The following is a 66,435-nucleotide window of genomic DNA, read 5'->3' as shown; positions in this document are numbered from 1 at the left end:
ACAGTCTTGTCTCATCGCTGCAGCTCCCGTACGGACTCGGGAAAGGTGAAGTTTGAGAGCCGTGCATCCTCTGAAACGCAACCCAACCAAGCCACACTGCTTCTTGACACAATGCCCACTTAACCCGGAAGCCAGCCGCACCAATATGTCGAAGGAAACACCGTACACCTGGCGACCACGTCAGCGTGCACTGCTCCTGGCTCGCCACAGGAGTCGCTAGTGTGCGATAGGACAAGGACATCCCTGCCGGCCAAATCCTCCCCTAACCCGGACGACGCTGGGCCAATTGTGCACCGCCCTATGGGTCTCCCGGTCGCGGCCGGCTGCGACAAACCTGGACTCGAACCCAGAATCTCTAGTGGCACAGCTAGCACTGTGAGGCAATGCCTTAGACCGCTGCACCACTCGGGAGGCCCAACCAGGGTAGTCCTAACATCAGCAACCCTCAGAGGCTCCGAAACTAAGGGAGTACGCACCAAGAAAATGCAAGAACAACCCGTCGGGAAAAACCTCAAAGTGAGGGGAAGCCCAATAAGTGATGCACAAAATCTAAGTTTAATGATGTCCCAAAAACAGTGACCAAGAGGTAAACTTCTCTGTATGAGAGGCCCCTTTCGGGCCCCTCCGAAGACTGTCACCCTCACCATTATAAATCAATATAATAGTCCCGGCAGGATACCATTGAAGAGAGAAAGACCTTTCGAGGGTGGCAGCCCAATGAGCGAAAAGCATAACACCCTTGCCTAAGCTCTCGTTCAATCCAAGTTGATGCGCATACTGGACAATGATGGGGACGCCCTTCTGGGGAAGGTGACAGGTGAAAAGCCATAGGCTCCAAGGTGTCGACAATGAGAAAATGTCAACCTAGGATGGGTTAAGTACATTAACCTGAAAGACCCTTGGCATTCTGCAGGCGCAAACAGTGGCTGGTAGAGCACAGTCCACTCACTTAGGGACACCAGAAAGTATCTTAAACACAATAAACATGTCCCAGGATGACCTAAAGGCTTAGAGACTGTGAGTTAGCAACGTGCCCCCCTAGAAACGACATAACAGTTATGGATAAACTCTATTACTGTTCGTACCTTGGCAAGCCGAAAAAAGCGACTAGAGGACCTTAACAAACCATCTCTCAATCCAGAAAAGTCCTGCAGGGAACATAAGACCATGGAAAACAGAGTGTAGGAAGGAACAATCTGTTTAGTCATACCACTAAACAGATAGTCATACCACTAAACTCAACAACTGTAAAACAGAGAGCGTGCATAAGGGAGCTGGCACTCTCTTCCAAGTCGCGGGCCCTTACTTCCTTTTTAAACATTTTATTACTGGCTATGCCCTGAGGGCTAAAGCATCTGGGTGAGGTTAGAAAATTGCTTTGATCTCTTGGGTAAAAACCCTGCATGACGATAGCTGCCAGGACTGGTCGTGAGCAGGGTGTAGCTCCCGACCGGAAAGTCACTGGTCATCAAGGGGCTCGAAGATGAGGGGGAGGCACTATTACCTTGCTCCGTTTATAAGGGAAAAGGGGGTAGGCAACATAGGAGGAAAAGCACACGACATCACCCTATTTTCATGAGGGTGTCAGCTCTCACCCCAAATGACGTGGTCACCGGTTTGGGGATGGGGTCTCCCAGGGCCCTCACAGGGTCATTGCTTCTACCAGGCTGCAGCAAGTTAGTCCGGATAGATGTGGGAAGCAGGCTTTCTCGAGACAGAGCAGCCAGCGGCTGACCTAAGACGTCAGGCAGTATAGCCGGAGGAAGAAGGAAACGACTGCGAAGTAACTGGTATGTCTTGGCCCTGCTCCATGGAGGAGGGTTGTCAAGAGGAAAAAGGAAATGACTGCAGTGCAGTATTCCTAATCCTGGGCAGTAGGACAGCTAAGTAACTGGTATTTCTTGGCCCTGCTCCATGGAAGAGGGTTGTCAGGAGCGAAGATACACTATATATGCAAAAGTATGTGGACACCTCTTCAAATTTGTGGATTCGGCTATTTCAACCAAACCCGTTGCTGACAGGTGTATAAAATCGAGCACATAGCCAGGCAATCACCATAGACAAACATTGGCAGTAGAATGGCCTTACTGAAGAGCTCAGTGACTTTCAACGTGGCACCGTCACAGGATGCCACCTTTCCAACAAGTCAGTTCGTCAAATTTCTGCCCTGCTAGAGCTGCCCCGGCCAATTTGAAGTGCATTTATTGTGAAATGGAAATGTCTAGGAGAAACAACGGCTCAGCCGCAAAGTGGTAGGCCATACAAGCTCACAGAACGGGACCGCTGACTGCTAATGCGCATAGCACGTCTGTCCTCGGTTGCAACACTCACTACCGAGTTCCAAACTGCCTCTGGACGCAACGCACAATAACTGTTTGTCGGGACCTTCATTAAATAGGTTTCCATCATTAAATAGGTTTCCATGGCTGAGCAGCCGCACACAAGCCTAAGATCACCATGTGCAATGCCAAGCGTCGGCTGGAGTGGTGTGAAGATGGCCGCCATTAGACTCTGGATCAGTGGAAAGTCAGACAGATGAATCTCGGTTTGGTGGATGCCAGGAGAACGCTACCTGCACGGTGTGGAAGAACTTGACTGGCCTGTACAGAGTCCTAACCTGAACCCCATCGAACAACTTTGGGATGAATTGGAACGCCGACTGCAAGCCAGACCTAATCGGCCAACATCAGTACCCAACCTCCCTAACGCTCTTGTGGCTGAATGGAAGCAAGTTCCCGCTGCAATGTTCTAAAATGTAGTGGAAAGCCTTCCCAGAAGAGTGGAGGCTGTTATAGCAGCAAAGGGGGGACCAACTCCATATTAATGCCCATGATTTTGGAATGAGATGTTCTACGAGCAGGTGTCCACATACTTTTGGTCATGTAGTGTATATCCTCAGCCGCTAACTCCCATAAAATGGGTAGGCAGAGCAGGCATTGGCCCGGTTGTGTGAACAAATCGCAGTAAAATCGTAACGAGGAAAAGCTGAAGCTTTGTGGACTAGAGAGTATCAGATAGTTGTTTGGGGCTCTGGCGCCAGGTGATGGCGCTGTCCCGTCCCCCTTCTTCTCTAAGACCCAGAAAGTAAAGTAAATAATTATTATATTGACTGATCTCTAGTTAAATGGAGAGGGTTCTCCATAACAGATCCATGTTACCTTTGCCATGTAGAGGAAAAACACATCTCAGAACCTAAAAAGGGCTGAGAGGGTTTCACAGTGAGCCCTGGAACCATGTTCTCCCATTGGACAGGGATGAAAATATGGTTAGGGTTCCCCTACCTTGCAGTCCAGAGCAGTGGTTTTCAACTGGTGTGCCTTGAAGAACCCTCAAGTGTGCCCCAAAACTTTTCCTAATCTTGAAAAATTATGTAACACTCACTTATAAACGTGACCTGTGGAATGCAAATGGAATTTTGACTTGAGGGCACCAGTGCCGCTCAGATAATATTTTGAATGGCACATAGTTACATCAGCATCGTTGTTTCAAGTCCAGAGCGGTCAGGCTGTTATATTTGAAAAATTCATGAGCAAAGTAATTGTGAGAACCATTAGCACAGGCAACTCTGATAACTAGGCTTAGCTCTACCAGAGCCTCGGCCATACACTAGCGGTTCTGGGGGGGGGGGAGGCAGTGCCCCTGTGACAACAATTTTGGACTCCCTTGTGGCCCCCCTAAATGTGGAGTATGAAATAATTTTTACATAACACATTCTTGCTATCGTTCTTTTTTTACATCCGTTATTAGACAGTGGCAACGATGATGATTATGAACATGGTCTTTTGCCTGCTAATGCCTGCAATGCAGTGAAGAAAACGATATGACAACAATAACGTCTAATGTAACTGGCCCCTCTAACAGTACAACTGGCCCCAGCTTGGCCTCCCCCAGTTGAAATGGTCTAGAACCGCCACTGCTGCCATAGAAACAAACGGAGCATGGCTTTGTGTCGGTGGTTTCACCTTTACAATGCAGAAAACGTCTCCAGCTCAAACCATTCAAAACGAAAGACCTATTTTACCGGAGCTACATGAATCTCTTTCTTCTTAAAGGGGTACACACAAATGAATCATTATGAGTAAGGAACTATACAAACTATGAAAATTGTTCAAACAAGCCCTATTTAATCTATAATGGGGATGGGTAAACACTCCATGTTGAAAGTGTGTTTATTATCTCTGTGTGTGTGTGTACGTACCTGAGGGAGTGTATGTCTGTGTAATCTGTATCACCTGTCTCTTTCAGGAGGAGGAGGGTCCAGTGCTGCTGCTGGTGAAGGAGGAGGGGTGTGAGGAGGGTCTGGGGAACCCTGAGGGGAACATGGTCATGGAAAACAACCAGACTACACCTCCTGAACCCACAGAGGAACCAGCTGAGCAGCACAGGACCACACACAGTCTCACTGAGATGATCCCCCATTAGCCGACGCCAATGTGCGACAGCTAATCTTACTGGGGTCCGACAATTAAAAAAAATATATATATTTTGACCAGGCAAGTCAGTTAAGAACAAATTGTTGTTTACAATGATGGCCTACACCGGATGACGCTGGGCCAATTGTGCACCGCCTTATGGGACTCCCAATCACGGCCGGTTGTGATACAGCCTGGAATCGAACCAGGGTGTCTGTAGTGACGCCTCAAGCACGGAGATGCAGTGCCTTAGACCGCTGCGCCACTCGGGAGCCCATAATGAAAAAGACTACAATTTACATACATTTAAAAACATTAACATGTAATGTATGTGTGTGTGTGTGTGCATCTATCAGTTACACATACATATCAGTACATACACACAAGTAGGTCACATGAGGTAGGCGTCATGCCATAAGGTGTTGCTTTATTTGTTTTTTGATCATCTAGACAGGTGGAGACCTGGTCCTCGATCAGGACTTCTACTCAGAGACTCTTTGTGGATACAGTCCCAGGTCTTGAATCATTTTGCATTAAGTGTGGGACCATGTCTTTGAATGATCAAACCATTAAAGTGTCAAGTAATCAAATCAACTAACACGTTTCAATAGTATCAAATCAACTAACATGTTTGCATAGTACTCATAGCAATCCCTCATTCTTGATCCAACATCCTCTCACTCTGTATCTCTTACAGTCAGTAGACATGGAGGATGGGAAGCCTGATCTGCTGCTGGTCAAAGAGGAGACGATAGAGGACAGACCAGAGAACATTGACCTGCTGAGTGGACTAAAGATGGGGGAGCATCTTAGCCTCCCGCCAACCATCTGCCGGAAGAGGTTTTAACCCCATAACAGGTGCTGCCTTCAGCCTGCCTTCTATAGGATCTATCAACTGGAACATGGACCCTGCGACAACACAGACACTCTGGTCTTCATCCTCCTCACACTCTCCTAATGTTAAACCAGACCTCAGACAATGCCAGTGCCTCAACGCTAAGTAGCTACACAAGCCCTTTGACAAATAACAGTAGTAGAGACAGAATCATTGAAGATGGCAGCACCAAAGAGAAGCGCTTCCCGTGTTCAACTTTCTCAAACTGTTGGAGGATGCACACGGGGAAGAAACCAATTGGCTGCCACCTGTGCCAGGTCAGTTTCTCCCACTTGTCCAACCTGAAGAGGCACCAGAGGGTCCACACGGGGGAAATCCTACAGCTGGCCCCAGTGTGAGAAGAGGTTCAGCACCAGGTGACGATGCCCCCGAAGGTCCACACGGGAGAGAGGTAATTTACTTGTACTGTCTGCGGGAAGATGTTCTCAGAGAGGAGCTACCTCAGGACACACCAGAAGAAAATGCACAAGGCCCATGTATAGAGTATAGTGACTTGTAATGTAGTACTAGTTAGTTTGTAGTTAATTCTGTTGGTTTTGGATGTAGGAGGGAACTGGATGAGGTGAACTGAGGAAAGAATGCGTATGATGAGACAGAGAACATGATATGCTGTTGGTTGGTGTGATGGTGTTCTTAAAACTGCTTCACTGATGAAGAGTGACAAACGTTGTCCCTTTAGGTTGATACTGGTGTTTTATAGTAAGATAATGATAGTGCCTTAATTAATGTTTACTTGACATGAATTAGTGAAGCTGTGTGTAATGTAATGTTGAACCTTTTCCAAAGTATTCTAAAACTCATATCAAAGCGAGGGTACCAGATTTACAGAAAAGGTAAAGTGTTACCATAATGAGAAAAGTTATTCTTGTCACGTATCATTTTGTGCAATAAAAGTACTGTACTTCACATTATGTGAGTGTGACCATTTTGTTGAAATTAAATACAAAATCAACATTCTTTTCTGTTGTTCATAATTTTAGGGACTGAGTTTCCCTTCTCTCAGTCAAACCAAAACATTATACTTCATTCTTAAATCAACACATATGGACATTTTTTTAATTAAACTCCAATGGCTCCATATTGTTAGGTACTTATATCACAGTGTTAGAGATGGGTTTGACTGTGGTTAACATTTTATAATATCATGTCATGTTTGTGTGTGTACAGCAGAGTTTCTTATATAAACCTTTATGCTCTTCTGTACAATTTGTGTTTACAGTTTGCAGTCCATGAAGACCTGCTGATATCCAGTGTTACTGGTGGGAGAGATTGGACCTCTGAGGTGGCTGGTCACAAACCCAGCAACCTTGGATCAGGAGCCTTCGGTCTTCCTTCCTGAATCAGAACCAGGACCCAACTGTGAGGGACAGAGACTCCACCACACAGAACACAACCAGTGGACAGGTGGACTGAACAACCTCTGTCTCTCTGATGACCACCAGGACAGAGGTTCCAGTCAGGGATCCCGTCTGCAGCCCAGACCCTTCACTTCAGTCTCAGAATGAGGTTTTGGGATAAATGGTGAAAATAAGGTCTGCGGTTAAGACAAGTTTAGGAGATATTTTATATTTGTTCTATGAGATATCATCTGTCATGTAACATGACCTTCATGAATCCTTTGTGATCGTTTTGATTACATAAATGCTTCAGAATTCCCCAAAAGTGATGGTAGCTGATGAATCAGATCCCCAAAACCTCAAGTCTGCTCTGATCTTGAAATATACTGATGAATGTGTAATGTCACAAGCAGTACCGTATTTAAAAGAACAACGCGCATACGCTTTTCATTTAACCACAGCCCTGAGCTACAACGTCCTTTCACCTCAGTGTAAACGGAAGTAAACAGTGACCAAGGAAATTTCCACGTTACAGTTTTTATTTTTGTTATTTATACGTTTTTTGACACCATGGAACTCTAAATATGACTCGTTTAATTTCACCGCATCGCATACTTACCCCGTGTGGTCTTTAATTCGCGTTGGAAACAGTACTTGGTTGTTAAATGTTATCTAGGTAACGCTAGCTAGCTGCTAAGGGTTAACTAACAATGGCTAACGGTATGGTTTTTCACACTCAGATAGCCTCAATCATGGAGGTACTAGCGAATGCAGCAGTGGCAGAGGTCTGCAAACTCGTAGATGACGACTATGCAGTGTTTCGTTTGGAAATAACTCAAAGCCAGAAAGAAAACAGGTCATTGCGGAGGAAACTACAGCTATTGGAACTGAAGGTGTCACGGGAGCGCGCAGAGAGGACAATGCGAGAGCGCGTCCACGCCAGTCCCAGAAGTGTCAAGATCGTCGACGGATACAGAGGAATGGCAAGAGGTACATTTTGAAGAAAAGTCAAGGAGATATATGAAAATCCTGTTCACTTTTTCATAAAGCATATAATTTGCAACACTTGTACAGTTTGGGGCCCTGAACATTTCAATACTATCCAGCTGCAGCCCTAAAGTATAGCATGTGACTAAAATTAGCCTGCCAACAAAACCAATACCATCGCCATCTACTTGTATGGGGTAGGGATTTAAGGATGAATCTACAGCAAAAAAATTTTGCCTGAATTCGTATTTTATGACTACAGAAGTAGAAAACACATTCATAAAAAAAAAAAACGATTAACTCAGGACACCATCGCGTTTGATCACAAACACGTATATTTATGCAATACATTTTCCAAAATGGTTGTATAGAAAATTTACAATGATATGTATGTCTAAAATAATCCGTTTTAGAGGTACTGAAAATGACAAGAACAAACACATTAAAATTAACTCAGTGGAAACGTATCTGAATTCTAGATAAATTGATGAGGACGTTCAATTATCAATCATGTAGAACAGTGGTATGATATGCCATAACAATTTTAGCAATTGTATTTCTCTTGCAGTGTAGAAAATTGGGTTCATATGAGAAAAATAAGTCTGAAACCAGCTTCTGTATAAGTAAATATTTACACTTAAAGATGATGATAACAGGTTATAGCTATAAACATGCCAGTCTAGTGGTTTTAAAGGCAGCGGTAGGGCTGAAATGTTAAACCTACAATAACAGTGAGGTTTTCCCTTTTGCCTCTCTAAAACAGAATCGAAGTTACAACAATACCTAAAAAACGAATCAGAAAACTGTCACATACTGACAATGTATCAATGTATCTTACCACTATGACAAACATACCTCACTTTTTCGATTCACAAAATCTTACAGTATGAACATGTATATGTTAACCCTAATGTCCATTATTAAAATACACTCAATCTTCTTCAACGAAAACAATGAAGATAAGATACATGACAGAGATGATAGAATCCCTCTTCTCTTTTCTTCCCTCACCATTCACAGCAAAGATTATTCCTGCTATTCAATCAATCAGGCACGGGTGAGAACAAAAGGACAAACTAAAGAGCTCTCAAACAATTTAGTTTTGGCCGTGGAGAAAGGAGATGGGGCAGAGATGAGTTTAGCTTCTGAAGACACCACTGCACTGCGTTCCAGCCTGGCTGGCTAGTTGCCTCCTGCTATGCGGTATAGCAACAGTATTTCTCCAGTAGGTTTCCTCAAGGTGAATGCCTCCACTTTTATGTCAAAGATAATAAAAACAAAAACACAAGAGTAAATACTTCGGTAATGACAGTAAATACTACAGTATATTACAGTCTGCAAAAACACTACAGTATACAACAATCCACAAAAATACTAATTACTATACTATATACTACTGTTTTTTTCACTACAGCATATATACAAGAGTTTACAGTAAATATTACAGTATTCCCTGTTGTGTTTTTGCAGCCTTTAACTTCTCTAGGGCCAGTGGGACGAAATCGTCCCACCTACGTAACAGCCAGTGGAATCCTGTGGCGCGTTATTCAAATACCTTAGAAATGCTATTACTTCAATTTCTCAAACATATGACTATTTTACACCACTTTAAAGACAAGACTCTCGTTAATCTAACCACACTGTCCGATTTCAAAAAGGCTTTACAACGAAAGCAAAACATTAGATTATGTCAGCAGAGTACCCAGCCAGAAATAATCAGACACCCATTTTTCAAGCTAGCATATAATGTCACAAAAACCCAGAAGACAGCTAAATGCAGCACTAACCTTTGATGATCTTCATCAGATGACACACCTAGGACATTATGTTATATAATACATGCATGTTTTGTTCAATCAAGTTCATATTTATATCAAAAACCAGCTTTTTACATTAGCATGTGACGTTCAGAACTAGCATACCCCCCGCAAACTTCCGGTGAATTTACAAAAAATTTACTAAATTACTCACGATAAACGTTCACAAAAAGCATAACAATTATTTTAAGAATTATAGATACAGAACTCCTCTATGCACTCGATATGTCCGATTTTAAAATAGCTTTTCGGTGAAAGCACATTTTGCAATATTCTCAGTAGATAGCCCGGCATCACAGGGCTAGCTATTTAGACACCCAGCAAGTTTAGCACTCACCAAACTCAGATTGACTATAAGAAAAATGTTATTACCTTTGGTGTTCTTCGTCAGAATGCACTCCCAGGACTTCTACTTCAATAACAAATGTTGGTTTGGTCCCAAATAATCCATTGTTATATCCAAACAGCGGCGTTTTGTTCGTGCGTTCAAGACACTATCCGAAAGGGTAAAGAAGGGTGACGAGCATGGCGCATTTCGTGACAAAAAAATTCGAAATATTCCATTACCGTACTTCGAAGCATGTCAACCGCTGTTTAAAATCCATTTTTATGCCATTTTTCTCGTAAAAAAGCGATAATATTCCGACCGGGAATCTGCGTTTAGGTAAAAAGAGGAAAGAAAATAAAGCACGGGGTCGACTCGTGCACGCGCCTAAGCCCATTGTCCTCTGATCGGCCACTTGCCAAAAGCGTAAATGTGTTTCAGCCTGGGGCTGCCTCGATATCATTCAGCTTTTTCCCGGGCTCTGAGAGCCTATGGGAGCCGTAGGAAGTGTCACGTTACAGCAAAGATCCTCAGTCTTCAATAAACAGAGACAAGAAGAACAAGATCTTGTCAGAGAGGGCACTTCCTGTAAGGAATCTTCTCAGGTTTTTGCCTGCCATATGAGTTCTGTTATACTCACAGACACCATTCAAACAGTTTTAGAAACTTTGGGGTGTTTTCTGTCCAAAGCCAATAATTATATGCATATTCTAGTTACTGGGCAGGAGTAGTAACCAGATTAAATCGGGTACGTTTTTTATCCGGCTGTGTCAATACTGCCCCCTACCCCCAACAGGTTAACAAATATATATATATTTTTTTGAAGAAGAAGAAGAACATGGCTGACGTTTTACATTCTCCCAACTAATTGTGCAATTTTGTTATTTTTTTGTGTAACTTATTTTTTTTACTTATTGTGTACATAATGTTGCTGCTACCGTCTCTTATGGCCGAAAATAACTTCTGGACATCAGAAAAGTGATTACTCACTGCGGACTTGAAGAAACTTTGTTGTTTAACGAGTCCGACAAGAAGGATATCCTGCTTTCACTGGAACAGGCCCAGATCCACGCCTTTTGCGTGAAGAAAAGACGCCGGAAAAGGGGACGCAGATCGGGGATCCTTCTGAGAAGCCGGAGGCGAGCGAGTAAACTCCCAATGCCTTCTATTCTCCTTGCTAACGTGCAATCGTTAGAAAATAAAATTGATGACCTACTATTAAGATTATCCTACCAACAGGACTTGAAAAACTGTAACATCTTATGTTTCACCGAGACGTGGCTGAACGAAGAAACTGACAATTTGGGCTGGCGGGATTTTCCATGCACCGGCAGAACAGAGACGCTACCTATTGCTAAGACGAGGGGTGGGGGTGTGTGTCTTTTTGTCAATAACAGCTGGTGCACGATGTTTAATATTAAAGATGTCTCGACGTATTGCTCGCCTGAGGTAGAGTACCTTATGATAAGATGTCGACCACACTATCTACCAAGAGAGTTCTCATCTGTATTATTCGTAGCCGTCTATTTACCACCACAAAGCGAAGCTGCCACTAAGATCACTCTCAACTATAAGGCCATAAGCAAAGAAGAAAATGCTCACCCAGAATTGGTGCTCCTAGTGGCCGGGGACTTTAATGCAGGCAAACTTAAATCAGTTTTAGCAAATTTTTACCAGCATGTCACATGTGCAACCAGGGGGGAAAAAATCCTAGACCACCTTTACTCCACACCCAGAGATGCATAAAAAGCTCTCCCCGCCCTCCATTTGGCAAATCTGACCACAATTCTAAGGAAGTACCAGTGACTCGCTCAATACGGAAGTGGTCAGATGACACGGATGCTACACTACAGGACTGTTTTGCTTGCACAGACTGGAATATGTTCCGGGAATAAATCCAATGGCATTGAGGAATACACCACCTCAGTCATCGGCTTCATCAATAAGTGCATCGATGACGTTGTCCCCACAGTGACTGTACGTACGTATCCCAACCAGAAGCCATGGATTACAGGCAACATCCGCATCGAGTTAAAGGCTAAAGCTGCCACTTTCAAGGAGCGGGAGACTAATCCGGATGCTTATAAAAAATCCCGCTATGCCCTCAGACGAATCATCAAACAAGCAAAGCGTCAATACAGGATTAAGATTGAATCCTACCTCACCGGCTCTCACGCTCGTCTGATCTGGCAGAGCTTGAAAACTATTATGGACTACAAAGGGAAACCCAGATGCGAGCTGCCCAGTGACGCGAGCCTACCAGACGAGCTAAATGCCTTTTATAAACATCACTGCCTTTCTTAAAATCAATACACAAGTATATATTTTTAAACCTGCATATTTAGTTAATATTGCCTGCTAACATGAATTTCTTTTAACTATGGAAAATGTGTCACTTCTCTTGCAACAGAGTCAGGGTATATGCAGCAGTTTGGGCCGCCTGGCTCGTTGCGAACTGTGTGAAGACTATTTCTTCCTAACAAAGACAGCCGACTTCGCCAAACGGGGGATGATTTAACAAAAGCGCATTTGCGAAAAAAGCACAATCGTTGCACGAATGTACCTAACCATAAACATCAATGACTTTCTTAAAATCAATACACAGAAGTATATATTTTTAAGCCTGCATATTTAGCTAAAAGAAATCCAGGTTAGCAGGCAATATTAACCAGGTGAAATTGTGTCACTTCTCTTGTGTTCATTGCACGCAGAGTCAGGGTATATGCAACAGTTTGGGCCGCCTGGCTCGCTGCGAACTACTTTGCCAGAATTTTACGTAATTATGACATAACATTGAAGGTTGTGCAATGTAACAGGAATATTTAGACTTATGGATGCCACCCGTTAGATAAAATACGGAACGGTTCCGTATTTCACTGAAAGAATAAACGTGATAGTTTCCGGATTCGACCATATTAATGACCAAAGGCTCGTATTTCTGTATGTTATAATTAAGTCTGATTTGATAGAGCAGTCTGACTGAGCGATGGTAGGCACCAGCAGGCTCGTAAGCATTCATTCAAACAGCACTTTCGTGCGTTTTGCCAGCAGCTCTTAGCAATGCTTTGCGCTGTTTATGACTACAAGCCTATCAACTCCCGAGATTAGGCTGGTGTAACCCATGTGAAATGGCTAGCTAGTTAGCGGGCTGCGCGCTAATAGCGTTTCAAACGTTACCCATGCAGAGCAAGTGACGCTGCTTCGAGGGTGGCTGTTGTCGATGTGTTCCTGGTTCGAGCCCAGGTAGGAGCGAGGAGAGGGACGGAAGCTATACTGTTACACTGGCAATACTAAAGTGCTTGTAAGAACACCCAATAGTCAAAGGTATATGAAATACAAATCGTATAGAGAGAAATAGTCCTATAATTCCTATAATAACTATAACCTAAAACTTCTTACCTGGGAATATTGAAGACTCATGTTAAAAGGAACCACCAGCTTTCATATGTTCTCATGTTCTGAGCAAGGAACTTAAACATTAGCTTTCTTACATGGCACATATTGCACTTTTACTTTCTTCTCCAACACTTTGTTTTTGCATTATTTAAACCAAATTGAACATGTTTCATTATTTATTTGAGGCTAAATTGATTTTATTGATGTATTATATTAAGTTAAAATAAGTGTTCATTCAGTATTGTTGTAATTGTCATTATTACAAATAAATAAATAAACAATCGGCCGATTAATCGGCATCGGATTTTTTGGTCCTCCAATAAACGGTATCGGCAAAAAAAATAAAACAATTTTTAAATCATAATCGGTCGACCTCTACGCCACACTGCCCTTTCTCACCTGGACAAAAGGAACACCAATGTGAGAATGCTGTTCATCGACTACAGCTCAGCGTTCAACACCATAGTGCCCACGAAGCTCATCTCTAAGCTAAGGACTCTGGATCTAAACACCTCCCTCTGCAACTGGATCCTGGACTTCCTGACGGGCCGCCCCCAGGTGGTAAGAGTAGGCAACAACACGTCCGCCACGCTGATCCTTAACACTGGGGCCCTCAGGGGTGTGTACTTAGTCCCCTCCTGTACTCCCTGTTCACCCACGACTGCGGCCAAGACAGTCGTGAAGAGGGCACGACAAAACCCTTTCCCCCCTCAGGAGACTGAAAAGATTTGGCATGGACCCCCAGATCCTCAAAAGGTTCTACAGCTGCACCATCGAGAGCATCCTGACTGGTTACATCACCGCCTGGTATGGCAACTGCTCGGCATCTGACCGTAAGGCGCTACAGAGGGTGGTGCAAACGGCCCAGTACATCACTGGGGCCAAGCTTCCTGCCATCCAGGACCTATATAATAGGCGGTGTCAGAGGAAAGCCCATAACATTTTCAGAGACTCTAGTCACCCAAGTTATAGACTGTTTTCTCTGCTACCGCATGACAAGCAGTACAGGAGCGCTTGCCGTCTAGGACCAAAAGGCTCCTCAACAGCTTCTACCCCCAAGCCATTAGGCTGCTGAACAATTCATAAAAATCGCCACCGGACAATTTACATTGCCCCCCCCCCCCCCCCATTGTACACTGCTGCTACTCGCTGTTTGTTTGTTACCTAAGCATAGTCACTTCTCCCCCACCGACATGTACAGATTACCTCAACTAGCCTGTTCCCCTGCACACTGACTCCGGGGCCCTCTGTATATAGCCTTGTTAGTGTTATTCTTATTGTGTTACTTTTCATTATAACTTTTTATTTTAGCCTACTTGGTAAATATTTTCTTCTTGAACTGCACTGTTGGTTAAGGGCTTGTAAGTAAGCATTTCACGATAAAGTCTACACTTGTTGTATTCGGTGCATGTGGCAAATAAAGTTTGATTTGATTAACTGTTCAAATCAAAACACTGATAAGTCATCACCTGAAGTGACCTTCTCAATAAGAGACACACGTGGAGAGACTAAGCAGAACACGGCTATTGAAGTTGTGTAGCCACACTCATAATAATAAGCGGTTGGTTCAAAGACAGAAACATAATGTTTGCATTTATGCACACGAACTGTGGGCTGAACAGACAAAGGGAGCGACTGAGCCATAGCCAGACATTGGAGCTTCAGGCACTCAGACATTTTGTCTCCAAACCATTTATTTTCTACCATCTCCGACAAAACATCTTCCCTCATGTTTTCACTTTCCGTTGTAATGTACAATAGTCCACTAACTATTTGAAAGAAAATAACACTTGATTGTTGTGCTAGTTCATGGTTAGACTGGCATTGAGGTGACTCGCAGTACACTTCATGTGCCTTCTCCTTTCTCTGTATGTGAAAAGGCACACTTGAACTGTGCATTGTTTTGACAACAGCAAGTACTCAAATTGCCTTCACTGGATCCAGGAACTGGCTGGGCAGGTTTGAAGTTGAAGTGACATCCCCACTGTGAACACCTGAGTACTTACTTAATACATGCTTGGACAGATTTTTCACAATTCTTTCATGTTACATTTGGGGCGTACTACCGTTTGCTAGTTTTACAGTTGAAGTCGGAAGTTTACATACACCTTAGCCAAATACATTTAAACTCAGTTTTTTGCAATTCCTGACATTTAATCCTAGTAAAAATTCCTTGTCTTAGGTCAGTTAGGATCACCACTTTTATTTTAAGAATGTGAATTGTCAGAATAATAGTAGAGAATTATTTATTTCAACTTTTATTTCTTTCATCACATTCCCAGTGGGTCAGAAGTTTACATACATACACTTAATTAGTATTTGGTAGCATTGCCTTTAAATTGTTTAACTTGGGTCAAACGTTTCGGGTAGCCTTCCCCACTTATTGTGGGAATTTTGGCCCATTCCTCCGGACAGAGCTGGTGTAACTGAGTGAGGTTTGTAGGCCTCCTTGCTCGCACAAGCTTTTTCAGTTCTGCCCACAAATTTTCTATGGGATTGAGGTCAGGGCTTTGTGATGGCCACTCCAATACCTTGACTTTGTTGTCCTTAAGCCATTTTGCCACAACTTTGAAAGTATGCTTGGGGTCATCGTCCATTTGGAAGACCCATTTGCGACCAAGCTTTAACTTCCTGATTGATGTCTTGAGATGTTGCTTCAATATATCCACATAATTTTACTTTCTCATGATGCCATCTATTTTGTGAAGTACACCAGTCCCTCCTGCAGCAAAGCACCGCCACAACATGACGCTGCTAACCCCGTGCTTCACGGTTGGGAGGGTGTTCTTCGGCTTGCAAGCATCCCTCTTTTTCCTCCAAACATAACGATGGTCATTATGGCCAAACAGTTCCATTTTTGTTTCGTCAGATCAGAGGACAATTCTTAAAAAAGTACGATCTTTGTCCCCATGTGCAGCTGCAAACCGTAGTCTGGCATTTTTATGGCGGCTTTGGAACAGTGGCTTCTTCCTTGCTGAGCGGCCTTTCAGGTTATGTTTATATAGGACCCGTTTTACTGTGGATTTAGATACTTTTGTACCTGTTTCCTCCAGCATCTTCACCAGGTCCTTTGCTGTTGTTCTGGGATTGATTTGAACTTCGCACCAAAGTAGGTTCATCTCTAGGAGACAGAACGCGTCTCCTTCCTGAGCGGTATGACGGTTACGCGGTCCCATGGTGTTCATACTTGCGTACTATTGTTTGTTCAGATGAACGTGGTACCTTCAGGCATTTGGAAATTGCTCCCAAGAATGAATCAGACTTGTGGAGGTCTACACATTTTTTTCTGAGGTCTTGGCTGATTTCTTTTGATTTTCCCATGATGTCAAGCAAAGAGGCACTGAGTTTGAAGGTAGGCCTTGAAATACATCCACAGGTGCACCTCCAATTGACTCAGGCTAATTGACATCGTTTATCAGAAGCTTCTAAAGCCATGACATCATTTTCTGGAATTTTCCAAGCTATTTAAAGGCACAGTCAACTTAGTGTATGTAAACCTCTGACCCACTAGAATTGTGATGCAGTGAATTATAAGTAAAATAATCTGTCTGTAAACAGTTGTTGGAAAAATGACTTGTGTCATGCACAAAGTAGATGTCCTAACCGATTTGCCAAAAACTATAGTTTGTTAACAAGAAATTTGTGGAGTGGTTGAAAAACGAGTTTTAATGACTCCAAACTTAGTACTTCAACTGTATATGACACATACCCACCGGGAGAGTGTGGGATGTCCCAGCCTCTACCCCCCGGGGGGTGATGTCCCATGGCTTTTATTCAAGTGTTGGAGGAACTGATTCTTATTCAAAAACAATGGAAGTGAGCCTGCACCCTGAAACCAAGGTTGCACTTGTAGATGGAACCGCCTGTGGGAACAAACACAAAACGTAGAATACATTAACTCCAGATAAAAAGAATGAGCACTAGTGACAAATATCTCTGCTGATAATATTATTGACAAACTTTTAATATGATTTGCTTTGCCAAGGTGATCATTTAAATGCAGGTTTAGTTTGCTTCAGTCGGTGGCCTTAAAGATTGTAGATGCGCTGAAACCCTCATTCACACTTTTGTTTTATCACGCCTGGACTACTGCAGCGCCATTCACTACGGACTCCCCACCAAATCACTGGACAGACTTCAACATGTAAAAAATGCAGCTGAGTCCTTGCACACGCGAGACCTTTGGGACTACATCACCCCACCCTCATCATACTCCACTATCTCCCAGTTCAATACAGGATCATCTTGAAATTGCTCATGCTCACCTACAAAGCACTCAATGGACTGGCACCCTCATACCTTACTGACCTCCTGCACCCCTTCACTCCCACCTGTTCACTGCACTCCTCTGACACTGGCCTCCTCACCCTCCCTCGCACTAGGCTCTGCTCCATGGAAGACCAGGCTTTTAGCAGTGCAGCTGCCCAACTCTGGAACTCCCTCTCCATATCAACCTCACAATCCATGCACATATTCAGGTCCACACTAACACTTCTTCACACAGGCTTACCTGGATTCTCTGTTGTCTTTAGTTTTTATCTTCTGTCTAGTTCACGTCCCTGGTTTATCTCATCATGTTTAGGGTTCTCCATGATTAGTCTGTCATCATGTTTAGTGTGCTTTTATATACTTACTTAATTAATATATGATTATTGTTTTTTTAATCCTGTTGACTTTGGGTGTCATGCAAATAGGTAAGTATAGTAATAATACATTTTAAAATGATAATTGTCATTGTGGGAGGATATGTTCCTTTCTAAATGAACATCTCAAAATGAGCTTGATTGATGTTATCTTGACTGGGAATGTGATCATAAAGTGCTCCAAATTGGAAATGTTCTCTTCTGAAATATAATTTTAGGAGTGGTGGTTGATATTTGGGACCGACAAGCACATACGTGCCCATGAAATCCCCAGGTTCCTGGGTCCAGACAAATCAAAGGCCCTTGTGTTCCATGAATTTACACAAGGTTACTTACAGGGTTTACGCAGTCCACCATTATATAATAATCAGAACTATTTATGATGTTGTACATGGCACCATTTTAATCCTTGACCATCAAAACATAGGGGTTGTCGTAGCGTTTGCTGTCATTAAAGGTGAAGACTGTAATATTATCAAATCAATTCTCTATGTGTAATTGTTCTGTAATTAAACGAATCACGGAGTAGTAATTAACTAGGAAGTCGGGGAACCACAGGAAAATGTTGTTTATAGAGTTTAAATTTCCCGACTATAACGCTTCAGATATTTTATTATCTTATCGATTACAGTCTTCTATTAATGTATTGTTACCTCATCAGTCTCATTTCTGAATGTCGCAAACCCTTGGAAATCTGCACGAACTCTAGCATCAAATCATGAATCAGCGATATACAAATTGGCTTAATTATTTATTTACTATCAATCACAGAATTACGTAAACACAAAATAGCTCATACATTGGTTACTAACATAACACAAGGAAAAGTCCTTAGTGGACAAAACCGATATGATGGCTTGGTAGACAAAGCAAAGGGGTGGAGAAAGCTCAAGAGTAGGAAACTCAATGGACCCACTGTAATACAGTTCATAACTACACTCATGTAAATGCTAAAACTTTGAATATGAACAGCCGCTCATTAGAAAATAAATCGCAATTTACATATTTACAAGTGTATGCCTTTGTTGTCCCTCTCTGTGATCGCCGGTCCATCTGCTGGATAATAGTTCATCGGAGAGTCTCTGGTTGCGTTCCCCAGAAGTCCCAAGGTCTTTCGTGGTTGTAGGTTGTTATAATGGATACGTCAGAGTACCATTCGGAGATGTTCTTAGATTGGATGCGTTTACCAGACTAAAGTGTTTAAACACCTGCAGCCTGAATAATTGGTCTTTAGTTTGTATATTTTTGCAATTTCAGCGTGGGGATGATCTCCACGTTCTCTGGTCTTGTCCTTTTTGTGGAGTTGTAGTTTAAACCACTTCACACCAGCATGTTTTGGTCTCTAGAGAGTAGTAGCCTTTTCAACGTGGCGACCCCGTCCTGGCGTTATCTTGACTAATGTAAAGTTTTTTGGAAGTGGCTTTTATACTGCAGTAGAAAAGGGGGCGTTCCATGATGCCGATGTAAATGTCTGTGCTCACGGGGTGTGGTCACTGACTCGTTAAAACTTTATATGAAAACCCATACTCATTTAGAAAGCTAACATCACATTTCATCTTTTCAAAAGTATTCCTATACTCAATCATTTATTTTATACAACATTCAGATGCAAACCCCATAATTGAGAAGTGTATATAAACAAATAAACAGTCATGTGTGTCTCCTGTCCTTCATGAGGTCACCAAATGAAACAAACTCGACATGACTGTTCCTTAAGTGTCCACGGACCACTCCAACTGCTTGGAATAAAGAAATACTGTTCAATTATTCAACCTTTTGACATTACCGTACTGCAGTCTTTCTCTGTGGTAACAAAGGGATTCTCAACCTTCATTTTGGCTGAGTGGGGTAAAGAATTTTAGGTATTTATGACCATCAAACCTGTTGTGGGGGAGAGAGCGAGAGGGCTATGGTCCTCACCCAAAAAGGGCACGTCGTGACAGGGTAGACCTAACTATGCTAACTAACTATGCAGGGTAGACCTTTCCTCTGTTATCATGTTTGGTTCAGACGATATGATGGAAAATACATTGTCCAGTAATGGCATAATAGCAAAATGGCCTCCACGGCAGCCAGGGGGCATTTTTGATGATCTGCATGGCATCATTGTAATCATTGAGCATCAAAACATAGGGGTAGACATCACCTTTTCTGTGTTATCATATTTGATTCAGAAGATATGACGCAAAATACATTATTTGGTTATGGCGGAATGGAAAATGGCTGCCGCGGCCACCAAGAGGTGTTTTTGCAATGCCTCCATATCAGAAAATGTAAAGGAACCAAATTGTACAAGTGTACCAAGTTTCATGCTTTTATGAAAAAGTTAAGTTGTCGCCTAAAACTTGCACATCGCCTGGACTAGAAGGCAGAGGCTGTGGGGCCTGTTGCCCTGTTCTCCTCTGCTCATGATTTTAGATGTGTTAACCACATATATGGTTAACCAGAATTGGGGTTGGGACAATTTTTGGATAGTATGCAATAATTCCCCTGATTACTTAGCTATATTGCGCAAAGACACAATATCATGTTCTAACCATATTCTTGATTTACTGTATTTCTTAGTATTTACTCAATGAAAACAATGTGATGCATGGAACATAATACATCAATCAATAAATATTATATCAAGAGTTTATGAGAAGTGTTACCTTAGATCCTTGCCAATTCTAGACAGTGGCAATATTGTACAAAATATATTGGCCTTTAAACGCCATGCAATTTAGTACTCATCTATAAAACAAAAGGTCAAAAGAGTCCATATTAACGAAGGAAATGGAAGGACTAACAGTACAGATAGATAGCAAAAACTGGAAAAGAAATGAAGGAACTTAAGAAAGATCCAGTGTAATATTTTATAAAAATAAAGCAAACTGGATGGAATATGGGGGAAAAATGCTCCAAATTATTTTTCAATCTTCAACATAGAAATGCTACCAATTTTTTTATTTATTGAAACTTATTACAAATGATGGAGTCACTCATGATTCACCGAAACAATATTTTGATAGAGGAAGTCAATACTTTTACGCATATGTTTTCGTTTCAGTCTCCTCCATCTCCACTAACCGAAGCTAATTGTATGGATTAGTTTCCTATTAATAATGTAAAATTAATATCTGTACAGAAAGACTCGTGTGAAGGCCAAATTACAGAGGAGGAACTTCTTGATGCAATTAAAGCCTTTAAGTCTGGGAAAACTCCAGGGCTGGATGGCATACCAGTGGAGGTATACCAAACTTTTTTTATACTCAGAGGACCTTTATTAGCATGTTTAACCACTCCTGTATAAATGGTAGATTATCAGAAACGCAAAAAGAAGGTCTGATTTCATTATTACTGAAACAGGATCCAAGTGGTGTGTATATATAAAGATCCAGTCCTTAAAAAATGGAGGCCTCTTACACTTCAGTGTTGTGATTAAAAAATTCTAGCTAAATGCTTGGCGCATATAATTAAAAAGGTATTGTTAGATATTATTCATCCTAATCAGACAGGTTTTTTACATGGACAATACATTGGCGATAATATAAGACCAGTACTGGAAACAATAGAATACTATGAAATATCGGAGAAACCAAGCCTGGTTTTCAAAGCTGACTTTGAAAAGGCTTTTGATAAAGTACGACTGGAGTTTATATATAAATGCCTAGAATATTTCAATTTTGGAGAACCTCTTAAAAAAAATGAGTTAAAGTTATGTATAGTAACCCTAGGTGTAAAATAGTAAATAATGGCTACATCAAAGTTTTAAACTGTCGAGGAGTAAAACAAGGTTGTCCACTATCGGCATATCTATTTATTATTGCCATCGAAATGTTAGCTGAAAAAATTTGATCCAACAATAATATTAAGGGATTAGAAATCCATGGCTTAAAAACAAAGGTGTCGTTGTACACTGATGATTCATGTTTTCTTTTAAAACCACAATTAGAATCCCTAAAATTCTTGCAACATTCTATTGGTTGCAGGTCACAGGTCCAGGAATGGCGGAAGAATTGCAACATTTACCTAGAACTAACGCTGCAGATAGCAATACTGGGTGATTTGAAAAGTCATAGTCAATGGATCAATAATTATTTTAGCAAAAATGTTTCTTTAATTTACAATCTGTAGAAGCTATGAGAATAGAAAGGTTCAGTACTTTTGTGAAGCATCGCAGCACAGTTGAAAAATATATGACAAATACAAAATGGATGGTGTTAAGAGATAGATGGGAGGGGTTGAATGGAGCTGAAGGGTGGGACTAATAACAACAAGATAACAAATGTAAAACATATGGGGTCTGTAAAATGTATATAGGTTCAGAAATTTTGTCAAATAGCACAGTTACAAATTTCTTTAATTTTACCTTTTATTTAACCAGGCAAGTCAGTTAAGAACAAATTCTTCTTTTCAATGATGGCCTAGGAACAGTGGGTCAACTGCCTTGTTCACGGGCAGAACGACAGATTTTTACCTTGTCAGCTCGGGGATTCGATCTTGCAACCTTTCGGTTACTAGTCCAATGCTCTAACCACTAGGCTACCCTGCAAACTGGATGGACATCAGAAATAGAGGAAGGCCAGGACTAAAAACAAACAGAATATAACTATTGTAAAATAGATTGTCTGTAAAATGTGTATAGTATGTATAAACTGAAGGTAGAAGCCTAAGTGTTATTGTTTATTAGTTTACTCCAATTGGGGGAGGGGTGGTAGGGTTTGCGGGGAATAATAAAGCTATATTCTAAAATAAGTGTTTGTGTGTGTGTGTGTGTATGGGATAAAACGTTCAAAAACATTTAATTATTTTATTTTACAAAATACCATTGAGCATTGACAGTAGCTAATCTAACCACCTCTTTTCTCCCAATATTTTTTTTAGGTGAAGGACATCTCACTGGAGGCCACAGGACCTTTTCGAAGCCAGGGGGACACAATACGTGGAGAGATGACCAACCAATCACTGTTGATGAGGGGAGTGGAACCTCAACCCAGCACGTTATCATGATAGAGGTTAGTGTAATAGTGTTGCATAAAAAATATGTTACTTTGTAAATCAAATGTGGCCCGTTTTTCAGAAAGGCTCCCCTCAGCTATTCACTGTCTTACATGTACATCCTTATGTATCTGCCATAGAGGAGCTTGTGAGACTTCCCTACGACATTGTTATCCAAATCAACTAGTTACTGGTAACAACCTCTCTTCTTGTGTCAGGCTGCAGATGCAGAGGCTGCAGGTCCTGGGGTCAAGCAGGAGAGGTCTGAAGGAGAGGAGGACCCACAGCACAGCAGAGACATCCAGATTGGAGCGCCCCCTGAATCCACGGAGGACCTTGCCGCCACGCCCCAGCCCAAGACCCGACGCAGCATCACGGAGGTCAGTGGAACGCCAAACGACGTCCTCAAGTCAGAGACCGACACAGAGACTTTAACTGTGACACACAGGCTTTTACACACAGGATCAGACCCAGAGAGAATGGTGCTGGGGAGACTGGGCTGTCCTCCTGCTCCTGGCTCAGAGTATTTACCGGTATTTCATCAGAGCCAGAGGACTGTTCATTCCCGTGGTGATGGTGACATGTTAGACACTGGAGGTGATGATCCGTCTTGTTCTTACACTACAGAGACGGAACCTGGCAACATATCCTTGGGTTTAGAGACACACACTGATCTGTTTAGAGGGGACTGGAACCGGTACAGTAGTAGTGTATACTCTGAAGAATGCCTAGATAAGAAAGGGCAGTGTCTGGTTGTAGATGAGGTGACTGTGAAAGTGGAGGACGACACTCCTCTGACATGGAATGCCGACAAGACTCACTTAGAAGAAGGACACTTGCAGGGCAACACCAGTGACTTCTTAGACTACAGTGAAAACTTGGAGACAAATCTAAATGTTGCGACCCACTCCTCTTTACACGCTTTCAGGGATCGTGACCCAGTGTCCACGTCATTAGGGCCTTCCGATTCACAAAGCCGCATCCTTTTTGATCAGGTATTGAACTCAAACGACAGGGCTAGAGCCCAGGCTCAGGGAGGAGGAGTCACATCAGGCAATATTAAAGAGAAACGGTTCCTCTGCATGTTCTGTAAAAAAGGCTTCAGTTGCCCCCAGAATGTGGAGATCCACCAGAGGGTCCACACTGGGGAGAAACCCTACAGCTGTACCCAGTGTCATATGCGCTTTGCCCAGGCTGGAACCCTGAAGAGGCACCAGAGGGTCCACACAGGGGTGAAACCCTTCAGCTGTACCCAGTGTCACATGTGCTTCGCTCAGGCTGGTGACCTGAAGAGGCACCAAAGGGTCCACACGGGAGAGAGGCCATTCGCCTGTAATCACTGCGGGAAGAAGTTCTCAGAGAGGAGATACCTCAGGATACACCTGCAAAAAAACCATTCCACTCTTTAACATAGAAAGTAGCCATACCACTTGATAGCTTCTGACGTTTAGATCAGACCCTGCATTAAAGGAACACTCAGCGAGATGATGTAGATGCAAAAAGTAAACAGCAGTAGTGGGTCAATTTCTACAACTAAGAGCGTTGAAGTGCAAGGCCCAGGCATTGTGGGAAATACAGTAACTTCAGAAAGTATTCACACCCCTTGACTTTTTCCACATTTTGTGTCACTGGCCTACACACAATAACCCATAATGTGAAAGTGGAATTATGATTTAAAAAATGTTTACAAATGAATCAAAAATTCTATGCTGAAATATCAATAAGTAATCAACCCCTTTTGTTATGGCAAGCCTAAACAAGTTCAGGAGTAAACATTTGCTTAACAAGTCACATAATAAGTTGCATGGACTTACTCTGTCTGCAATAATAGTGTTTAACATGATTTCTGAATGACTACCTCATCTCTGTACCCCACACATACAGATAATTGTAAGGTCCCTCAGTTGAGCAGTGAAAACACAGATTCAACCACAAAGACCAGGGAGGTTTTGCAATGTCGCACAAAGAAGAACACCTAAAATTATAAAAATACTGTACATTGAAATATCCCTTTGAGCATGGTGAAGTTATTAATTACACATTGGATGGTGCATCAATACACCCAGTCACTACAAAGATACAGGTGTCCTTTCTAACTCAATTGCTGGAGAGGAAGGAAACTGCTCAGGGATTTCACCATGAGGCCAATTGTGACTTTAAAAGTGTTACAGAGTTCAATGGCTGTGATAGGACAAAACCGAGGATGGATCAACAACATTGTAGTTACTCCACAATACTAATCTAATTAACATAGTGAAAAGAAGGACGCCTGTACAGAATAAGAATATTCCAAAACATGCATCCTGTTTGCAATATGGCACAAGTAAAACTGAAAAAAATGTGGCAAAGAAATTAACTTCATGTCCTGAATAAAGTGTTATGTTTGGGGCAAATCCAACACAACACGTGCCACTCTTCATATTTTCAAGCATGGTGGTGGCTGCATCATGTTATGGGTATGCTTGTCATCAGCAAGGACTAGAATTATTATTTTTTTATCATAAAAATAATAGAGCTAAGCACAGGCAAAATCCTAGATGAAAACCTGCGTCTGTCTGTTTTCCAACAGACACTGGGAGACATTCACCTTTCAGCAGGACAATAACCTCAAACACAAGGCCAAATATACACTGGTTGCTTACCAAGATGGCATAGTTACAGTTTTGACTTAAATTGTCTTGAAAATTCTATGGCAAGACTTGAAAATGGCTTTCTAGAAATGATCAACAACCAACTTGACAGAGCTTGAGTAATTTATTAAATATATATTTTTAAGAATAATGTGCAAATATTGTACAATCCAGGTGTGCAAAGCTATTCAAGATTTACCCAGAAAGACTCACAGCTGTAATCGCTGCCGAATGTGATTCTAACATGTATTGACTCAGTAGTGTGGTACTTATGTAAACTACATATTTCTGTATTTCATTTTCAATTCATTTGCAAAAATTTCTGAAAACATATTTTCACTTTGTCATTATGGAGTATTGTGTGTAGATGGGTGAGGAAACAAAGCTATTTTGAATTCAGGCTGTAACACAACAAAATGTGGAATAAGTCAAGGGGTATGAATCCTTTCTAAAGGCACTGTATAAGGCATATACAGTATAAGCCTAAACAGTCTGTTACGTAGTGTTTGTACTGTGTAAGCAAGTTTTTACCAACTCCAGTCCTCAAGTCAGCCAACAGTACACATTTTCGTTGTAGGCCAGAACAAACACACCTCATTCAACTCAGAGGGCTTGATGATTAGTTGACAAGTTGAATCGGGTAGCCTAGTGGTTAGAGGGTTGGACTAGTAACCGAAAGGTTGCAAGATTGAATCCCCGAGCTGACAAGGTACAAATCTGTTGTTCTGCCCCTGAACAAGGCAGTTAACCCACTGTTCCTAGGCAGTCATTGTAAATAAAAATGTGTTCTTAACTGACTTGCCTAGTTAAATAAAGGTTAAATAAAGGTTAAATAAAAACATTAAAGGTGTGCTTGTCCAGTGCTACAATAAAAATGTGTTCTGTTGGGGGACATGAGGACTGGAGTTGGGAAGCACTGTTGTAGGATATATGATATTCACACATGCCTACTTCATTACTTCCATTCAACTACAAAAGAAAATTCCCTGGGCACTTTTAATGAGAAAATTAATACACATTATCAAGTTCATGCAGATGATTTGTTGAGACGTGTATGTGTGGTTTTCATATGGTGTATTTAAAACTTGTTTATGTTTAATAAACACAAAATGGGACTTTTCATTCTAAGACTTTCATTGAGACTCTTTTGTACACATCACATCTGATGTCATCCTATTCTGCATACACACAACAGTGCTTTATAACCAATATATACCTACACATACCCACACACTAACACCTACTGTACACCTCACAGTTTAGTCAGGTTTGTCTGATGATGACTTTTGACTTATCATAGCTGACTTGTTTTTACCCACAACTGATTTGTTTTTATCCACCATGATGGGTTTAACAACAATGAAGTCATTCTGTAACTACAGTATAGGACTCAAACATAGTGGGGATGGGTAAACACTCCATGTTGAAAGTGTGTTTATTATCTGTGTGTACGTACTTGAGGGAGTGTATGTCTGTGTAATCTGCATCACCTGTCTCTTCCAGGAGGAGGGGAGTGAGGAGGGTCTGGGGAACCCTGAGGGGAACATGGTCATGGAGGACAACCAGACTCCACCTCCTCCTGAACCCACAGAGGAACCAGCTGAGCAGCACAGGACCACACACAGTCTCACTGAGGTGAGCCCACTGTGAACTACTGTCTGAATGGTATTAGGTCAGGGCCCGTATCCACAAAGTGTCTCAGAGCTGATCATAGATCATAATGAATGAGAGTATGTAGGTGGGGAGCTGCCCTACAGAGTGCTGTTGAGGCTACTGTCGACCTTCATTGCAAAACAGTGTGTTTTAATGAATTATTTGGTGACGTGAATATATTTAGTATTATTTTATCTAAAAAGGATAACTTTTTAAATGTTTTACCATTTTTATTTTTATGAAATTCACTGAGCAGGATGGTCCTCCCCTTCCTCCTCAAATTAGCCTCCACTGATGTAGACAGGTGGGGACCTTGTCCTCGATCTGCACTTCTACTCTGAGACTCTTTGTGGATACTGCCCCTGGTCTTGATAAATTCTGTCTTAAGTGTGGGACCATGCCTTTCAATTATCAAACCATTAGAGTGTTAAGTAATCAAATCAACTAACATGTTTGCATAGTATTCATAGCAATCCATCATTGCCCAATCAGATGATGCTCCATAGCAGGGTGCTCATATCAGATGTCTTGATTCAACATCCTCTCACTCTGTATCTCTTACAGTCAGTAGACATGGAGGATGGGAAGCCTGATCTGCTGCTGGTCAAAGAGGAGACAATAGAAGACGGACCAGAGAGCATTGACCTGCTGTGTGGACTAAAGATGGGGGAGCAAAGTAAGGGAGATATACATATAGCCTACATACAGTAATAGATCTTCAATGGGAATAGTGATGCGCCTGGCTATTGTGTTAAAGACATTATAATGTGTGAACTTGACCAGGTGATTGACAAACAAAACTCCATATGTGGAGTTTTCTCTGCCATTTTTGTAAAGTCTATTTTGTAACCTCTTCCTGCAGGTGGTTGGCTGGGGGCTAAAAGAGGAGATTGGGTGGCCATCTTGGATTCCCAGACCCAGATGAGTGCAACCAAAGGCCCAGGGGACGACATCACTGAGCAGGCCAGGACCAGAGGCAACATAGTGGAGGTCAGTGGATGGGACAGCGTCCTCAACTCTGGGATGGGGAACAACACTGTTAATCACAACCAGAAACAGACAGTCGAACACAAAACAACAACCGAACGTAATCTCCATGACAACAGACTGGCTGAGACCAGGGCGAGGCGTAGATTTGGTCTGCGGGGACGGGGAGGTGTCCATATGCGGCAGGAGAGAACAGTCATAGACTCGGCTAGCGATGCTCCGTCCTGCTCCTATAGTTGTGATTCAGAGAGACTGATGGCGCCTCAGTTTAACCCAACAACAGGTGCTGCCTTCAGCCTGCCTTCTATAGGATCTATCAACTGGAACATGGACCCTGTGACAACACAGACACTTCCTGGCCGTCCTCCTCACACTCTCCTAATGTTAAACCAGACCTCTGACAATGCCAGTGCCTCAACACTAAATGGCTACACAAGACCATTGACAAATGACAGTAGTAGTAGTAATGCTGTAAGCAGATCCGGTGGCAAAGAGAAGCGCTTCCCATGTTCGTTCTGTGGGAAAGCCTTCAGTTTCCCTAAACAGGTGGAGATCCACCAGAGGATGCACACGGGGGAGAAACCATTCAGCTGCCACCTTTGCCAGGCTAGTTTCTCCCACTCCTCCAACCTGAATAGGCACCAGAGGGTCCACACAGGGGTGAAACCCTTCAGCTGTACCCAGTGTCACATGTGCTTCACCCAGGCTGGTCACATGAAGAGGCACCAGAGGGTCCACACAGGGGAGAAACCCTTCAGCTGCCCCCAGTGTGAAAGGAAGTTCTCCCGCCAGAACCAGCTGAAGATGCACCTGAAGGTCCACACGGGATAGAGGCCTCCTACGCACTGCAGGAAGAGGTTCTCAGAGAGGAGCTACCTTAGGATACACCAGCTGAAAAACCATTCCACTCTTTAACATAAAAGTAATCAGTCCACTCGATAGCTTCTGACTTTTAGATCAAATCCTACATTAAAGACAACAATTCATTTTAATTGTAGTCAGCAGAAAAGATCCACAGTTGCATTTGGAATAGCGAGAGTAACAGATTTCAGTGTTGAATATTTATGGGTAGAATATTGCATCGAGACAATGTGACATATAAGGCATTTAAGCAATTCAAAAACGTTCCATTATAAATCTCAATCTGGGTCAGGTGGGCATCATTTGAAAGCGTATTATATTTTCAACATGACTTGCTATGTTCTAAAATACGGTCTTAGTGTTAGGCTTTGACAAGGCATTTTAGACAAACAGATCGCATTTTGGTGCGCATAGAATGGAGTCGCATTCAGGTGCGTGTTCCGCTTCTAATTTTCTTCACAATATGACAAACATGCTCATTCTGTTCAGGACAACCATGGGTGTGACGCATGACATCCTTGTCACTGTATGGCGGTCTTCGGCATCTGCGGCGGAAGGTGGCCGAGCTACAGTGGTGTTTGTCAGGCTATGAGACAGCCCGAAAATCGGATGTCTCACAAAAACGTCTGTAGCGTCCGAACGGTTTGGCGTACAAAACTAATATTACCACTCTATGGCAAGATGGGGCTCTCTCAAACACGATGTTCTCAGTTTTTGCTCTACGACCCCCATAAGTGTCACAGGTAACCGGTGCCGATTTAAAACAATGAATGGAAGTATGGAGGTAGTTTTGTGCCTACCCAAAAAAAGAAGAATACACTAAGATCATATTTTCGAAATTAGTTAGTCATGTTGGAAATAGAATAAGCTTTACAATGATGCCCACCTGACCCAGACTGAGATTTATAATGGAACATTTTGCATTGCTTAAACAGCAATAGTAATTGTGTTACGGTGGGAATACAGGGCTGTGTAAAATAAAAATAAAGTGTGCTTGCTTCAGTTCCTCAACTTTGAAGCTAGGAGAGCTCAAAAAGCAGCTTATATTTGAAGGTTCTTTCCTTGAATCATAAAAGTCCATTGAAATGATGTGGGAACTGCACAGTTTGGAGAGGTGTGTGGCAGTTTAGACCTCTCACTTAAACCCTTGTCATTTTTGTTGTCTTAACTTGCAACTACCCCACATTTTCCAAGAAAATTATTTTCATGTTACTGAATGCATCCAGAGTATTTTGAGATATCGTTATCAACAAATGCGGCAAAATCCAGTAAAAGTAAAATGCACATAAAATCAAGCGTTATGTTTGGATTCAGATGAACTGTTGTGTCCTCACCTTTGGAGATTATGGGGAAATGATCAGACAAGTGGGGCGCCAGGTAGCCTAGTGGTTAGAGCGTTGGGCCATTAACCGAAAGGTTGCTAATTCGAATCCCCAAGCTGACAAATTAAAAATCTGTCGTTCTGCCCCTGAGCAAGGCAGTTAAGCCACTGTTCCTTGGCCATCATTGTAAATAAGTAAAATAATAATTGACTTGCCGAGTTAAGTAAATGAAGTGTCCTTTTTGAACTGTTACCATGGTAATGCATATACTTTTTATATTTCTTCTGTAGGAAACATTTCAATATGGCCCTTTCCATATAGGCCAATGTCCACGAGTGTAAAGGTTTAATGAGAAAGGAATGCACTTAATCAAGTTCATGACGATTTATTTGTTGACACGTGTGTATGTGTGGTTTTCTTATGGTGTATTTAAAACTTGTTTATGTTCAATAAACACAAAAATGGGACTTTTCATTCCAAGACTTTCATTGAGACAATTTTGTATACATCAGTTCCTGTATCCACAAAGCGTCTCAGAGTAGAACATTTGTCATTAGTGCTGAGAGTAGATACATTTTTACTCCTACTCTGATGGGTAAAAATAAAAGCTATGTGGGAAGCCTCTTTAGTGATAAGAGCCATACCTAGTTGACAGATACAGTATTTAGGAGACATCATGAGGTGTCCTAACAAGCTAAAAGTTACCAGCAGGTGTCTTGATAATAGAAAAAAAGCAGCATTTCAGTGGTTCCTGTGCCACATCCAATTGCTTTGGAGTCTTTGGAGTGGTTAAAAGATTGTTTTGATAATTCTAAATGAACAATCCATAAATAATATAGACCTACATGCAACAGTATCTCTTGCAGTTTTTGTATGTATAAACTGGAAGTAGAAGCCAAACTTTTGTTATTCAATAGTTTACGCCAATTAGGGGAGGGGGTGTTAGGGTTAGTGGAATATAATAAAGTAAAATATATATGTATTTTATATGTGCAGTTGAAGTCCGAAGTTTACATACACCTTAGCCAAATACATTTAAACTCAGTTTTTCACAATTCCTGAAGTTTAATCCTAGTAAACATTCCCTGTCTTACGTCAGTTAGGATCACCACTTTATTTTAAGAATGTGAAATGTCAGAATAATAGTAGAGAGAATTATTTATTTCAGCTTTTATTACATTCATCACATTCCTAATGTGTCAGAAGTTTACATACACTTAATTAGTATTGGGTAGCATTGCCTTTAAATTGTTTAACTTGGGTCAAATGTTTTGGGTAGCCTTCCACAAGCTTCCCACAATAAGTTGGGTGAATTTTGGTCCATTCCTCCTGACAGAGCTTGTGTAACTGAGTCAGGTTTCTAGGCCTCCTTGCTTGCACACACTTTTTCAGTTCTGCCCACAAATTTTCTGTAGGATTTAGGTCAGGGCTTTGTGATGGCCACTCCAATACCTTGACTTTGTTGTCCTTAAGCCATTTTGCCACAACTTTGGAAGTATGCTTGGGGTCATTGTCCATTTGGAAGACCCATTTGCAACCAAGCTTTAACTTCCTGACTGATGTCTTGAGATGTTGCTTCAATATATCCACATAATTTTCCTGCCTCATGATGCCATCTATTTTGTGAAGTGCACCAGTCCCTCCTGCAGCAAAGCACCCCCACAACATGATCCTGCAACCCCCGTGCTTCACGGTTGGGATGGTGTTCTTCGGCTTGCAAGCCTCCTCCTTTTTCCTCCAAACATAATGATGGTCATTATGGCCAACAGTTCTATTTTTGTTTCATCAGAAAAGAGGACATTTCTCCAAAAAGTACGATCTTTGTCCCCATGTGCAGTCGAAAACCGTAGTCTGGCATTTTTATGGCGGTTTTGGAGAAGTGGCTTCTTCCTTGCTGAGCGGCCTTTCAGGTTATGTCGATATAGGACTCGTTTTACTGTGGATATAGATACTTTTGTACCTGTTTCCTCCAGCATCATCACAAGGTCCTTTGCTGTTGTTCTGGGATTGATTTGCACTTTTCGCAACAAAGTACGTTCATCTCTAGGAGACAGAACGCGTCTCCTTCCTGAGCGGTATGACGACTGCGTGGTCCCATGGTGTTTATACTTGCGTACTATTGTTTGTACAGATGAACGTGGTACCTTCAGGCATTTTGAAATTGCTCCCAAGGATGAACCAGACTTGTGGAGGTCTACAATTATTTTTCTGAGGTCTTGGCTGATTTCTTTTGATTTTCCGATGATGTCAAGTAAAGAGGCACTGAGTTTGAAGGTAGGCATTGAAATACATCCACAGGTACACCTCCAGTTGACTCAAATGATGTCAATTAGCCTATCAGAAGCGTCTAAAGCCATGACATCATTTTCTGGAATTTTTGAAGCTATTTAAAGGCACAGTCAACTTAGTGTATGTAAACTTCTGACCCACTAGAATTGTGATACAGTGAAATAATCTGTCTGTAAACAATTGATGGAAAAATTACTTGTGTCATGCACAAAGTAGATGTCCTAACCAACTTGCCAAAACTATAGTTTGTTAACAACAAATTTGAGGAATGGTTGAAAAACGAGTTTTAATGACTCCAACCTAAGTGTATGTAAGCTTCCGACTTCGACTGTATGTGTGTGTATATATTTCTGTGTATGCATGTACAGTGCATTCGGAAAGTATTCAGACCCCTTGACTCTTTCCACATTTTCTTACGTTACAACCTTATTCTAAAATTGATTCCGTTTATTTTTTCCCCTCATCAATCTAACAAAATACCCCATAACGTCGAAGCAAAAACAGGTTTTTAGACATTTTTGTAAATGTATTACAAATACAAAACTGAAATATTACATTTACATAAGTATTCAGACCCTTTACTCAGTACTTTGTTGAAGCACCTTTGGCAGTGATTACAACCTCAAGTCTTTTTGGGTATGATGCTACAAGCTTGGCACACCTGTATTTGAGGAGTTAATCCCATTCTTCTCTGCAGATCCTCTCAAGCTCTGTCAGGTTGGATGGGGATCGTTGCTGCACAGATATTTTCAAGTCTCTCCAGAGATGTTCGATCGGGTTCAAGTCCAGGCTCTGGCTGGGCCACTCAAGGTCATTCAGAGACTTGTCCCGAAGCCACTCTTGCGTTGTCTTGGCTGTGTGCTTAGGGTTGCTCAACGATGAGACAGCATATAGCGAGGAGGTCAGCGACCTGGCAGTGTGGTGCCAGGACAACATCCTCTCCCTGAACGTGATCAAGACAAAGGAGATTATTGTGGACTACAGGAAAAGGAGGACAGAGCACGCCCCCATTCTCATCGATGGGGCAGCAGTGGAGCAGGTTGAGAGCTTCAAGTTCCTTGGTGTCCACATCACCAACAAACTATCATGGTCCAAACACACTAACACAGTCGTGAAGAAGGCACGACAAAGCCTATTCCCCCTCAGGAGACTGAAAAGATTTGGCATGGGTCCTGAGATCCTCAAAAGGTTCTACAGCTGCACCATTGAGAGCATCCTGACTGGTTGCTTCACTGCCTGGTATGGCAACTACTCGGCCTCCGACCGCAAGGCACTACAGAGGGTAGTGCGTACAGCCCAGTACATCACTGGGGCCAAGTTTCCTACCATCCAGGACCTCTGTACCAGGTAGTGTCAGAGGAAGGCCCTAAAAATTGTCAAAGACTCCAGCCACCCTAGTCATAGACTGTTCTCTCTGCTTACGCACGGCAAGCAGTACCGGAGCACCAAGTCTAGGTCCAAAAGTCCAAAAGGCTCCTGAACAGCTAATCAAAGAGCTACCCGCACCCCTCTTTTACGCTGCTGCTACTCTCTGTTTATTATATATGAATAAGCACTTTAACTCTATCTACATGTACATATTACCTCAATTACCTTGACTAACCCGGTGCCTCCACACATTGACTCTGTACCAGTTCCCCCTGTATACAAACTCGCTATTGTTATTTTACTGCTGCTGTTTAATTATTTGTTAATTCTATTTTACATTTTTTACTTATCTATTTTTTTACTTAAAGCCTTGTTGGTTAAGGGCTTGTCAGTAAGCATTTCACTGTAAGGTCTACACCTGTTGTATTCGGCGCATTTGTGACAAATAAAATTTGATTTGATTTGTTGTCCTGTTGGAAGGTGAACCTTCACCCCAGTCTGAGGTCCTGTGCGCTCTGGAGCAGGTTTTCATCAAGGATCTCTCTGTACTTTGCTCTGTCCCCCAGACGTGGCACTTGGCGTTCAGGCCAAAGAGTTCAATCTTGGTTTCTTCAGACCAGAGAATCTTGTTTCTCATGGTCTGAGTCCTTAATGTGCCTTTTGGCAAACTCTAAGCGGGCTGTCATGTGCCTTTTACTGAGGAGTGGCTTCAGTCTGGCCACTCTACCATAAAGGCCTGATTGGTGGAGTGCCTCAGAGATGGTTGTTCTTCTGGAAGGTTCTCCCATCTCTACAGAGGTTCTCTGGAGCTCTGTCAGAATGACCGTTGGGTTCTTGGTCACCTCCCTGACCAAGGCCCTTCTCCCCTGATTGCTCAGTTTGGCTGGGCGGCCAGCTTTAGGACGATTCTTGGTGGTTCCAAACTTCTTCCATTTAAGAATGATGGAGGCCGGGCCTCCCGAGTGCGCAGTGGTCTAAGGCACTGCATCGCAGTGCACGCTGTGCCACTAGAGATTCTGGGTTCGTGTCCAGGCTCTCTCGCAGCCGGCCGCGACCGGGAGACCCATGGAGCAGCGCACAATTGGCCCAGCGTCATCTGGGATAGGGGAGGGTTTGGCCGGCAGGGATGTCCTTGTCCCATTGTGCACTAGCGACTTCTGTGGCGTGCTGGGCACAGTGACACAGTCGCCAGGTGTACAGTGTTTCCTCTGACACATTGGTGAGGCTGGCTTCTGGGTTAAGTGGGCATTGTGTCAAGAAGCAGTGCGGCTTGGCTGGGTCGTGTTTTGGAGGATGCCCGGCTCTCGGCCTTCGCCTCTCCCGAGTCCATACGGGAGTTGCAGCAATGAGACAAGACTGTAACTACCAATTGGATACCACGAAAACTGGGGAGAAAAAAAGGGGTAAAAAAATCAAAATTAAAAAAGAATGATGGAGGCCACTGTGTTTTTGGGGACCTTCAATGCTACAGACATTTCTTGGTACCCTTCCCCAGGTCTGGCCTCAACACAATCCTGTCTCGGAGCTCTACGGACAATTCCTTCGACCTCATGATTTGGTTTTTGCTCTGCCATACACTGTCAACTGTGGGACCTTATATAGACAGGTGTGTGCCTTTCCAAATCATGTCCAATCAATTGAATTTACCACAAGTGCACTCCAATCAAGTTGTAGAAACATCTCAAGGATGATCATTGGAAATAGGATGCACCTGAGCTCAATTTCGAGTCTCATTGCAATATGTCTGAAACCTGTTTTCGCTTTGTCATTATGAGGTATTGTGTGTAGATTGATGAGGCTATAAAATAATTTCATACATTTTAGAATAAGGCTGTAACGTAACAAAATGTGGAAAAAGTCAAGGGTTCTGAATACTTTCCGAATGCACTGTATGTACAGTTGAAGTCGGAAGATTGCATACACTTAAGTTGGAGTGATTAAAACTCGTATTTCAAGCACTCCACAAATTTCTTGTTAACAAACTATAGTTTTGGCAAGTCGGTCAGGACATCTACTTTGTGCATGAAACAAGTAATTTTTCCAAAAATTGTTTACAAACCACGCAGCCGTCATACCACTCAGGAAGGAGATGCGTTCTGTATCCTAGAGATGAACGTACTTTGGTGCGAAAAGTGCAAATCATTCCCGGAACAACAGCAAAGGACCTTGTGAAGATGCTGGAGGAAACAGGTACAAAAGTATCTATATCCACAGTAAAACGAGTCCTATATTGTCATAACCAGAAAGGCCGCTCAGCAAGGAAGAAGCCACTGCCCCAAAACCTCCATAAAAAAGCCAGACTACGGTTTGCAACTGCACATGGGGACAAAGATCGTACTTTTTGGAGAAATATCCTCTGGTTTGATGAAACAAAAATAGAACTGTTTGGCCATAATGACCATCGTTATATTTGGAGGAAAAAGGGGGAGGCTTGCAAGCCGAAGAACACCATCCCAACCGTGAAGCACGGGGGTTGCAGCATCATGTTGTGGGGATGCTTTGCTGTTGGAGGGACTGGTGCACTTCACAAAATAGATGGCATCATGAGGCAGGAAAAATACGTGGATATATTGAAGCAACATCTTAAGACATCAGTCAGGAAGTTAAAGCTTGGTTGCAAATGGGTCTTCCAAATGGACAATGACCCCAAGCATACTTCCAAAGTTTTGGCAAAATGTCTTAAGGACAAGAAAGTCAAGGTATTGGAGTGACCATCACAAAGCCCTGACCTCAATCCTATAGAAAATGTGTGGGCAGAACTGAAAAAGCGTGTGTGAGTAAGGAGGCCTACCAACCTGACTCGGTTACACCAGCTCTGTCAGGAGGAATGGGTCAAAATTCACCCAACTTATCGTGGGAAGCTTGTGGAAGGCTGCCCGAAATGTTTGACCCAATTTAAAGGAATGCGACAAAATACTGAATGAGTGTATGTATACTTCTGAGCCACTGGGAATGTGATGAAATAATTAAAAGCTGAAATAAATCATTCTCTCTACTATTATTCTGACATTTCACATTCTTAAAATAAAGTGGTGTTCCTAACTGGCCTAAGACAAGGTATTTTTGAAGAACTGAGTTTAAATGTATTTGGCTAAGGTGTATGTAAACTTCTGACTTCAACTGTTTGGACACACCTACTAATTCAAGGGTCTTTCTTTATTTTTGCTATATTCTAATAAGAGTAAAGACATCAACACTATGAATTAACACATATGGAATAATGTAGTGACCCAAAAATATTTGATATTTTAGATTCTTCAAAGTAGCCCCCCTTTGCCTTGATGACAGCTTTGCACACTCTTGGCATTCTCTCAACCAGCTTCACCTGGAATTATTTTTCAACAGTCTTGGAGGAGTTCCCACATATGCTGAGCACTTGTTGGCTGCTTTTCCTTCACTCTGCGGTCCAACACATCCCTAACCATCTCAATTCGGTTGAGGTCGGATGATTGTGGAGGCCAGGTCATCTGATGCAGCACTCCATCACTCTCCTTCTTAGTCAAATAGCCCTTACATAGCTTGGAGGTGTGTTGGGTCATTGTCCTGTTGAAAAACAAATGATAGTCCCACTAAGCGCAAACCAGATGTGATGGCATATCTCTGCAGAATGCTGTGGTAGCCATGCTGGTTAAGTGTGCCTTGAATTCGAAATAAATCAGACGGTGTCACCAGCAAAGCACCAACACACCTCCTCCTCCATTCTTCACAGTGAGAACCACACATGCGGAGAACATCCGTTCACCTACTCTGCATCTCACAAAGGCACGGCGGTTGGAACCAAAAATCCCAAATTTGGACTCATCAGACCAAAGGACAGATTTCCACCAGTCTAATGTCCATTGCTCTTGTTTCTTGGCCCAAGCGAGTCTCTTCTTGTTATTGGTGTTCTTTAGTAGTGGTTTCTTTGCAGCAATTTGACCATGAAGGCCTGATTCATGCAGTCTCCGCTGAACAGTTGATGTTGAGATGTGTCTGTTACTTGAACTCTGTGAAACATTTATTTGGCTGCAATTTCTGAGGCTGGTAACTCTAATGAACTTATCCTCTGCAGCAGAGGTAACTTTGGGTCTTCCTTTCTTGTAGAGGTCCTCGTGAGAGCCAGTTTCATCATAGCGCTTGATGGTTTTTGCGACTGCACTTGAAGAAACTTTTGAAGTTCCTGAAATGTTCCATATTGACTGACCGTCATGTCTTAAAGTAATGATGGACTGTTGTTTCTCTTTGCTTATTTGAGCTGTTCTTGCCATAATTTGAACTCGGTCATTTACCAAATAGGTCTAATTTCTGAATACCACCCCTACCTTGTCACAACAGAACTGATTGGCTCAAACACATTAAGAAATAATAATTTATTAAGTTGTAACAAGGCACACCTGTTAATTGAAATGCTTCCAGGTGACTACCTCATGAAGCTGTTTGAGAGAATGCCAAGAGTGTGCAAAGCTGTCATCAAGGCAAAGGGTGGCTATTGGAAAAATCTCAAATTTTAAATATATTTTGATTTTTTTTGAAGCACTTCTTTGGTTACTATATGATTCCATATGTGTTATTTTGTAGTTTAGATGTCTTCACTACTATTCTACAATGTAGAAAATATTACAAATAAAGAAAAACCCTTGAATGAGCAGGTGATCTAAAACCTTTGACCGGTAGTGTATATATATTTAAACAGCTATATATGGGCGATTGGAAATGATGCAGACAATTACATTGATGGATGCTAGAATCTATCTGCAATATTAAAGCTGATCTACCCCCTCAAATTTGTTTTAATAAATAAAACAAACCGCACTTACAGTTGACCGGGGAAGCTCTAGCAGGGCAGAAATTTTACAAACTTGCATGTTGTAAAGGTGGCATCCTATGATGGTGCCACGTTGAAAGTCACTGAGCTCTTCAGTAAGGCCATTCTACTGCCAATGTTCGTCTATGGAGATTGCATGTCGGTGTGCTCGATTTTATACACCTGTCAGCAACGGGTGTGGCTGAAATAGCCGAGTCGACTAATTTGAAAGGTTGTCCACATACTTTTGACCATGTAGGGTAGTTGAAGGCTTTTTCCTTGAGTAATAAAAATACATTGAAATTTACTTAGGAACTGTGCACAGTTTGGAGAGGTGTGTGTCCACTTGGAGACACCAGTTAGATCTCTCACTCAAACCCTAGTTTAATAGTTTTTTCTTATCTTGCACCTACTCCAAAATTTCAATGAATATTCTTATTATGGTACTGAATGTATCCAGAGTATTTTCAGATTTCGTTATTGACAAATGCTGTGAAAAGTACAGTAAATGTAAAATGAACATAAAATCAACAGTGTCATGTTTGGATTCAATCTTGTGTCAGGTGAACAGTTATGTACTTACGTTTGGTTTTATAATTTTCATATAATCTCAGAAGTGTTCTCTTTCAGTTGCTACCATGGTAATGCATATGCTTTGTATAGTTCTTCTTTTAGAAACGTTTCAGTTTGGCCCTAACCATATAGGCCAATTTCAACAAATGTATTGGGTTATCAAGTGTGGGACCATGCCTTTGAATGATCAAACCACTAAAGACTGTCAAGTAATCAAAGCAACTAACATGTTTGCATAGTACTCATAGCAATCCTTCATTGTCCAACCAGAAGATGCTCCATAGCAGGGTGATTTCTTGATCCAACATCCTCTCACTCTGTATCTTTTACAGTCAGTAGACATGGAGGATGGGAAGCCTGATCTGCTGCTAGTCACAGTAAAGACCATGGAGACGGACCAGAGAACATTAATCTGCTGAGTGGACTAAAGATGGGGGAGCAAGGTAAAGGACAAATACATATAGCCCATTGTCTTCCGACAGGTGGCTTCACTTCTACGCAACGCTCATCCCTCATCCCGAAATCATCTCACTATCTGAAAATAAGGCAATGCATATTGCCTACATACAGTAATAGATCTTCAATGGGAATAGTGATACAACTGGCAATTGTTTTTTTCTTCATTCATAAAATGAAATCACTACAACTTATGTTTAAATACAAAGGCACACATAATAAATTAACTTGACCAGGTGATTCACTTAAAAAAACGAATGTCTACTTTCTAACCTCTTCCTGCAGGTGGTTGGCTGGAGGATAACAGAGGAGACTGGGTGGCCATCTTGGATTCCCAGACCCAGAAGTGTGCAGCCAATGGCCAAGCAGAGGTCAGTGGATGGGACAGCGTCCTCATCTCTGGGCTGGGGAACAACACTGTTAACAACAACCAGAAACAGACTGTCAAAAACAAAACAACATCCAAACTTAGTCTCCATGACAACAGACTGGCTGAGACGAGGGCGAGGTGTAGATTTGGTCTGCGGGGATGGGGAGGTGTCCGTATGCAGCAGGAGAGAACAGACACAGACTCGGTTAGTGATGCTCCATCCTGCTACTATAGTTGTGATTCAGAGAGACTGATGGCGCCTCAGGTTAACCCCCTAACAGGTGCTGCCTTCAGCCTGCCTTCTATAGGATCTATCAACTGGAACATGGACCCTGTGACAACACAGACACTCCCTCACACTCTCCTACTGTTAAACCAGACCTCAGACAATGCCAGTGCCTCAACACTAAATGGATACACAAGCCCGATGACAAATGACAGTAGTAGTAGTAACGCTATTAGTAGATCCAGTGGCAAAGAGAAGCGCTTCCCATGTTTATTTTGTGGGAAAGCCTTCAGTTTCCCCACACAGGTGGAGATCCACCAGAGGATGCACACGGGTGAGAAACCATTCAGCTGCCACCTTTGCCAGCCAGTTTTTCACACTCATCCAGTCTGAAGAGGCACCAGAGGATGCACACTGGGGAGAAACCATTTGACTGCCACCTGTTCCGGGCCAGTTTTTCACACTCATTCAACCTGAAGAGGCACCAAAGGGTCCACACAGGGGAGAAATTGTACAGCTGCCCCCAGTGTGAGAAGAGGTTCTCCCACCAGCACCGGCTGAAGATGCACCAGAAGGTCCACACAGGAGAGAGTCCGTTTGCCTGTACGCAGTGCGGGAAGAGGTTCTCAGAGAGGAGCTGCCTCAGGATACACCAGCAGAAAATGCATACGGCCCATGTAAAGAGTATAGTGACATCACCATCTAACTGAGCAGCAGCAGTTAGGGAGAGCTCCTCATAAAATTTTATTATTTTTGTTCAATTATTTTGTGTTTTGTTTCAATGCAGTGCTGTTTTCTCCACACCTGGAGATATTAGTAGATGTTTTTCCTTTGAGAACATTGTTTGATTTGGAGATTTGGAGAGAGATTGATCAACCTGGCTCTAAAGGCTAGCTAGTCTACTAAGTCATCTTGATCATCTGGCAAGAAGCAACAAGGGCAGGATTGAGGGACTAGGGCATCAGGACAACGAGAAGAAGGAGGAGAAATAGAGGATAAAACCAACAGAAAAAAGGAATTGATTTGGAGGATTTCTAAAGGAAAGACAGTACAAGGCATTGGAAAGTCAAAAAACAAACAAAAACACACACAACGGAGAGGTAGGATATCATAGATATCATCCTGACCAACTTGCCCTCTAAATACACCTCTGCTGTCTTCAATCAGGATCTCAGCAATCACTGCCTCATTGCCTGCATCTGTAATGGGTCCGCGGTCAAATGACCACCCCTGATCACTGTCAAATGCTCCCTAAAACACTTCAGTGAGCAGGCCTTTCTAATCAATCTGGCCCGGGTATCCGGGAAGGATATTGACCTCATCCCGTCAGTAGAGGATGCCTGGTTGCTCTTTAAAAGTGCTTTCCTCACCATCTTAAATAAGCATGCCCCATTCAAAAAATGTAGAACTAAGAACAGATATAGCCCTTGGTTCACCCCAGACTTGACTGCCCTTGACCAGCACAAAAACATCCTGTGGCATACTGCATTAGCATCGAATAGCCCCCGCAATATGCAACATTTCAACGAAGTCAGGAACCAATATACACAGTCCGTTAGGAGAGCTAAGGCTAGCTTTTTCAAACAGAAATATGCATCCTGTAGCACTATTTCCAAAAAGTTTTGGGACACTGTAAAGTCCATGGAGAATAAGAGCACCTCCACCCTCTCTTTCTAAAATTATCCGCCGAAATTGTTGCAACCCCTATTACTAGCCTGTTCAACCTCTCTTTCGTATCGTCTGAGATCCGCAAAGATTGGAAAGCTGCCGCAGTCATCCCCCTCTTCAAAGGGGGAGACACTCTAGACCCAAACTGTTATAGACCTATATCTATCTTGCCCTGCCTTTCCAAAGTCTTCGAAAGCCAAGTTAACAAACAGATCACCGACCATTTCGAATCCCACCGTACTTTCTCCGCTATGCAATCTGGTTTCCGAGCTGGTCATGGGTGCACCTCAGCCACGCTCAAGGTCCTAAACGATATCATAACCGCCATCAATAAAAGATAGTACTGTGCAGCCGTCTTCATCAACCTGGCCAAGGCTTTCGACTCTGTCAATCACCGCATTCTTATCGGCAGACTCAATAGCCTTGGTTTCTCAAATGACTGCCTCGCCTGGTTCACTAACTACTTCTCAGATAGAGTTCAGTGTGTCAAATCGGAGGGCCTGTTGTCCGGACCTCTGGCAGTCTCTATGGGGGTGCCACAGGGTTCAGTTCTCGGGCCGACTCTTTTCTCTGTATATATCAATGATGTCATTCTTGCTGATGGTGATTCTCTGATCCACCTCTACGCAGACGACACCATTCTGTATGCATCTGGCCCTTCTTTGGACACTGTGTTAACAAACCTCCAAACAAGCTTCAATGCAATACAACACTCCTTCCGTGGCCTCCAACTGCTTTTAACTGCTAGTAAAACTAAATGCATGCTCTTCAACCGATTGCTACAGCACCCGCCTGCCCGACTAGCATCACTACTCTGGACGGTTCTGACTTAGAATATGTGGACAACTATAAATACCTAGGTGTCTGGCTAGACCATATAAACTCCTTCCAGACTCACATTAAGCATCTCCAATCCAAAATCAAATCTAGAATTGTCTTCCTATTTCCTTCCTTCCTCCTTCACATATGCTGCCAAACATACCCTCGTAAAACTGACTATCCTACAGATCCTTGACTTCGGCGATGTCATTTACAAAATAGCCTCCAACACTCTACTCAGCAGATTGGATGTAGTCTATCACAGTGCCATCCGTTTTGTCACCAAAGCCCCATCTACTACCCACCACTGCGACCTGTATGCTCTCGTTGGCTGGCCCTCGCTACATATTCGTTGCCAAACCCACTGGCTCCAGGTCATCTATAAGTCTTTGCTAGGTAAAGCCCTGCCTTATATCAGCTCACTGGTCACCATAGCAACACCCACCCATAGCACACGCTCCATCAGGTAAATTTCACTGGTCATCCCCAAAGCCAACACCTCCTTTGGCCGCCTTTCCTTCCAGTTTTCTGCTGTCAATGACTAGAATGAATTGCAAAAATCATTGAAGCTGGAGACTTATATCTCCCTCTCTAACTTTAAGCATCAGCTGTCAGAGCAGCTTACCGATCACTGTACCTGTACACAGCCCATCTGTAAATAGCACACCCAACTACCTCATCCCCATATTGTTATTTATTTATTTTTGCTCTTTTGCACCCCAGTATCCCTACTTGCACATCATCATCTGCACATCTATCACTCCAGTGTTAATGCTAAATTGTAATTATTTCACCTCTATGGCCTATTTATTGCCTTACCTCTCTAATCTTACTACATTTGCACACACTGTACATAGATTTTTGTATTGTGTTATTGACTGTACGTATGTTTATCCCATGTGTAACTCTGTGTTGTTGTTTTGTCACACTGCTTTGCTTTATCTTGGCCAGGTCGCAGTTGTAAATGAGAACTTGTTCTCAACTGGCCTACCTGGTTAAATAAAGGTGAAATTTAAAATAAGGATTGTTCTGGACATTGTAATTGGTGTGTACAGTGTTAATTACACTAAATTACACAATTAATAGCTTTATATTTTCATTATAAATAGTGCATTATTTTAAAAAGTGAAATGCATCAGAGGATGCTGGTGGGAGGAGCTATAGGAGGACAGGCTCATTGTAATGGCTTGAATGGCATACCTGGAACTGTATCAAACATATGGAAACCACGTTTGACTCCGTTCCTTTAATTCCATTCCAGCCATTACAATGAGTCCATCCTCATATAGCTCCTCCCACCAGCCTCCACTGACACGCATCAATACTCAAATTCAAAAAATAACAATGGCAACAGAAGCAGGAGCTTGGCATATTCCATTTGATCAACCAGCAGAAAAAAAACTCTGAACATTATAAACAACATCACAAACTAAAACTGCTGAGGGAAAATCCAGAGACATTGTTGGCTGATTACACCCTAATTGGAGACTCTGTTCACAACGTTGACATCAGCTAACCGCTCGCCCACATGACGCCATACACGCTGTCTGCCATCTGCCCGGTACAGTTGAAACCAGGATTAATCCATGAAGAGCACACTTCTCCAGCGTGCCAGTGGCCAATCGAAGGTGAGCATTTGCCCACTGAAGTCGGTTACGAGGCAGGACTGCAGTCAGGTCAAGACCCTGGTGAGGATAACGAGCACGCAGATGAGCTTCCCTGAGACGGTTTCTGACAATTTGTGCAGATATTCTTCGGTTGTGCAAACCCACAGTTTAATAATCTGTCCAGGTGGCTGGTCTCAGACCATCCCGCAGGTTAAGAAGCCGGATGTGGAGGTCCTGGGCTCGTGTGGTCACACGTGGTCTGCGTTTCTGAGGCCAGTTGGACGTACTGCAAAATTCTTTAAAAACGACGGAGGCGGTTTATGGTAGAGAAACGAACATTAAATTCTCTGGCAACAGCTCTGGTGGACATTCCTGCAGTCAGCATGCCAATTGCACGCTTCCTGTAAAACTTGAGACATTGGAGGCATTGTGTTGTGTGAGTGGCCTTTTATTGTCCCCAAGAAGGTGCACCTGTGTAATGATCATGATGTTTAATTAGCTTCTTGATATGCCACACCTGTCAGGTGGATGGATTATCTTGGAAAAGGAGACATGCACACTAACAGAGATGTAAACCAATTTTTGTACAAAATTTAGGAGAAATAAGCTTTTTCTGCATATGGAACATTTCTGGGATCTTTTATTCCAGCTCATGAGAAATGGGACCAACACTTCACATGTTGCGTTTATATTTTTGCTCAGCATATTCTTTAAAGAACAAGTTAACTACTGACTTTCAGCATGCATATAGGGAAGGGGACTCAACTTGTACTGCAGTGACACAGATGACTGAGGATTGGCAAAATAAATGGATAATAAGATGATAGTTGGAGTTGTATTAGATTTCAGTGTAGCATTTGATGTTATTGATCATAATTAGTTAATGAAAAAACAAACTTGTTATGGATTTACATCACCTGCCATCACATGTTTGGAGAGTTACTTATCCAATTGAACTCAATGGAAGCTTCTCAACATCAGATATGTACAGTGCGGTATCCCTCAAGGCAGTTGCCTTGGGCCGTTTAATCTTCTCTATTTTTACAAATGATTTGCCACTTGTCTTACAAGAGGCTAAAATGACTATGTATGCTGATTGCACACGCTACACATCAGCACCTACAGCCAGTGAGCTCACTGAGACTCTTCGCAAGGAGTTATAGTTAGTGTCAGAATGGGTAATTAACAATAAACTGGTCTTAAATAAATCTAAAACCAAAAGCATTGTATTTGGTTCAAAGCATTCTCTTAGACCTAAACCTCAACTGGAGTTGGGCATAAAGGATGTGACCATTGGACAAGTTGAAGAAGCTGAACTCCTAGGAGTAACATTGGATGGTCAGTTATCATGGTCAAGTCGTCTTGTAAATGTGTTGTGAAGATGAGAGGTATGTCTATTATAAAAACATGTTCTGCGTTTGACACAAAGATCAACTGTACCATTTGTTCAGGCTTTGATCTTGTCCCATCTTGATTAGTCTGTTACGCGGAGTGGAACAGGGGAACCCAAGAGCAGACTCAGACAAGAAGACTGGGATAAAGTAACCAAGGTATTTATTGAAACAAGGGGGAGATGGAGTGCAGGTCAGGGGAAGCTCGGGCATGTTGCTGGAAACCAGGTGCTGAGGCTGGAGTGAGAGGGGTTGGGACAGGGTAAGCAGGTCCGGAGGGAAATCTAAGGGAGTAGTAGAGTGGGTAATCCAGGACAGAGTAGCAGGATGACGAGACGTGGGACTGGAGACAGGGACCAGAGTCAGAGCGGGCAGAACTGTAGCGGAGAGGAAAACAGCGTTAGGCAAGGAAAACAGGCAAAACAGGATAACAAGATCTAATAGTAACAAACGGCTAGAAGCATATACTGACTGAGCAGAGATTACGATCTGGCAGCGTGGAAGTGGCAGGGCTGAGTATGGAACAGGGCTGATTATGGAACAAGTTGCCGCTGGTGGGGATCTGCTCTGACTCCAGCACACCTGTCTCCGCCCACACAATCACACACATGAGAGGGAGAGAGGGAAAGAGCACTGGGGGAGGCGGCAGGTCAAGGCAACACAGGATGAGCAGTAGAGGGCGTAGCAGGAGCAGATGTAACACTGTCAGGTAATATGGTGCAGTAAAGAAAGACCTTGCAAAATTGCAGCTGGCTCAAAAAAAAGCACCATGCCTTGCCATTAACTGCCCACACAGAACTAACATCAACAACATGCATGATAGTCTTTCATGGTTGAGAAGAAATTGACTACCTCTCTTCTAGACATACATATCCCACCAGACACGCCACTATGGGTTTCTTCATGGTACCTAAACCAAAAACAGATTTAATGCGTTGCTCAGTTATGTGTAGAGCCATGTCATCGTGGAATGCTTTAAAAAAAACAGATTAAAAGACATCTTGTATCACAGTGCTTCTCCTCTTTCTAAAAATCAAATTTAACTGTACTGTATATAAGAATATGTATATTTGAATAGTGTGCTAATAGTATTTTTGTTATCTCTTGGTGGCTTTCCTATATATAGTGCCTTCAGAAAGTATTCAGACCCCTTGACTTTTTCCACATTTTGTTACGTTACAGCCTTATTCTAAAATGGATTAAATTTAAAAAAATCCTCAGCAAACTACACACAATACCCCATAATGACAAAGCGAGAGCAGGTTTTTAGAATTTTTTGCAAATGTATTAACTAAATACCTTATTTACATAAGTATTCAGACCCTTTGCTATGAGACTCGAAATTGAGCTCAGGTGCATCCTGTTTCCATTGATCATCCTTGAGATGTTTCTACAACTTGACTGGAGTCCACCTGTGGTAAATTCAACTGATTGGACCTGATTTGAAAAGGCACACACCTGTCTATATAAGGTCCCACGGTTGACAGTGCATGTCAGAGCAAAAACCAAGCCATGAGGTTGAAGGAATTGTTCGTAGAGCTCCGAGACAGGATTGTGTTGAGGCACAGATCTGGGGAAGGGTACCAAAACATTTCTGCAGCATTGAAGGTCCCCAAGAACACCGTGACCTCCATCATTCTTAAATGGAAGAAGTTTGTAACCACCATGACTCTTCCTAGAGCTGGCCACCCGGCCAAACTGAGCAATCGTGGAACGATGGTTCCCAGTGGAACCACCACTTTTGGGGCGGCAGGTAGCCTAGTGGTTATAGTGTTGGGCTAGTAACCAAAAGGTTGCTGGATCGAATCCCAGAGCTGACAATGTAAAAATATGTTGTTCTGCCCTGAACAAGGCAGTTAACCCACTGTTCCCCGGTAGGCTGTCATTGTAAATAAGAATTTGTTCTTAACTGACTTGCCTAGTTAAATAAAGTTTTTTTTTTTTAAATTGGGAGAAGGGCCTTGGTCAGGGAGGTGACCAAGGACCCGATGGTCACTCTGACAAAGCTGTAGAGTTCCTCTGTGGAGATGGGAGAAAATTCCAGAAGGCCAACCATCTCTGCAGCACTCTACCAATCAGGCCTTTATGGTAGAGTGGCCAGACAGAAGCCACTCCTCAGTAAAAAGCACATGACAGCCCACTTGGAGTTTGCCAAAAGGCACTTAAAGACTCTCAGACCATGAGAAACAAAATTCTCTGGTCTGATAAAACCAAGATTGAACTCTTTGGCCTGAATGCCAAGCTGGAGGAAACCTGGCACCATCCCTACGGTGAAGCGTGGTGGCAGCATCATGCTGTGGGGATGTTTTTCAGCGGCAGGGACTGGGAGACTAGTCAGAATCGAGGTAAATATGTATGGCGCAAAGTACGGAGAGATCCTTGATGAAAATCTGCTCCAGAGCGATCAGGACCTCAGGAAGGTTCACCTTCCAACAGGACAACAACCCTAAGCACACAGTCAAGACAATGCAGGACTGGCTTCTAAACAAGTCTCTGAACGTCCCAGCCAGACTTGAACCCGATCGAACATCTCTGGAGAGACCTGAAAATAGCTGTGCAGCAACGCTCCCCATCCAACCTGACAGAGCTTGAGAGGATCTGCAGAGAAGAATGGGAGAAACTCCCCAAATACAGGTGTGCCAAGCTTGTAGCGTCATACCCAAGATAACTCAGTGCTGTAATCGCTGCCAAAGGTGCTTCAACAAAGTACTGAGTAAAGTGTCTGAATACTTATATAAATGTGATTTCAGTTTATTTTTAATAAATTAACAAAAATGTCAACACTATTTTTGCTTTGTCATTATGGGGTATTGTGTGTAGATTGATGAGGGGGATTTTTTTTAAATCAATTTCAGAATAAGGCTGTAACGTAACAATGTGGAAAAAGTCAAGGGGTCTGAATACTTCCCGAAGACACTAACTCTATATTTAGAATTGAATTAATATCTTATGTTGTTCTTGTCTATTACTGTTCTGTACTTTGTCATGTATTTGTATGTTTAATGTGGACCCCAGGAAGAGTAGCTGATGCATGTGCAGTAGCTAATGAGGATCCTAATAAATAAACATGTAATGTATTACTAGTTAGTTTGTAGTTAGTTCTGTTGGTTTGGATGTAGTAGGGAACTGGAAGAGGTGAACTGAGGAAAGAATGAGTATGATGAGACAGAGTAGATGATATGGTGATGGTGTCTGTAAAAATGCTTCACGGATGAAGAGTGTTGATACTGGAGTTTTATAGCGGGATAATGTTAGTGCCATAACCCTTAAATCTTGTACCCGTATAGGGGTTGGAAATGGCAGATTTCGGGGCCTCCTGAGTGGTGCAGCTGTAAGGCACTGCATCGCAGTGCTTGAGGCGTCACTACAGACCCGGATTTCGATCCCAGGCTGTGTCACAACCGCCATAGGGCGGCGCACAATTGGCCCAGCGTCGTCTGGGAGAGGCGAAGGCCGGGGTGGGCTTTACTTGGCTCATCACGCTCTAGCGACTCCTTGTTGAAGGCCGTGCGCCTGCACGCTGACTCCGGTCGTCAGCTGAACGATGTTTCCTTCGACACATTGGTGCAGCTGGCTTCCAGGTTAAGCGGGTGGGTGTTAAGAACCGCAGTTTGGCGGGTCATGTTTCGGCGGACGCATGACTTGACCTTCGCCTCGCCCAAGCCCATTGGGGACTTGCAGCGATGATACGAGATCCTAATTTGATCGCAATTGGATATCATGAAATTGGGGAGAAAAATGGGTAAACTACAACAACAACAAAAAAGATAAGCATAGGCTCTACAGTAAAATGCTGTAAATGACATCAGAACTAAGGCTCAGCGCTTCACAGCTCTGGATGGGTTTTGACTGACAGCCGTTCTGAACTTCTGCACCACACGGGACAAGAAGTTGCCCCCATCCCTCCCGCTAATTGGCCAACTTTTGCAGATGTTTGGTTTTCTGAGGAGAGTGCTGTAAATTAAGAGGACTATGTATTCTGAAAGATGAGACGTTGAGGATTATAATAAATAAAAGAAATAGAAGGAGTCATGCGTGTATTCAGGTGAGTGCAATCAGGTTCATGATTTGTGGCAAATTTTCTTCACAATAGACAGACTTATTCTGTTCAGAACAACCCAGGGTATGATGCCATGTAATCTAGTAAATGTACATCAAACATAGTGATCATAAATGTTTACTGTGTTTATGATATGAATTTGATGATATGGAAATGTGAAGTGCACATTTGGACTCACCGGTTTTTTATTATAATTCATGGTTACCCCACGAATACAGACAGGGTCAGGATGGGAGTTACCTGGCCTATAACACAGCACACAATTCCAACAACGGCTAGAGTTCATGGAGGGAGCTCAAAGACTCAGGTGGCTCCTGCTTCTGCCTCCTCTGGGGTCATTGGGTCACAACGTGGGTGGCCGAGTATTAGCAAGGACGCTGACAAGCTGTACACCTGCCCACGTGTGGGAAGTGTTTTTCTAAGGCGAAATATGTGAAGCAGCATCAGACCAGTCACACCAAGAAGAGGCCCTTCAAGTGAAAACTGTTACAAGAGTTTCTCCTTCCTCCTGAGTAACCTTATCAGGCATAGGAGTCCACAAAGGGGAGAAATCGTAGCAGTGTGGCTTAAGTTTTACGCAGGGGATATCTGGGAACCATTCTTTAGTTTTATAGTTATCGTGAAGTGTTTTGGGTTAAGAGGGTTTTTGTGATTACTAAATCCCTCAGTTGAGCATCTGGGTATGCTCACATTCTCACATGATACAGACTTGTTGTTTGGAGTTCTTGCATAGCTGAAACACTGTCATTGACGAGTAACACTATATTCCTCTCTGGTTTTGCCTATGTTCTATTCGTAAAACAAATATAATGTCCCTCTTCTTTAACACCTTAATAACCCATTCTTTATAGGCCATTTATTGTACTTTTTCTAAGCAAGTTGGCTCTGTGCTTCAAAGATACTGATCATGAAAAGATTTGATGTGTAATCAAAGATGCTGGACAAACTCACTCGGGCAGTTTGCCAGTGAAGTAAATGGTTGCTACTGTCTACTTAACGGGGTGGCTCCCATAGACACCAATGCGATAGCATTTGGGTCTGGCCTACTTCATTGACTTACATTGAAACAGTAACAATGAGGGAGTGTGATGGTTGTCTAGAAGGGGCACAGCTTTTGTCATAATGTACTTTTCGTAGCAGGTTAAGGAGGACTTATGCAGAAAGTTAGGATAATTAACGTAGCTGGTTAGAAGAATTGGGTTACATTTAGGAAAAGGGATAGTTGTATCCCATCTAGACATGACTGAGTGGGATGTCTGCTTTCTCTTCCATCTCTGGTGTAATGTAACAAAGAGTATCTATTATATTGACAAGATAGGCAAGTGACCACTTTAACAATAGAAATACATGTCCTCAAAGATGGAAGGCCAATGAGAGGAAAGATAGGCCTGTGAACAACATGCCATATAGCTAGATAGAGGACTCCTCTTTGTATCTGTGACAGCCTGACCAGCGCTCTCAATTTTAAAGTAGTAAATGTCTTTATTAGCTGATTGCTCCCAACCCAGTTGATTACTTTAAAATGGTGAAAGCCCTCAATGGCAATGTTCATGGTAAAACCGGTTATATCCATGAGTCCTTAATCTCTCTGATATAAAGAAATATTTTTCAAAGTTGCCTAAATGCCACGTGCGTCTACTTATATCAGTGCATTCATAACAACCTACCCGTCCTAAACATTACTTCTATTCGATCAGAAAGATCAAATAAGTCTCACGTAGCACATTACGTTGTTGTTGACCAAGTTCGACTGATTGACCGCCATACAAAAATGCCTCACTTCATGGGCTTATTTTCGTGGACAGATTTTGGGTGGATTAAAACCTCTCGCTTCGCCTCGTCCTCTGAATGAAATAAGCAGTACCGTGGTTCTTATGCCGCGTTCAAAATAACTGGGAACCCCGATTTTAGCGCGTTCAAAACAATTGGGACATCGGGAAAAAACGAGCCCGACTGGGAAAAATCGATTCGAACGGTCATCCAACTCCGAATTCCAACTCAAACTCGGCCCACTTTCTATAGCTCCGACTTCCCTACCTAAAAATCACTGACGTCATGATTTGACCTCGTATTTTTCCAAGATCCCAGTTGTGTTGAACCCGAGAAAAGAACAGCGCACATACACCTCTTATTTAGTCACGCCCTCTGAGCTATGACGCCAACCAATAACATCCGTTCTCTTCAGTATTAACGGTAGTAAATAATGACTAAGAACAATTTCCATGTTAGCGGTTTTATTGTTGTTATTTCGACCTTTATTAAACACCATGGAACTTAAGATATGATTCATTTAACTGCACAGCATCACATGCATACCCCATGTAGTCTTTAATTCGCGTTGGAGACAGGACTGATACACGTTATACGCTAGCTAGCTGCTAACGTTAGCCAACAATGGCTAACTTTATGGTTTTTCACACTCAAATAGCCTCCATCATGGAGATGCTAGCGAATTCAGCCGTGGCAGATATATGTAAACTCATAGACGACGACTATGCAGTTTTTCGTTTGGAAATAACTCAAAGCCAGAAAGAAAACAGGGCATTGCAGAGGAAACTACATATACTGGAAATGAATGTGGCACGGGAGCGCGCAGAGAAGACAACGCAGGAGCGCGTGCTCACCAGTCGTCCCAGTAGTGTCCTCGACCGATACAAAGGAATGGCAAGAGGTACACTTTGCAGGGAGCTGTCTCGCCGTTCCCCTGAAATTCCTATAATCACACTCAATTTAAAGAATGCGATGCATGGAACATAATCAATGAGATAAATAGTATACCAAGAAGTTATGTTAACTGATACCTTACATCCTTGTCAATTGTAGACAAAAGGTTTCCATCCAATTAGCGACAGATGTCCATGCAAATATTCAAAATACGCATAAAGAAAATATGCGCATTTTTCCAAAACTATCTTGTTTGCATTCAGTTTTTATGCCAGTAAAGTCATAGGTCTACCATATATAAAAAAACAAAAAAAACAATGACCGCTGTGATGGAAACATGACGTGTCGGTACAATACAATTCTATAAATGCCAACAGATCATTTGTTCGTTTGACAGGGTGGGATCTTTTTGTGTCGGTAAAGTTAATTATGCGCAGATATTGATATAATAACCATCATATCCAAGTAAACTTGGAGTCACGCCAGGATATGGTGTGGTTCTCCCACTAGAACTCAGGAAACCATGCAGTTTATTAGGCTACAGATGAAATAAATTCACTGGGTGGTGAAGGTGCACGGTGATGAGCGTGATGCTGCTTTACAATAAATATCGAGGGTCGATGCTTGACTGCGGTTTGACAAATACAAATATTCTCGCACTATATCTGTGTTGGCTAGAGCACACGTACCAAGACCAGAGTAGGCAAATGTACTATTTAAAGCAAAATTTTCTGTGACAAAACTCTCGAGGTGAAAATGTGTTGTAAACATATTGAACGTTAGATTTCTATTCAGTACATTAAAACTTCACTTGTGAAAAAGTACATTGTGTGCACTTATTACGCACAGATTTTTATCCACGACAAGTTCATTTGGTGGAAACATTCCACTGGTGGGAAAATACGCATTTTCTTTTTGCGAACTCCAGAATATTCTCATGAAAATCTTAAGCCAATTGGATGGAAATTTAGCTACTGTTATGTATCCGCCAAACGGACTTCTTGCTGATAAAAATCAGTGCATGATGATATGGTACACACACGATGTACTTGCATTAAATAGCAAATGTGCCTACTTTTGCGGGTGCAGCTCAGGGTTTCCCAAACTCGGTCCTGGGGCCCTGTGGGTGTATGTTTAGTTTTTTTGCCCTAGCGCTAAACGGCTGATTCGAATTATGAAAGCTTGATGATGAGTTGGGTATTTAAATCAGCTGTGTAGTGCTAGGGACCCTGGTGAGCACGCAGATGAGCTTCCCTGAGATGGTTTCTGACAGTTTGTGCAGAAACGATCCCGCAGGTGAAGAAGCCGGATGTGGAGGTCCTGGGCTGGTGTGGTTACACATGGCCTTCAGTTGTGAGGCCGGTTGGACATACTGCCAAATTCTCTAAAATGACGTTGGAGACGGCTTATGGTAGAGAAATGAACATTAAATTCTCTGGCAACAGCTCTGGTGGACATTCCTGCAGTAAGCATACAAATTGCACACTGCCTCAAAACTTGAGACATCTGTGGCATTATGTTGTGACAAAACTGCATATTTTAGTGGCCTTTTATTGTCCCCAGCATTAGGTGCACCTGTGAAATGATCATGCTGTTTAATCAGCTTCTTGATATGCCACACCTGTCGATTGCATGGATTATCTTGGCAAAGGAGAAATGCTCACTAACAGGGATGTAAATAAATGTTTGCGCAAAATTTTAGAGAAATAAGCTTTTTGTGCATGTGGAACATTTCTGGGATCTTTTATTTCAGCTTTTGAAACATGGGAGCAACACTTTACATGTTGCGTTTGTTTTGGTTCAATATAGTATGATATGTTACATTTACATAAGACAGGGTTAATTAAGGCAAAAACAAAAGTAGGGTGGGTGTATAATTCAAATGTCTTGCAACGTAAAAGTTGCGAGTACGAATATCATCACTGACAATTTTAGCTAATTAACAAATTTGAGAGAAATACGTTTTTGTGCATAGGAAGCATTTCTGGGATCTTTTATGTCAGCCCATGAAACATGGGACCAACTCTTTACATGTTGCATTTATACTTTTGGTGAGTGTACCAAAACCAGATACTTTTAGACTTTTACTCAAGTATTTCACTGGGTGACTTTTACTTTTACTTTAGTCATTTTCTATTAAGTTATCTTTACTTTTACTCAAGTATAACAATTGAGTACTTTCTCCACCACTGCTAGCAAAATACATTTTACTAGCTAGGTTTCCATCCAATTGGCGACAGATTTTCATGCGACTATTACAAAATTTGACATGTTGTGGATAAAAATCAGTGCGTGATGACTTAGTGCGCACACAATTTACTTTTTTGTTTAAGTTTTTATGTACCGAATGAAAATAAAAAGTTAATGTGTTTTCATCACATTTTCAACTCGACGGGTAGTTTTGTCACAACTGTTGCATTAAATAGCAAATGTACCTACTCTGGTCTTGGCACATGTGCTCTATCCAACAGCTCTCAGATACAGTGCGGGGAGGCTAGTCTAAATAATGAGGTTATTATGGATATGAGCAAGAATATTTTTATTTGTCAAATGGCAGTCCAGCATCGATCATTATGTCACCAGAATAAGACTCTCGATATTTATTGGAAATGAGCATCAAGATCACCATCCACTTTCACCACCCTGTGAAGTTCATCATCACTTATTTCATCTGTAGCCTAATAAACTGCATCGTTTCCCGAGTCATAGTATAATCGCGTGATTGGTTATTATATCTATATTTCCACCACCATTTCTTGTATAATTAATTTTACCAACACACAAAGATCCCACCATGTCGAACGAACAAATTATCTGTCAGCATTTTAAAAATTGTACCGAAACTTCCTGTTTCCATTACAGCTGTCGTGATTTCTTTTTATATGGTATGACAGGGATCATCAACTAAATTCAGCCACAGCACTTTTTTTCTTTTCTTGAGCGGATGGTCAGGGTGCCGGAAAATAATTACAAATAATTTGTAGACTGCAAATGAACCGCAAGAAGCACAAACAGATATAATGTTTGACTAAAACATAATCATTTTAAACCTGGTTTACATATGTATACGATCGCCTGTCTCTATTCTTCATTGGAATACTTGGGAACAGATTTCTTAAATTAAAATAAATTGGAACTGATTTCCTTGTGTTTTTAGTCTTATGTCCAACAATGGGAAGAAGAAAAAAAATGTGCTCAGAAAACTTTAAGGGCCACATAACCACCCGCGGGCCAAATTTGGCCCGCTAGCCACCAGTTGAGGAACCTTGCGGTATGACTTTACTTGTATGAAAACTGTGGATGGAAACGTGGTTAATGTCGATAGTGTACAATATAGAGTTGAGCATTGACAGTACCTAACTTAACCACCCCTTTCCCCCAATCACTCTCAGGTGAAGGACATCTCACAGGAGGCCACAGGACCTTTGCAAAGCCAGCAGGACACAACACGTGGAGAGATGACCAACCCATAACAATAGATGAGGAGAGTGGAACCTCAACCCAGCATGTTATCGTGATAGAGGTTAGTGTCATAGTGTGACTTAAAAAATTACAGTACATCAAATGTGGCTAATTTATTTCAGGAAGTCTCCCCTCAGCTATTCATTAGCTTACATGTACATCCTAAGTTATCTGCCATAGGGGAGCTTGTAAGACTTCCATACGACATTGTTATCCAATTCTATTTATGTACCGGAATAACCTAATTTCTTCTTGTCAGTCTGCAGAAGCTGCGGGTCCTGGGGTTCTGCAGGAGAGGCCTGAAGGAGAGGAGGACCCAAGACACAGAAGAGACATCCAGACTGGAGAGTCTGGAACGCCCCCTGAAGCCATGGAGGACCTCATCTCCGCCGCACCCCTTCCCAGGACCCAAGACAGCATCACAGAGGTCAGTGGAATGCCGAACGCTGTCCTCAAGTCAGAGACAGAATTTAATTGTAACACAAAGGCTCTTACACACAGCATCTGAGAGACTGGGTCTGGGGAGACTGGGCTGTCCTCCTGCTCCCAGCTCAGAGTATTTACCGGTATTTCACCAGAGCCAGAGAACGGTTTATTCTCTTGGCGATGGTGACGCGTTAGACACTGGCGTTGATGATCTGTCTTGTTCTTACACTGCAGAGATGGAAAAGTAAGATCAAGGTGTCAGAAACAATAGAACTACTACAGAGGCCGAGATGCAGCAGACCACAAAAACTGAAATTTACACCAATTACTGTCAATATTCAGACTCCTTGACTTTTTCTACATTTTGTTACGTTACAGCCTTATTATAAAATGTATTAAATTGTTTTTTTCCCTTCATCAATCTACACACAATACCCCATAATAACATCACAATACCCCATAATAACATCACAATACCCCATAATGACATCACAATACCCCAAAATGACAAAACAAAAACAGGTTGTTAGAAATGTTGGCAAAAAATAAACAAATAAATGAAATTGATATCACATTTACATAAGTATTCAGACTGTTTACTCAGTGCTTTGCTGAAGCACCGTTGGCAGCGATATCAGCCTCAAGTCTTTTTGGGTATGACACTACAAGCTTGGCACACATGTATTTGGGGAGTTTCTCCCATTCTTCTCTGCAGATCCTCTCAAGCTCTGTCAAGTTGGATGGGGAACGTTGCTGCACAGCTATTTTCAGGTCTCTCCAGAGATGTTCGATCAGGTTCAAGTCCAGGCTCTGGCTGGGCCACTCAAGGATATTCAGAGACTTGTCCCGAAGCCACTCCTGCGTTGTCTTGGCTGCGTGCTTAGGGTCGTTGTTCTGTTGGAAGGTGAACCTTCGCCCCAGTCTGAGGTCCTGAGCTCTCTGGAGCAGGTTTTCCTCAAGGATCTTTCTGTACTTTGCTCCGTTCATCTTTGCCTCGATCCTGACTAGTCTCCCAGTCTCTGCCGCTGAAAAACATCCCCACAGCATGCTGCCACCACCATGCTTCACCATAGGGATGGTGCCAGGTTTCCTCCAGACATGACGATTGTCATTCAGGCCAAAGAATTTAATCTTGTTTTTATCAGACCAGAGAATCTTGTTTCTCATGGTCTGAGAATCCTTTAGGTGCCTTTTGGAAAACTCCAAGCAGGCTGTCATGTGCCTTTTTACTGAGGAGTGGCTTCCGATCCGATCTGTGCTTCGACGCAATCCTGTCTCGGAGCTCTACAGACAATTCCTTTGACCTCATGGCTTGGTTTTTGCTCTGACATGCACTGTCAACTGTGGGACCTTTATATAGACAGGTGTGTGCCTTTCCAAATCATGTCCAATGAATTGAATTTACCACAGGGAGACTCCAATGAAGTTGTAGAAACATCTCAAGGATGATCAATGGAAACAGGATGCACCTGAGCTCAATTTCGAGTCTCATAGCAAAGGGTCTGAATACTTATGTAAATAAGGTATTTCTGTTTTAATTTATTTTTTACAAATTTGCAAAAATCACATGTGCCAAAATGGCTGAACATATTTTCAAGCCTGACATCTTAAAATGACCTTAGCAATCAGGCTTTTATTACTCATATCACATGTATATACTGTATTTTATACCATCTACTGCACCTTGCCTATGCCGCTCGGCCATCGCTCATCCATATACTTATATGTACATATTCTCATTCACCCCTTTAGATTTGTGTGTATTAGGTACTTGTTGGGGAATTGTTAGATTACTTGTTAGATATTACTGCACTGTCAAAACTCGAAGCACAAGCATTTCGCTACACTCGCATTAACATCTGCTAACCATGTGTATGTGACCAATAAACTTTGATTTGATTTGAGATGTACGGCGTTTCCTCCGACACATTGGTGCGGCTGGCTTCCAGGTTAAGTGGGCATTGTGTCAAGAAGCAGTGCAGCTTGGTTGGGTTGTGTTTCGGAGGACGCACGGCTCTCGACCTTCGCCTCTCCCGAGTCCGTACGGGAGTTGCAGCGATGAGACAAGACTGTAACTACCGATTGGATACCACAAAATTGGGGAGAAAAAAGGGGTAAAATAAAATATGTTGAAAGTGTGTTTTATTATCTATGTGTGTGTACGTACCTGAGGGAGTGTATGTCTGTGTAATCTGTTCCAGGAGGAGGAGGGTCCAGAGTTGCTGTCGGTGAAGGAGGAGGGATGTGAGGAGGGTCTGGGGAACCCTGAGGGGAACATGGTCATGGAGGACAACCAGACTACACCTCCTCCTGAACCCACAGAGGAACCAGTTGAGCAGAACAGGACCACACACAGTCTCCCTGAGGTGAGCCCACTGTAAACTACTGTCTGTATGGTATTAGGTCAGGGCCTGTATCCACAAAGTGTCTCAGAGTAGGAGTGCTGATCTAGGATCAGTTTTGCCTTTTATATCATAATGAATAAGACTATGTAGACCAGTAGCGGTCAGTGCCCCCCCCCCCCCCCCCCGTTTCGCTTGCTTTTGTTTAAGAAACGTTTTTCAACAGAATCTGTGAAATGAATACACCCCCGACGGCACGTAAACACAGTTCACTTTCAAACTCTCTTCCTCTCACCTTTTCCTTTCGTTTGTGGACTTCAATGCACAACACATCACCTGTATTTGACCAGACAAAAAAAACTTTCAAAACCAAACCATGTCATAACCGCTACACATAGCCTACATCGTTGTCCCCATATTAGCTAAAGTAACATCCTAGTCAACATTGCTAATAGAATTAATGCGTTAGTAAACCTGCTACAATCATGCAGTAACATTAGTGTATAGTCAGTAAGCGGTTTAGCAGTTACACCAGCGACCCCGGTGGAAATGAATTAATAAAACCAAAAGCTTACCTTGACTTGGAAGAGTTCCAGTGTTGTGTTAGATAGTCATAGCCAGCTAGCTAACATAGTATCCCTCTGTTTGAGCCGGGTGTTTGTTGGCTAAACTAGCCAGCTGCATTTGCTAAGTAAGTGAAACTAAAAGTGAAAAAAAATGACTCTCTTTCTCTCTTGCTTCTCCTTAATTTTTGAAGAAATGAATTTGTTGAAAACCATTAAACTATTGTCTTTCTCTCTCTTTGAGTCAACAACTCACCACATTTTATGCACTGCAGTGCTAGCTAGCAGTAGCTTATGCTTTCAGTTCTAGATTCTCTGATCCTTTGATTGGGTGGATAACATGTCAGTTCATGCTGCAAGAGCTCTGATAGGTTGGAGGACGTCCTATGGAAGTTGTCATAATTACTGTGTAAGTCTATGGAAGGGGGTGGGAACCAAGGGCCTCCTAAGTTTTGTATTGAAGTCAGTGTACCAAGAGGAGGACCGACGCTAGCTGTCCTCCGGCTACATCATGGTGCTACCCTACAGAGTGCTGTTGAGGCTACTGTCGACCTTCATTGCAAAACAGTGTGTTTTAATGAATTATTTGGTGACGTGAATATATTTAGTATTATTTTATCTAAAAAGGATAACTTTTTAAATGTTTTACCATTTTTATTTTTATGAAATTCACTGAGCAGGATGGTCCTCCCCTTCCTCCTCAAATTAGCCTCCACTGATGTAGACAGGTGGGGACCTTATCCTCGATCAGCACTTCTACTCTGAGACTCTTTGTGGATACTGCCCCTGGTCTTGATAAATTCTGTCTTAAGTGTGGGACCATGCCTTTCAATTATCAAACCATTAGAGTGTTAAGTAATCAAATCAACTAACATGTTTGCATAGTATTCATAGCAATCCATCATTGCCCAATCAGATGATGCTCCATAGCAGGGTGCTCATATCAGATGTCTTGATTCAACATCCTCTCACTCTGTATCTCTTACAGTCAGTAGACATGGAGGATGGGAAGCCTGATCTGCTGCTGGTCAAAGAGGAGACAATAGAAGACGGACCAGAGAACATCGATCTGCTGAGTGAATTAAAGATAGGGGAGCAAGGTAAGAGAGAAATACATATAGCCTAGATACAGTAATAGATCTTCAATGGGAATAGTGATACACCTGGATACACATTTATTTCTTAATTTTATTCATTCATAAAATGAAATCAATACAACTTATGTTTACATTTAAAAAAATAATGTAGGAACTTGACCAGGTAATTGACCAAAAAAACGTAGAACTCCATATGTAGAATTCTCTCTGCTATTATTGTAAAGTATTTTGTAACCTCTTCCTGCAGGTGGTTGGCTGGAGGCTAACAGAGGAGACTGGGTGGCCATCTTAGATTCCCAGACCCAGACGGGTGCAGCCATGGGCCCAGGGGACAACATCACTGAGCAGGCCAGGACCAGAGGCAACATAGTGGAGGTCAGTGGATGGGACAGTGTCCTCAACTCTGGGCTGGGGAACAACACTGTTAACCACAACCAGAAACAGACAGTAGAACACAAAACAACCAAACTTAGTCTCCATAACAATAGACTGGCTGAGACCAGGGCGAGGTGTAGATTTGGTCTGCAGGGACGGGGAGGTGTCAATATGCGGCAGGAGAGAACAGACACAGACTCTACTAGCAATGCTCCATCCTGCTCCTATAGTTGTGATTCAGACAGACTGATGGTGCCTCAGGTTAACCCCCTAACAGGTGCTGCCTTCAGCCTGCCTTCTATAGGATCTATCAACTGGAACATGGACCCTGCAACAACACAGACACTCCCTGACTTTTGTCCTCCACACACTCCTAATAAACCAGACCTCAGACAATGCCAGTGCATTGTCTGTGCTTCATCTACTCTGCCAGTGTTTTAGAGGTAGTAGGGAACTGGTTAAGGTCAACTGAGGAAAGAATGAGTATGATAATGCAGAGTAGGTTACATGGTGATGGTTGGTGTGATGGTGTAAAAATGCTTCACTGACGAAAATTGAGAACCTTGTCCTGTTGTTTGATGCAGATGTTTTAATTAGGAAATTATAGTGCTTTAATTCATGTCTACTTGACATGAAGATGTGTGCAATGCAATGGTACCACATTTACACAAAAGGTAAACCATAATGTTACCATAATGAGTTATTCTACTTGTCACATGTCGTTTTGTGCAATAAAACTACTGTACTTCACATTATGTGAGTGCATTAACATTTTGTTAAAATTAAATACAACATTGACTGTGCTGACTGACATGGTTATTTTTGTATCATTGCAGGGACTGTTTCCCTTATGTCAGTCGAACCAAACCATTATACTTAATTCTTGAATCAACACATAGGGACAATTTTTATAATAAACTCCAATGGCTCCATATTGTTAGGTACTTAAATCACAGTATCAGAGATGGGCTTGACTGTGGTTAACATTTTATAATATTGTGTACAGCAAAAACGTTTGTATATAAAACATTATGCTTTTCTCTTCAATTTTTGCTTACAGCCTGCAGTCCATGAGGACCGACTGATATCCAGTGTTGCTGGTGGGAGAAACTGGACCTCTGAAGCAGCTGGTCACAAACCCTGGCCCCGGATCAGAACCATGGATCAGGAGCCGTCGCTCCAGGAGCCATCGCTTTTCCTTCCCAAGTCGGAACCAGGACCCAACCACGAGGGACAGAGACTCCACCACCACACAGAACACAATCAGTGGACAGGTAGACTGAACATCCTCAGTCCTGGTGGTCATCAGAGAGACAGAGGCTCCAGCCAGGGATCCAGTCTGCAGCCCAGACCCTTCTCTTCACAGTCTCAGTGCAGGGATGGAGCAGGGCCTGGGGCTGATGGAGATAGACCCTCCTGTTCCTATGATACAAACACCACAGTATCCATGATGAACAGAGCAGGTCACCCTGGGCTTCAGCCTTCATGGAGAGTGGTGGGTGGTAGTCTATCAGGAAATCTGTCTTCTCCTTCAGAATCTCATCTAATGCCTGGTGAATGGGTTCATAGAAGACCTGGACCTGGGTCTAGCCTTCCTCACTTACCTCATGGTTACCCCACCAATACAGACAGGGTCAGGATGGGCGTTCACCACAAGAGGTACCTAGCCTATAACACAGCACACAATCCCAACAACACCCAAACAATGGCTAGAGGTCAAGGAGGGAGCTCAAAGACTAACCACCTGAGGGTGCTGGCTCCTGCTTCTACCTCCTCTGACGTCATTGGGTCACAACATGGGAAGTCGAGCATTAGGACGGACTCCGACAAGCCGTATGCCTGCCCCACGTGTGGGAAGCGCTTCACTGAGGCGACTTATGTGAAGAGGCACCAGACCGTTCACACCAAGGAGAGGCCCTTCAAGTGCAAACTATGTTACAAGAGCTTCTCCTTCCTGAGTAACCTTATCAGACATAGGAGTATTCACAACGGGGAGAAATCGTAGCAGTGTGGCTTGAGATGTACACAGGGGATATCTGGGAACTATTCTTTAGCTGACATATTATAGTTATCATGTGGAGTGATCTGGGGTAAGAGGGTTTTTTGGTGATTACTAAATCCCTCAGTTGAGCATCTGGGTACGCTCACATTCTCAGATGATAGACTTGTTGTTTGGTGTGCTGGCATAGCCAAAATACTGTCATTGAAGTGTAACTATATTCCCCCTATGAATTTCTCTTTGTCTATGTTCTATTCATAACAAATATAATGTCCCTCTTCTTTATAACACCTTTATAACACCCACTCCCCCAAAACATTTGACATAATCAGGTGGTACCTGTTCCTTTATGTACTATAAATAGGTGATCAAATCTGTTAATAAATAAAAATGAATGTTGTCCTTTTGGTATGTTGACTTTTTATTTTCTTGTTTATCATTTAGAATTAAAGTGGTCTTAGTTTCATTGGCTTCCTTCGAAGTTAGAACCTATAGGTTTCCGTCCTTTCCACAGATGGGATCTAGCTAGCCCTTATTTTTAGGTAATTCTAGTCTTCTTTGAGCTTGAACGATAGTGATCATGAATAGAAGGTTTGATGTGTAATTTAATAGGCAGAACCATATTTCAAAGAACAGCATGGGAGGTGTGATGACGCGAAAGCTTAAGAATGGTGCTAAGTTCAGACCTTCATCTCCGGAGTACACAATCTTGTCTTTAGGTCTTCTTGGTCTCTAGAGGATCACAAAATGGAATCGGTGGGCAGTGGTGATGTAGACCAGGATGAAGTGGGTCTACCTGCAGCGACAGGTGTGGTAGAGACTTCCAATATTTGCCCTGTGAAACCTACGGGAAAAGATTTTGGACCGGTGGGAGTGAGATTTTTGGAAAGAGTGGATTCCTGCTTTTTGTACGACGCATACATTGTGTCAAGCTGGGTAAAGGACAAACTGGAAAGGTTACATCTGTGAAAGTTTCAAGAAGTGGAATTGTTTAGATATTTTTGTGCATCCTCCGCCCGGAGGAAGCGGATGCTTTGCTGCTCGGGGCTCAACCTGTGTCATGCTTTGATCTCCGGAACAGGGCACCACTCAAAGGGGTGATCAGTGGGGTAGTGTAGAGGTGGATCAAATGAAAAATAATATTCCTGGTGTTTGTGACGCCTGCCGTTTGGTGAGACGTACTGTAGACCCGGTGGCAATGGTGAGACTGAAAATACCCTGTCTGTCTTGTTGAGCTTTGACACGGAGTTTCTACCTGATAAGGTCAGGTTAGGTTATATTTGCTATTCTGTGAGGGCCTATGGTCCGAGCCCGCTACGGTGCTTTAAGTGCTAAAGATTCAGACACGTTGCAGCAGTGAGTAGAAGGGAGATCCCACAATGTGAGAAATGTGTAGGAGGGAATAGTCAAAGGGATTGTACAGTTGGGATAGAGAAAGCATTGTGTCAACTGTGCCCATGCAGCTGGGGATTCGAAGTGCCCTCAGAGACAAATTGAGATTGTCAGAGTTCGAGTAGGGAGGAACATTTCCTATGCTGAGGCAGGGAAGAGAGTAGAGGGTGAGTGATTCGACTGGGAGCCCCCTAATGAGTAGGCCTGAAGAGAGAGATCCAGAGAAAATGAGATTTTGTCAGGTTGGATTTATTGCTTTTAAAGCCATGGTGATCAACCGCACTGCACTGATGGAGCAGAAATCACAGAAGATAGATGTGGTAGTTGCAGCAGCAGAAATATTTGGATGTGAGAGATTTTAGTGCAGAAAATGTACAGGGAGTTTTGAGAGAAGGGGTTCCATCCTCCAAGGCTGACGGCCTGGTGTAGGATCTCTTAGGGCCAAAGTAGTGGGATGGGGTGGTGGGTTTTGGGGGATAGTGTGGTTAGGTGGGTTAGATGGTGGTGCAATTTAGAGGTCCTGAACAGTCATTCTGAAACATACTTTTTTTCTCATGACTAACTACCAGGAAGTTAGAAAAGACAGGTTGGGTGTGCAGGCAGCTTATATTCATGAGCTTGCCTTGACTGGCAGCTCTTTGAAATGCCTATATCAAGCAACTTGCATGCAGTGAGAAGTGTTGCAGTAAAATCATCTCAAGCTAAGCTAATTTTTTTTATATACATCTACCGTTTGGCATGTCTCTTGTGATGCAGTTCACAGCAGCACTGACGGGTGAGTTAACCTGACAACTGCGTTGGAGTTTTGAACAACCCTTTTGTTCCATGCTGGCTGAAGACCTAGCTAGCCAGTAACTCGCTAACACCAGGCACAGCCAAAAAGGGAAACATAGAAGTATCTTTGCCGTAGATGAATGGTGTAAACTTTTAATTATATTTGCTGACACCCTACTGTCAAATTTTGACACCAGTAGAGTAGCTATCTAGCTATATAAACCACGTCCCTCTGCAAACACGCCTTTTCCGGTGTTGGTACTTATTTAAATTATGTAAGAGTTAAGGTGATGTCACCTTACCCCCTTAATAATGAATCCAACTGTTTGACATGGGGAGGGGACCAATAACTTTATGATAAAACTTTATCAATGTAGAAGCAACAGTGACCTTTCTGATTTTCCCATTCCCTTTTCTTTTACCAAAAATGTTCTATCCGCACTCCGACCTGCAAAAGGCAGCAATAAGCAACACCGCGTCTTGTCTGCTGGAAAGCTACACGAAGAAGACACCGTAGCTTTGCGCCAACTAATAACGTCCTTTCTCTTCAGTGTATACGGAAGTAAACAATGACCAAGAACAATTTACACATTAGCGTTTTTACATTCTTGATATTTAGACATTTAGAAACACCATGGAACTCAAAATATGGCTAATTTAACTGCACAGCATCACATACCCCATGTATTATTTAATTCGTGTTAGAGACAGGACTTGGTTGGTAGATGTTATATAGGTTACGCTAGCTGCTAACAATGGCTAACTGTATGGTTTTTCACACTCAAATAGCCTCCATCATGGAGGTGCTAGCGAATGCAGCAGTGGCAGAGATCTGTAAACTCGTAGACGACGACTACGCAGTGTTTCGTTTGGAAATAACTCAAAGCCAGAAAGAAAACAGGGCGTTACGGAGGAAACTACTGGAAATGAAGGTGTCACGGGAGCGCGCAGAGAGGACAATGCGAGAGCGCGTCCTCGCCAGTCGTCCCAGAAGTGTCAAGCTCCTCGACCGATACAGAGGAATATCAAGAGGTACATTTTGCAGAAGGCTGCGGAGCAGGTCGCCGTTCATATATAGCTCAGTGCCTGTCGCCCCGTTCCCCTCTGCACTTGTGTTCAGATGTGTTACCTATATTTGGATCTTGGTCAGTGTTTGCATAGAATGCAAAAATTCCCTTGATTACTTGGCTATCTTGCACAAAGACACAATATCGTATTGTAACCAGATTCTTGATTTACTGCTTTTCCTATTATTTACTCAATGAAAACAATGTGATACATGGGACATAATACATCAATCAATAAATAGTATATCAAGAAGTTAGAAGAAGTGTTAAGAAGTGCCTAACCACCTCTTTTCCTCCAACCACTCTCTCAGGTGAAGGACATCTCCCTGGAGGCCACAGGACTATTGTGAAGCCAGTGGGACACAATACATGGAGAGATGACCAACCAATCACTGTTGATGAGGGGAGTGGAACCTCAA

At 42.5% G+C, this 66,435-nt stretch overlaps 3 protein-coding genes and 1 pseudogene across 4 annotated transcripts in view; all 4 read left to right on the top strand.

Annotated features, from left to right (window-relative positions):
- Positions 1–7,134: 7,134 nt before the first annotated feature.
- Positions 7,135–30,733, top strand: LOC123742524 (uncharacterized). The gene is made up of 6 exons (XM_082974208.1): positions 7,135–7,634; positions 22,679–22,809; positions 23,011–23,172; positions 26,926–27,057; positions 27,640–27,751; positions 27,938–30,733. The coding sequence occupies exons 1-6, from the start codon at positions 7,355–7,357 to the stop codon at positions 28,891–28,893; spliced, it is 1,773 nt and encodes a 590-aa protein (XP_082830334.1). The 5' UTR covers positions 7,135–7,354; the 3' UTR covers positions 28,894–30,733.
- On the top strand, positions 28,045–43,818 carry LOC106602623 (uncharacterized; annotated as a pseudogene). Its single transcript, XR_014392112.1, has 3 exons — positions 28,045–28,065; positions 39,591–39,701; positions 40,000–43,818. The product of XR_014392112.1 is annotated as an uncharacterized LOC106602623 (transcript).
- Positions 43,819–52,020: 8,202 nt separating this feature from the next.
- LOC106602606 (uncharacterized) lies at positions 52,021–63,194 on the top strand. The gene is made up of 7 exons (XM_014195344.3): positions 52,021–52,526; positions 55,912–56,042; positions 56,241–56,408; positions 58,609–58,773; positions 60,301–60,412; positions 60,657–60,784; positions 61,845–63,194. The coding sequence occupies exons 1-7, from the start codon at positions 52,250–52,252 to the stop codon at positions 62,787–62,789; spliced, it is 1,926 nt and encodes a 641-aa protein (XP_014050819.3). The 5' UTR covers positions 52,021–52,249; the 3' UTR covers positions 62,790–63,194.
- Positions 63,195–65,447: 2,253 nt separating this feature from the next.
- The window catches only part of LOC106602612 (uncharacterized), a 19,184-nt gene continuing 18,196 nt past the window's right edge, over positions 65,448–66,435 (top strand). Inside the window, exons 1-2 of the mRNA XM_014195360.3 lie at positions 65,448–65,981; positions 66,328–66,435. The exon at positions 66,328–66,435 is cut by the window's right edge and continues 23 nt beyond it. Coding sequence (XP_014050835.2) covers positions 65,705–65,981; positions 66,328–66,435 — 385 coding nt within the window. The 5' untranslated portion in view covers positions 65,448–65,704. The remainder of the gene's footprint in view (positions 65,982–66,327) is intronic.

Source organism: Salmo salar, chromosome 04 (assembly GCF_965601325.2).
Source record: "Salmo salar chromosome 04, fSalSal1, whole genome shotgun sequence".
Lineage (NCBI taxonomy): Eukaryota > Metazoa > Chordata > Actinopteri > Salmoniformes > Salmonidae > Salmo > Salmo salar.
Note: the sequence above shows the minus strand (reverse complement) of the source record. Positions and strands in the feature narration are given on the sequence as shown.

What these genes read in the sequence shown, in the direction of transcription:
- LOC123742524 (XM_082974208.1), top strand. Translation starts at nt 7,355, where the DNA reads ATGGCTAACGGTATGGTTTTTCACACTCAGATAGCCTCAATCATGGAG. An exon ending in ATACAGAGGAATGGCAAGAG is followed by an intron (nt 7,635 to 22,678) that starts GTACATTTTGAA and finishes TATTTTTTTTAG; the next exon opens with GTGAAGGACATCTCACTGGA. An exon ending in CCACACACAGTCTCACTGAG is followed by an intron (nt 27,058 to 27,639) that starts GTGAGCCCACTG and finishes TATCTCTTACAG; the next exon opens with TCAGTAGACATGGAGGATGG.
- LOC106602606 (XM_014195344.3), top strand. Translation starts at nt 52,250, where the DNA reads ATGGCTAACTTTATGGTTTTTCACACTCAAATAGCCTCCATCATGGAG. An exon ending in ATACAAAGGAATGGCAAGAG is followed by an intron (nt 52,527 to 55,911) that starts GTACACTTTGCA and finishes AATCACTCTCAG; the next exon opens with GTGAAGGACATCTCACAGGA. An exon ending in ATTAAAGATAGGGGAGCAAG is followed by an intron (nt 60,413 to 60,656) that starts GTAAGAGAGAAA and finishes CTCTTCCTGCAG; the next exon opens with GTGGTTGGCTGGAGGCTAAC.